Below are 60948 nucleotides of genomic sequence, written 5' to 3'. Positions count from 1 at the left end.
TTTCATTTTAATTTAGAAGTATGCAATACAGGTTAGTTTGGTTATTTTTTTTTAGTTTGTTCACCTGAAGGGTTGAGACAAGCAGGTGTCGTCAACCTGTAGGGCTGTAACAATGATTTTGGTTTGTTTTGGAAGTTTATAGTCTATAGACTATAACTTTGATTTCGCCCGGTCTAGCTGAGTTTTTTTTTGGGAATGCTGAACATCGGTCCTGGCGGTTGGTTTTTTGGCTTACTCAGCACAACAAGCTTTATTGCAAGTTGCACTGAGAAGGCCAACGGTTTGTTTACTGTTTTGGAAATTAGCGGAGGTTTTTTTTTCTATATGCAGCGCAGTTGGCCGCATAGTTTTTTTCACCCTCCGAGGGTTGACGCGGGTTCGAGATTTTTTTTAAATATTTTTTTTTGTGGTCAAACAGTAGTTTTGCTTGTTTTTAAATACCTTTTGGTATAATTTTGTAGATTTTGGGGGATTTTTTTTTTGAGATTTTGCAGTCTCGAAATTGCGTCAGGTTTCTTTGATTCTGATATTTTTTTGGTAGGTTTAGTTTTCTTGCCTTCAGATTTTGTTTTTTTTTTTGATGAAAGTCGCTGAGGACAGCGAGCGGTTCACCTACGTTGAACCTTAAATCGGGAAGGGGGGTATTGTAACGTAGCAGATTTTTTGATAGTCGTAATTAAATATTTTAGATAAATTTAATTTTTGAATGAAACACTTCCTTCTCGTTCATTGCATTATCTGTTGCACTTCAAATGCACATATTTATGTTTATCTGTTGTAGGGTTGCCATACAACAAGTATTATTCGAAATTGTAGGTATTTTGGCTGTCATTCCAGGAAAACTTTATATTGTTTTGATATAGTATAGGTATTGATTTTTGGAAAATATAATATTTTAGAGACATGATAACAAATGTTATCATAGGTTTTTTAAGGCTGTTCTGGAATGATATTTGTTAGGTTTTGTTTACTTCAAGGTCTGATACAGAAACTGGAGTAATTTTCATTTAATGAATTAGAGTATTTTATTGTTTATTCGTTTGCCACCCGGCTTTTGTTTTGGGTCCTTTAAATTCGAGATCATTCAGTGCGCCGTTCTTTCTGTGACGAGATCCTCTTGTATAGTGATCGGACGGCCGTATAAGGGCCTGGAGCCCGGCATGCCACGTGCTGCCGTGGCGTTCCATATTTTGTGTGGTGCGTTCTGTCAGTCTGAGTAAGTAGATTTTATTGTGAGCTTTTGATATTTCCATGGCGTGAAACGTGGAGATGTTCTTAACCATAAATTGGTTTATTTCCAGCTGGCAGAAACATGCTAAGGGTGGGAGTGCTCCGTGGAGATCCTCGGTCTGCAGTCTGCAGGTCTTCGGTGAGCTCGCTTACATTTTTTGTTTAGTTTATCACAGTGTGTGAGGGCACTCGACTAATGTGACCAATTTATTTGTTTCATAGGAGTCGGGCAGAATTACAGAAGTAGAATTTAACAAGAACTTTTACAATTTTGATGTGCAAGGAAACTTTCTTTGGCGTTACTGGCGCAAGGTGCCTTTGGACCTTGTTTTCGTATGGAAGGGTCAGCCCTGTCCACGTGGCGAGGGGGCGTCAGCACCGGAGTCCGGGGAGCAGCCGGCTCATCCCTGACAAGGTGTGTCTCCTGCCGTTTCCTGCCGGTAATGCTGTGTAATTCAGGTTTTAATTTCTGTGTAAAGTAATTTCTGATTTCATTTATTTTTGAGAATTCTGGTGCATAACTTTAGGTAAATTCATATTTAGTTTTTGTAGAATAAATGGTTGTAAGAAACCTTTTTCCTGGACCCTCTTAAAGCGGCCCAGCTTTACCACTGAGCGTAGTTCTTATTTCATATATGGTGTCAAATTTAGTATTTTGGAAACATTAACTTAAACCTATCTGTAAGGCAAGATTTTGGTATAATAAATATATAAAATGTGATATTGTTTAATTTGTTTCTCCTCTAGCTTTCCTCCAGCAAGTATAGAGACACCATTTAGCTTTTGTTTTATTATAAATTTTGTGCTAATGTGGGTGTATTTACTTTGAACTAGCCGGAGCTTTCCATTCCATTTTATTTACCCCCCACCAAATACACCACCGTTACACACAAACTTACAAACAAACATACAAACTTTGAACCCCCATTTGACCCCCTTAGGAGGTGAATTTTGGAAAATCCTTTCTTAGTGCTCCTCTACACTACATAAGGAACCTACGTGCCAAATTTGAAATCTCTAGGACCAGCGGTTTCGGCTGTGCGTTGATATGTCAGTCAGTCAGTCAGCTTCTTCTTTTATATATTTAGATTAGCAAGTCCATAACTGCAAGTCCCGCTCCAAAACGAAATTGCGGCCAATTATAAGGAACACTTTGTTCCAATTACAAAATTCGTTCCTTTTTCGAATTCAATCCCCGAGTTTGAATGTTTGATTAGCTACATTCATTAATTTGAGATCGCAGATCACCACACTCTGACTCCGCATGTCTTCAAGGAACAATGGTCATTAATGGTGTTCCAGACCTATTAACCTGCCGGCGTATCATGCTGCCAATTTTATCACTTATCCACGTGGATAAAGCATCCGTCACGCTTTAGCAAGTATGTCAGTGTGTATGTATGTGTGTCAAGATGAGACTACTAGAATGAAGATTTTGGTATAATAAATATATAAAATGTGATATTGTTTAATTTGTTTCTCCTCTAGCTTTCCTCCAGCAAGTATAGAGACACCATTTAGCTTTTGTTTTATTATAAATTTTGTGCTAATGTGGGTGTATTTACTTTGAACTAGCCGGAGCTTTCCATTCCATTTTATTTACCCCCCACCAAATACACCACCGTTACACACAAACTTACAAACAAACATACAAACTTTGAACCCCCATTTGACCCCCTTAGGAGGTGAATTTTGGAAAATCCTTTCTTAGTGCTCCTCTACACTACATAAGGAACCTACGTGCCAAATTTGAAACCTCTAGGACCAGCGGTTTCGGCTGTGCGTTGATATGTCAGTCAGTCAGTCAGCTTCTTCTTTTATATATTTAGATTAGCAAGTCCATAACTGCAAGTCCCGCTCCAAAACGAAATTGCGGCCAATTATAAGGAACACTTTGTTCCAATTACAAAATTCGTTCCTTTTTCGAATTCAATCCCCGAGTTTGAATGTTTGATTAGCTACATTCATTAATTTGAGATCGCAGATCACCACACTCTGACTCCGCATGTCTTCAAGGAACAATGGTCATTAATGGTGTTCCAGACCTATTAACCTGCCGGCGTATCATGCTGCCAATTTTATCACTTATCCACGTGGATAAAGCATCCGTCACGCTTTAGCAAGTATGTCAGTGTGTATGTATGTGTGTCAAGATGAGACTACTAGAATGTAACCGGTACATTGAGCGGATACTGTCCACGCCATCGCCAGAAACTATTTTGTCATTATATGAAGGTCACTTTTCATACAAATAATGCGTTTTATTTAAAACAAAAGAAACTGTTGTCATACATTTTGTTGCGTGGTTTCTGTATAAAACAAAGTTTTTCTATGAATTTAACTTTAACTCAGCACCTCTCTTGCATTAAACAAATATTGGGTTGGTAAGAAAGTAATGAGCGATCGATTGAATTCCACATAAAATTTTTGAGAGAGTTCTAGAATCTTCTATGGTCGAAAGTATATAAAGGGCGAGTCGCACAGTTTCTCGTCAGTCATTCACTAGCTGTCGCCGAGCTAATATAAGGAAGAAAATGGACGAATTAAAAGTGCATGTAAGGCATTGCTTACTATATGAATTTCAGTCTGGCCATTCAGCCGCCGAAGCAGTGCGTAATATATGTCAGCGTGTTGCTCCTGAAGTTGTGTCTGAGGCCACGGCGAAACGATGGTTCCAGCGGTTTCGTAGTGGCGACTTTTCATTATCAGATCAACCTAAGTCTGGTCGACCGGTGAAGATTGATGTAGCCAAATTAAAAACCTTAATTGTAGGAGATCCGAGGCTAACGAGTCGTACTCTTGCTACCGAGTTAGGCTGCTCTCATGTCACCATAGAAACACATTTACACGAGTTGGGAAAAAACTACAAATACAGTGTTTGGATACCGCACGAACTTGATAGACATCAACTAAACGGCCGTGCCGATATCTGCATACAACTTCTGTCTTTTCGCCGCACATTCAACTTGTTGGACCATCTTATTACTGGAGATGAAAAATGGGTCTTTTATATAAATCACACACGCAAACGTCAGTGGCTAGCTCCAAACGAAAAAGGAATAGAGGCACTAAAAACAGAGCCTCACCCGAAAAAAGTTATGCTGTCCGTTTGGTGGGATATTCATGGTATTATTCACTGGGAACTCCTACCAAGTGGAATGACTGTTACCGCATCAGTATATTGTAATCAGCTTGAAAATTTAAACCAAAAAATCTGTCAGAATCGTCCACAGTATGCTAAAGTTTTTTTCTTACACGACAATGCTCGCCCACACATTGCAAAAGTGACTCGGCTAAAGCTATTGGAGCTAGGTTGGAAAGTGATACCTCATCCACCGTACTCTCCAGATTTGGCACCTACGGATTACGCATTGTTCAGATCGCTAAGCAATGCCTTGAATGAAAAAAAGTTCGATGATCAAGCCCAACTACGACAGTACATAGCTGAGTTTTTTGAATCTAAACCTAAGAACTTCTTCGCCGATGCTATTCATTCTTTACCAGAACGATGGAGACAAGTAGTAGATAACGAATGCCGTTATATTTTTGATAAATGATTAAAATAATAAATTAAATAAAAATTACAATATTGGTTATGATTCGCTCATTACTTTCTTACCAACCCAATACTTTCCTTGGCACAATGCTAATCCCGATACCTATGTTCAAGCGCGGATCCAGCTTCGTGCCCAGGGGGGGGTCACGTGGTAAAGGCCAAGGCCCCCCGGGGGGGGGTCACGTGGTCTATTTGTATGGCCAGCCTAGGCTCCAGGGGGGGGTCATGACCCCCATGACCCCCCCCCCCTGGATCCGCGCATACCTATGTTACTTTAAACAGAAAAAAGTTAACGTTACAATGCTCAAAATAAATATGAGGATTTGCCCCACAGATTTGCTGCTCTCATATTTACCTCATCTATTTAGTAACTGATCTGTGGTTGAGAGTTCGAGTCGCCTTTAAATGGTTTGTTTAAATTTAAACGTCCCAATTGTTTAAGGTCTGGAGACTTCGGGATTCGGGGATTAGGGATTGAATGTAACTTGATGAAAGAGTTATTAGGAGAGCTCGAAACGTTTTGTGAAGATCCGTGAGCGAGCTTATAATTGTATTACTTATTTATGACAATGTTTCATGTACCTAGGTATAAGTAAATTAAGAAAAAACTTTAAAGAAATAATAATTAAAATTTTGAAATAACCCCCGACCGCGACATAGTGGTCCGATTTTCATGAAACATGGCTAAGAACACTCCCGACTAACTCAGCTTTCAAACAAAAAAAAAAAACTAAATCTAAATCGGTTCATCCGTTCGGGAGCTATACCACAGACACACACACAGACAGACATACAGACAAACAGACAGACGGATAGACACGTCAGTCAAACTTATAACACCCGGTCGTTTTTGCGTCGGGGGTTAATAAAACTCATATAATTAGCACTGATAACTATTTATTATAATTTATAACAATACCTAGCTACCATACTTTTATAAAAGTGCAGTAACTACTGGACAAAACTGACGCACTGCGTCAGAAAGCGGTCGTAATTTATAACCGCCCGCTTGTAAGCGAGAACCCGCCCGGCGGGTTCCCCGGCATCTGAGCAAAGTTCACGAGTGCCCGCCACGCGGGTTCTTGGTTGCGAACGTGAAGATAAGACTCACGACCACTGCACTTTGACTAGCTTCCATAATTCTTCAATAATAAACGGCTTCAGGTACTCAAAATCACCGCGCATGTGTGCTAACGTAGGGAAAGAAATAAAACTGAAACAAACATACAAAAATATTAGTCAGAGACTAAACCAAAAAAGCCACACCTCTCATAGCAGCCTCTAGCTGTAGGCCTAGCACATGATTGCCGCGAGAGTATGTCGCCGCGAGATACATCACACGTCTTTTTCTAAATGTATTAATGACATAAGGACGAATAGTCTATCTCGCGGCGACGTACTCTCGCAGCAATCATGTGCTAGGTCTACTGAAGTGACAGGCGTTGACGCTAGGTGGCGGTCGAAACGCAGCCTAGCTCTGTCGCGCCACTATGTTCCATATTAAAAGCGATAGGGAGAGGTACCTAGGGAAGAAAAGTCCCCTTTCCGAATAGGTGATGTAAACAATTTTCACAACTTTTTAGGATATAAAAAGCGTTGTACTCTTTCCAAAATCCACAAGTATTGCATTGCGGTTCTTCTATACGTTGCAGCAAGCTCATTTGCCATACATACTGCAATCGCTTGCGTTGAACGCATCGATCAAAACAACCGCTCAACAAATTCGGCAGCCATTTTGTTGTCGATTGAGCCGTCAGAATCAAGTGTCCATCAACACGCAGACGCTTCCATATTTCATGTCATGTTGACTTAGCTAGCGGAAACGAAACATTGAAAAAATATTATTTTTCACGCTGGCGAAGCCTGCGAATTGGATTTTTTCACTTGACTTGCTTGAAATTGGAACTGAGATTTTACTATGAGTATTTGATTGTTACTAGGAGTAGACGTCTTGGAAATAGTTATTTGTTATACAAGGGGGCAAAGTTGTATTTTAACGCCGAGTGTGGAATTGAAAAACGAGCAAGTGAAAGGATTGTATAATTCGAGAATAGAATCCTGAACTTGCGAGTTTTTTAACACACGAGAAGTAAAATACATTTGCACCCGAGTGCACAAAACTTTTCCCCTCACTATAGCGAGGAAACTACAACGCAAAAAAATGCGTTTATCACTGCTTCCAGTAGTTCCACAGGTGGTAAATCAACTTAATTACTAGATTCACCTACTTTTATCAATTTTAAAGCAGTTAATTTGACTTTATTCAAGGTCAAATTACTTTACCCACTAGTGGATAAAATGCGTTTTTACCCGCTGGTATTAAAGGACAAAACACGTGTTTCCGCGCTAGTGAGGGGAAAATGTCATTTATTGTATGACGAAAATGAATTGTGCAAAGTGTTTATAAATATATACCGTGGGCCTGAATAACCCGAAAGATTTTAACAGTGTATTCCTGACCACATATAGAGACTATAATGTCATTATGAAATTTGGCTTAAATTCAGTAAAAAGTATTCAAAAATCTAAAAACAAATTTTAAATTTTTTGCTTGTTTTTAAATCAAACACGCGTGGTTACAATCCTTTGTGGGCTTCTTTTACTAGACTCATTACGATACGTATAGGCTGTATCAGGGGCGGCTCACTCCGTGATTCTATCGCCGCGCTACAAGTACATGCTGGCGGCCGCGAGTTCGCGGCCTAATCAGGGGTTGCGCGCGTTCTCGCGGAACGCACGTTCGCACTTTCTATTGTTACTTTACGTTGCGAATTTTTTTTTAGGTTCATATGCGTTGTCCTCGTGTGGAATGGCTAATAATGTTTACTTAAATAAATATCTTGAATAAAATAAATACCATAGGACATTTTTACACATATCTACTATTGATTAAGTCCCCCGGAAAGGTTCAATAAGGCTTGTGATGATGGAACTTAAACAAAAATATATAAATACTATATATATAATAGTATAACATTTTATTGAGTATTAATTTGTTTTAATCCATAGGCAACCCTATCGCCGAACGCCGCGCACGTGCGGCTCATTTCTTTGTTAGAATTTTGTAGGCATTTAAAAAGGCGGCATGTCGCGAACATCAAAGTAGTGGGCCTTCTGTACTTGTACTATTATATATTCTGTGGCTGTATCGCCTTCGGCTCGGCTATAGTCTGTGGCCATGAGTAAACCCAATTATAATTTAAGAAAATACACACAAAAACACCCGGACAGGGCAAACTTTCCTTTAATACAATATTAGTTTAACTTACCATATTCTTGAAATAAAGTCGTTCTTTGGGAACCCTGCAGGGAGGCTTTTTAGGAGCAACTTGGCTAGGCTCCGCACGGATACTCAGTTGAGGAACCTGTCGAAATGTAATCCTTTTAGGGCCACTTGCGCCAAGGAAAATGGAGCGTTAACCCACCACTTTAAATGGAATTTAACAGTTGACAGCTCACTAACCCTGAGTTAAGTGGTTGGTGCAAGTGGGCCTTAGTGTGCGAGTGGAGTACTAGTACTATAGAGTTTGTGCATTAGTTTAGGGCTGCACGTGTTTACCAGTCCCTCGAAGGCAGGATGCAGGGCGACTCTTGACAACCTTAAGGCCTACAGCCAACAAGACCTTACAGCCCAAAGAATCTGGAACTTCCTGCAGTGCCTGGATTCAACGAGCTTACTTCAGTAAGGATATTTAATCACTAAGGGCCGTCACAACAGATCACTACTGGTCTACGTGACGCAGAAAGCCCCCCCCCCCCACAATAATAATAAAATAATAACCGTATTACCTGGCGCTGAAGTGGACGTCTTGAGCGCTTGTTTGCGCAGCTCAGCTCTGGAGCCTAAAAACAATAAATAATAGTTAATAAAGACTACATTCGAGTCACTTTTGTAGGAGAAAAGTAAGTGTTTCTATATAAAAAAAGAATCGACTGTCTTTTGCCATGCTGTATGTGTCTCATGTTCGTTAGGACCATAAACACAACTGTAAGTTTATATCAAAATAAGAAAAATAAAATGTAACGATGGGTCATCTTAATAATAGGTGCCCGCACCTTCATTTAGATTTAAATATAACCCAAATCCGTTATCTAAGGGTCCGAAAGGGACTAGACGGGACCGAGCCAATCTCACAGGTAATGCAGTCATTTTTGCGTGTACACGGTGTATACATATACCCTCATTTGCAAATGTAAACACCCTGTTTGGACCGGGAAGCGTTTACGTACTAGCACAGAATATATAATAGTACAAGTACAGAAGGCCCACTACTTTGATGTTCGCGACATGCCGCCTTTTTAAATGCCTACAAAATTCTAACAAAGAAATGAGCCGCACGTGCGCGGCGTTCGGCGATAGGGTTGCCTATGGATTAAAACAAATTAATACTCAATAAAATGTTATACTATTATATATATAGTATTTATATATTTTTGTTTAAGTTCCATCATCACAAGCCTTATTGAACCTTTCCGGGGGACTTAATCAATAGTAGATATGTGTAAAAATGTCCTATGGTATTTATTTTATTCAAGATATTTATTTAAGTAAACATTATTAGCCATTCCACACGAGGACAACGCATATGAACCTAAAAAAAAATTCGCAACGTAAAGTAACAATAGAAAGTGCGAACGTGCGTTCCGCGAGAACGCGCGCAACCCCTGATTAGGCCGCGAACTCGCGGCCGCCAGCATGACTTGTAGCGCGGCGATAGAATCACGGAGTGAGCCGCCCGGTACTAGTGCTTAGGTAAAAAGGATTTTAGAAGGGACGGAATCGATACGACAAGTTGACGATGTTGATGATAATAAAGGATTTTCCTACCATAAAACAAATATATTGTATTATACTCGTAATTAATTTAACATTTCTCTCTACGAATCAGCTACTTTTCGGGTTCCGTACCTCAACAGGGAATAACGGAAACCATAAGAATGACTTTGATTTTCTTTCGTTTGTCTGTCTCCTGTCTTGACTTCTCTGAATATGTACCTACCGTTTACCTCACCTTCACTGCTATTTAGAATAAGTACTTATTATGTACTTATTAAGTAAACAAACTTTCACTGTTAAACGTAAGCATGTCGTGTTTGCCTGTAATTGGGTGAATACCAAAGCAAGCTATTTTATTTTCCGTTTATATGTAAGATTATGTATTACACCTGTTGGCGTTATGTATTAACCTAGAAAAGCGTAAAATACTATACCTAGAAAAGTCGCGTAGTTTTTATTGTAAATAAAACCATAATATGGTACCTACATATTATAGGTACTAGTCTAGTCTAAAGTTCCTTGAAGCTGTGAAAATCTAAATTAATATTACTAACATAACAAAGTCTCCATATCTGTACCGTATAAAGGCCGACGGGCAGCGTCCGGCCCAACCGTTTACAACCATGATAGCAGGTAGGTCTGGCAGATTAGTTACCGGAAACGCACGTTACACCCACGATTTGGTTCAAAATAGGACATTCGGTGACAGGACAGGATACGTAGCCAAACGCACTAACGCTCTCGACAACATCTGGCCCCGTAGCCAAACGCACTAACGCTCTCGACAACATCTGGCCCCGTAGCCGAATGGCACAAACGCTCACGAATCGAAACGCTCGTAGATATCTATCTCTGTCGCTTGCGTGTATTGGCGCGACAGAGCCAGACTACCTTTCGCGGCGTTTCGTTTTCGTTTCGCGTCGAAGAAATGCCATTCGGCTACGGCACCTGGCCCCGTAATACGGTTATTACCGCGCCAGGTAATACGGTTATTATTTTATTTATTCGTTCTTTCCATATCTCGGCACCATGGGGCCGAAGCCAACAGCGCAGAGGCCCTTTAGAACAATTTAATCTAACAAGCAAGGGATACCCCTGATACATCCGTACAATGTGATACATCCGGAGATGGTCCCCGCCAGGTGCAAAGACTATTTCAGTGCAGCACTTTTTGTACTACAATGGGAACTAAGGTCATTAGACATTTCTGCGACGCGAAACGCCACCGAAACGCCTGACGTCGCGTCGATGATTGCCATTCGGATGTGCAGATATTCGTACAGTAAACTACAAAGAGATGTATCCATTTCTTCACTAATAAGTTGTAATAAGGTGAAAAAGTGGATACATCTCTTTATAATAAGGTGAAAAAGTGGATACATCTCTTTGTAATAAGGTGAAAAAGTGGATACATCTCTTTATAATAAGGTGAAAAAGTGGATACATCTCTTTGTAATAAGGTGAAAAAGTGGATACATCTCTTTATAATAAGGTGAAAAAGTGGATACATCTCTTTGTAATAAGGTGAAAAAGTGGATACATCTCTTTGTAATAAGGTGAAAAAGTGGATACATCTCTTTATAATAAGGTGAAAAAGAGGATACATCTTTTTGTAGGCGACTGTGCTATGAGTTCAAAATACGTTGCTTGATAGCAAACGTTATGGAAAATGACACAATTTATGAAGAAATTGGACAGCGCCCCCAAACGGTCACTTTTGGAACTGAAAATACAATACGATTTAGCCCACTGGTGGTGAAGCCGGGAATAACAACCACAAATAAAAAAAATATCCATACTAATATTATAAATAATTTTGGTAAGGCAAAAGCTAGTAATAAAATAATTTTGGTTTGGTCTCTACTTCGATTTTCTTTTACTGTCGGACAAACAGACATTTTTATTAAAAATGCACTGTAAATACTGGTAGCGATTAGGGTCCGTGATCTTTCAACACCCGTGGAGAGGTTCCTAGGGAGCCCTAAAATGGCTCCTAGCAATAACCTCTGATATTTCTGATATTTGACGACCGGTCTGGCGTAGTCGGTAGTGACCCTGCCTGCTAAGCCGATGGTCCTGGGTCCGAATCCCGGTAAGGGCATTTATTTGTGTCATACGCTTTGTTTCTGAGTTATGGGTTTTTTTTAAATGTACGTGTACCAACTATACTAAAAACTAGTACGCCAAATCTTGGGATTAGTTGTCGATGCGGACCCAAGGCTCTCATGAGCCGTGGCGAATGCCGGGATAACGCAAGGAGGATGATGACATATACTCTATAGTTTACCGGGATTCGATCCTAGTTCCAAATTATCAGACATCGTCTTAGCAGGTAGTGTCAGTGTCAGTAGGTACGACACGCAACTAGTGGTAAAAAAAATCGACGCATCTATATTTGAGATACATCACAGTAAATATTGAGCGCTTAGGACCCGTGTAGAGGCCCCTAGGGAGCCCTGAAATGACTCGTAGCAATAACCTCTGATACTTGAGGGTACTTCACTATTGTAGCCTTACCACGAGATATCGTCGGGACGAAGGAAGAACAATATTGGTTCTGCTTTCAACAAGAACTTTTTGAAGTGAAACTTCTAATGCGACTTCCAACTGACAGCGCGTAACACTCAGTCATTGTTACTTTGCGTGGAATGCCGCTCACTCAGCGCGTAACATTCTGTCTCAACGCGACTCACTCAATCCATTCATTCACTTATTCACTCAGTCAGAGACAGAACAGAATGCCTAGAATGGTTTTGAATGGTGGAATGGTTGGTTGGAATGTGTGTGTTTTATATTTAGATCGAGTGTAAAATGAGTTTGTTTTTTCAATAATTTGAGTAAATAGCAATGTAAAATATTGGGTTGGTAAGAAAGTAATGAGCGATCGATTGAATTCCACATAAAATTTTTGAGAGAGTTCTAGAATCTTCTATGGTCGAAAGTATATAAAGGGCGAGTCGCACAGTTTCTCGTCAGTCATTCACTAGCTGTCGCCGAGCTAATATAAGGAAGAAAATGGACGAATTAAAAGTGCATGTAAGGCATTGCTTACTATATGAATTTCAGTCTGGCCATTCAGCCGCCGAAGCAGTGCGTAATATATGTCAGCGTGTTGCTCCTGAAGTTGTGTCTGAGGCCACGGCGAAACGATGGTTCCAGCGGTTTCGTAGTGGCGACTTTTCATTATCAGATCAACCTAAGTCTGGTCGACCGGTGAAGATTGATGTAGCCAAATTAAAAACCTTAATTGAAGGAGATCCGAGGCCAACGAGTCGTACTCTTGCTACCGAGTTAGGCTGCTCTCATGTCACCATAGAAACACATTTACACGAGTTGGGAAAAAACTACAAATACAGTGTTTGGATACCGCACGAACTTGATAGAGATCAACTAAACCGCCGTGCCGATATCTGCATACAACTTCTGTCTTTTCGCCGCACATTCAACTGGTTGGACCATCTTATCACTGGAGATGAAAAATGGGTCTTATATATAAACCACACACGCAAACGTCAGTGGCTAGCTCCAAACGAAAAAGGAATTGAGGCACCAAAAACAGAGCCACACCCGAAAAAAGTTATGCTGTCCGTTTGGTGGGATATTCATGGTATTATTCACTGGGAACTCCTACCAAGTAGAATGACTGTTACCGCATCAGTATACTGTAATCAGCTTGAAAATTTAAGCCAAAAAATCTGTCAAAATCGTCCACAGCATGCTAAAGTTTTTTTCTTACACGACAATGCTCGCCCACACATTGCAAAAGTGACTCGGCTAAAGCTATTGGAGCTAGGTTAGAAAGTGATACCTCATCCACCGTACTCTCCAGACTTGGCACCTACGGATTACGCATTGTTCAGATCGCTAAGCAATGCCTTGAATGAAAAAAAGTTCGATGATCAAGCCCATCTACGACAGTACATGCTGAGTTTTTTGAATCTAAACCTAAGAACTTCTTCGCCGATGCTATTCATTCTTTACCAGAACTATGGAGACAAGTAGTAGATAACGAAGGCCGTTATATTTTTGACAAATGATTAAAATAATAAATTAAATAAAAATTACAATATTGGTTATGATTCGCTCATTACTTTCTTACCAACCCAATATTTAAAACAGTAAAAAGGTGGACGTAACTAAACGCAAAAACGTGATGGTCACTTGACAAAATGTTTTTGAGGTTATGTTAGGAAGCTTCACTTCTTTCGTGCGGAGACTCCACGCACTGTTTTCATTTAGTTCAACAAATATATTTTCCCCTCACTATCTCGGAAACACGTGTTCTATCCTTTAATACCAGCGGGTAAAAACGCATTTTATCCACTAGTGGGTAAAGTAATTTGACTTTGAATATAGTCAAATTAACTGCTTTAAAATTGATAAAAGTAGGTGAATCTAGTAATGAAGATGATTTACCACCTGTGGAACTACTGGAAGCAGTGATAAACGCATTTTTTGCGTTGTAGTTTCCTCGCTATAGTGAGGGGAAAAGTTTTGTGTTACACTCGGGTGCAAATGTATTTAACTTCTCGTGTGTTAAAAAACTCGCAAGTTCAGGATTCTATTCTCGAACCACTCGCTTCGCTCGTGGTTCAACTATAGAATCCTTTCACTTGCTCGTTTTTCAATTCCACACTCGGCGTTAAAATACAACTTTGCCCCCTTGTATAACAAATAACTATTCTCCTCACTAGCTCGGAAACACGTGTTTTATACTTTAATGCCAGCGGGTAAAAACGCATTTTATCCACTAGTGGGTAAAGTAATTTGACCTTGAATATAGTGAAATTAACTGCTTTAAAATTGATAAAAGTAGGTGAATCTAGTAATGAAGATGGTTTACCACCTGTGGAACTACTGGAAGCAGTAAACAAATTTTTTTGCGATGTAGTTTCCTCGCTATAGTGAGGCGAAAAGTTTTGTGTTACACACGGGTGCAAATCTATTTTACTTCTCGTGTATTGAAAAACTCGCTAAGTTCAGGATTCTGTTTTCGAACCACTCGCTTCGCTCGTGGTTCAACTATAGCATCCTTTCACTTGCTCGTTTTTCAATTCCACACTCGGCGTTAAAATACAACTTTGCCCCCTTGTATAACAAATAACTATTAACATGGCGATATCCGATGGCGGTACTCCGACAGCGATATAAAATAAAAAAAATAAAAAAATAAAATGCGTTTATTTCAGACTAACATGTGTCCATAGTTTGTTAGTAACAATAACAAGACATCTTAAATTAACTATATTAGTACCTAATCCTAAATGAAGTGAGGACCAATGCCTGATTAGGCCACTGTCCCACCTCTCGGCCACTACGCTCAGGAGGCTGTGGCGGCTGTCGCGGACTCTGCGGAGCACTGCGGCGCAGCGCTTGCGCAGCGTCGCGTGAAAACCATCTACGTGCGCGTTCGCGAACATGCCGGATGCGCTGCAGTGCCGCGGCAGCCGCAACAGCACCCTGAACGCATCATTATATTGAACCCGCAATGTATTTAGCGAGCGTTGCGTAAAATTTGTCCACAAGCTGCAGGTATACAGCGATGTACAGTACGCACGGAACAGGGTAATCTTAACTTGCGCTGTGCACCGACTGAACCTGCGAGCTATCATATTGGCTCTAACAGCAAGAGCCCTTCGCTCCCTCTCGATATCAGAATCACAAACGCACAATAATATAACGCACAAACTTATATTTGAAATGCATTTCAGTAAATACTGTAAGCGATTAGGGATCATGTTCTTTCGACACCCGTGTACTTAGGGCTCCGCAGGGACTCGTGAAAACTGACCCCCGGCTATAACGTCTCATACTTAAGGGTAGTTCGCGTGCTATTCCCGCTTTGTGACGAGAATGAGGTAAGTAAGGGAATCATCATCCTCCTTGCGTTATCCCGGCATTTGCCACGGCTCATGGGAGCCTGGAGTCCGCTTTGACAACCCAATCAAGAGTGAACAGGCATCTTCTGGGCGAGCTCACTCCATCGTAGGCCACGACTTTGCCTTTGGCTAGTCTGTGGCCAAGAGTTAGCCCATTTATAATAATAAAAAAAAAAACTAATCCCAAGATTTGGCGTAGGCACTAGTTTTTACGAAAGCGACTGCCATCTGACCTTCCAACCCGAAGGGTAACTAGACCTTATTGGAATTAGTCCGGTTTCCTCACGATGTTTTCCTTCACCGCAAAGCGACTGGCAAATATCAAATGACATTTCGTACATAAATTCCGAAAAACTCATTGGTGCGAGCCGGGGTTCGAACCGCGACCTCCGGAACGAAAGTCGCACGTACTTACCACTAGGCTACCAGCGCTATACCACCGCTAAGGTAAGTAAGGGAATGCATACTAATATTACAAATGGGAAAGTGTGTCTGTCTGTTTGTTTGTCCGTCTTATGGGTCCGTCGCAAAAGGGAGCGACGAATTGACGGGATTTTAGTTGAAAGGATAGAGAGTGACATATGCTACTTTGACTCTCTTTCTTACCCCCACTTTTCTAAACGGGGGGGGGGGGGGGGGGGGGTGGAAATTTTGTATGGAGCATTTCGCAATTTTTTAATTTAACGCGAGCGAAGCCGCGGTCAAAAGCTAGTATTTCATAAAAACCCTACCTACCGAACCCAAAACACACCTTCCACTGGCTCTCACTCGCGGAACCAAAACGAATAGCGTCAGATCTTGGACATGGGTCCCCGGAGACCGCGCTCGCTCGGTACGTGGGTTCGGTTCCCGACAGATAATTTAGGCTTATCCACGCGGAGGGATACGGTGTATTGTTCTTTAGACAATATTTTAGGATTGAGTTAAAACTATGTCGCTATTAACATGGCGATTTGTAAAATGTCAACTACGCCTTATTACTTACCAGCTCTTTATTAACTTTTCAGTATAATATATGCTGCTACTCTGCTGTACTAGTGTGAGAAATGGTACTGTATTTGCAGTATGTTATGGTGACCTTTCGGTCATCATATGTATACTGCATAACCATAAAATTAAAATTTTGAAAGAACCCCCGACATAATGGACCGATTTTCATGAAACATGGCTAAGAACACTCCGACTAACTTGATCAGCTTTCAAACAAAAAAAAAACTAAATCTAAATCGGTTCACCCGTTCGGGAGCTACGATGCCACAGACAGACACACACATCTCATCATCATCATCATCATGATTCATCAGGAGTCACCAGCAACACGCTGAGATGAGGCCATGTAGTGGCACTTCATTACATTCTGTCTTGTTGTTATTACTGTTATTATGTGTATTTTGTTTTGCCTGTGTTTACGAATAAATGTTTATTAATTAATTAATGCATTCATTCATTCACTCATTCACACAGACAGACAGACAGACACGAAAAACTTATTACACATCGTCGGTTTTGCGTTGGGGGTTAAAGAAGGCGGTAAATTTGAAAAATGTAGGGCACTCCGGCCAATCGTCTTCATAAAAAGCGCCCCTTCCTGAACCTTGACGTTGGCGGAATCATCGACGAGCCATAACACTTCAAAATTTATTAAAAATATAGGGGTGAAGTTTTGATTTTCATAACTAATTTAAATTTCGCGCCATTTTTGGTTGATCGTATGATAATTCAATATCATGATGACATGGGTGATGGAGAGAATTGAGATATTTGCCATATCGTTTAAAATTACTCACACTGGACCTCTTAGAGATTTGGGACCTCCGATCGCTGTCATCGTCCGACGCGTCCGACACGTCAGACGGGTCCGGCCCGCCGGACAGCCCGCCGGACGGCTCGCCGGCCGACGCGCGCAGGATCAGACGCGCCGGCTTACGCTCGAGGTTCGCGTCCTCCTCTGATTGTTCTGACGCTGGAACATAATTTCATATAATAGTTACTATGCTGAAATAGAACAACTGAACAACAAACTAGTTACATATCATTGGTTTTGCGTCCGTGGCCCCAAATGGTCTCACCGGAAGATCAGCGCTGGACCCAGGGTTTCGCTAAGAGGACAGTGGGGTGGCGGATCTGCGTCGGCTTCAAGTCAGTGACTGGCAAGAGGCTGCGCAGGATCGGGACAGGTGGCGATCTCTCGTTTCGGAGGCTAAGATTCACTTTGGGTCACTGAGCCTAAATAATTAGTTTAGTTATACTCACAGTTATCATTGTCAATCGGTGGTAAAGTGACTCGCTTAGGCTTGTGAGGTGTGGCTTCGTGGAGCGACTCGGCAGAGCCGGGCTCACACTCGCGCTCGCGCCGCGGGAAGAAGAAGGACGGCTTCTTGTCCATGCGCACGCGCTTCTTCTTCGACTTGCAGCTCTTCGAGTACTTCAGGAAGCTGGGGAATGTATAGTAGATATATCAGAGCGTTGGAGATGCTCAAAAAGATATGGACAAGCAATAGAGGAATTCATCTGATGGTGACTGTGTTTGATACGAACAGCGCTGGCGGTAAAGCGTACGACTTGCAATCCGGAGATTGCGGTTAAAACCCTGGCTTATACCAATGAGTTTTCTGAAAATACCATTTTTTTATTGTTTAAAAGAGTTTAAGAAAGACAATAACAATGAGACGCAGAAGATGATTGTCTTTAGAGAATTTAAATTTTGAGGATTTTTCTGTAACCAAAGGTGTACTCACATATGATTTTCTTTCAGTATCCTGTCTAGAGTGGGTTGTTTCTTATCTGTGGTTGTTCCTATTGAACACATACCATCCAGCGTCACGTCTTCTAGAACCTTCTTTAAGATTCTGAAATAAAAAGTGATCCTAAATGACTTATTCTTATTCTGATTCTAAGATTATGAAATAAGTTTTTTTTTTTACAAAAAAACTTCAACAAGCTACACTTAAGCTATCTACTTAATTAAAAATTGAAGTTAATAAGTACATAAAATTAAATAATTGAACTACCGATATAGAATATAATAGGTTATGTTCTTACCCGCGACGGCGCTTCACTTCAGGTAACTCTCTCACAGACTCCTTGGCAAGTGTTATCTTTTTCGGGCTGCCATTTCTGAAAACATAAGCAATAACCTAACCACAAAATTAAAATTTAGAAAAAACCCCCGACCGCGACATAGCTAGTAGACCGATTTTCATAAAACATGGCTAAGAACAGTCCCGACTAACTCAGTTTTCAAACAAAAAAAAACTACGTCGAAATTGGTTCATCCTTTCGGGAGCTACGATGCCACAGACATACACACACACAGACAGACAGACAAACAGACAGACAGACAGTCGTTTTTGCGTCGGGGGTTAAAAACATTCATTACCGTAGTACAAAAATTTCTCCAGGCTAAAAGTCACCATATAAATATAGATCAGCGTACACTCCATAGAAACTAGCTCGAAACCGCCAAATTAAATTCAAGCCGTGGCCCCGGGAGCCCTGTTCAATCATGGAAGCGGTCCATCGAGAAAGAGCTACGAGCGGCTGGTTTGAGCTGGAGCGAGCTCGTGAAGGCCCTTTGCGCCTCTAGGGTGCCTTAGGACTACAACAACATACTCCTTAGTAACTTACACGTCTTGCCAGAGCCACCGGGCTATCTCCAGGTACGGGCTGCGAGAGGCCTGGATGGCGCCCTTGGCCAACGTCGTGCATTTGCTCTTCAGCTTGCTTGTCGGACTCTCTTCTCTAAACGGAAAGGAACAAAGTTACTTTGAAGTTAAATATAAACTGAAATAAATATATGTATAAATAATCCATAATAATAATAATAAAATACTTTATTGCACTACTACAACGACAACAGCTAAACAAACAAATAAAGAACTTAAATAGTAGGTAACAACAGGCGGTCTTATCGCTAAAGAGCGATCTCTACCAGACAACCTACCATACTAAACTGACTGAAGGGAAAAATTTATAAATCATTCATCAGACCTGTCGTCATGTATGGATCAGAGTGTTGGGCCCTAAAGGTGACGGATGAAAAGAGATTGCATGTAGCAGAGATGAGAATGTTAAGATGGATGTGTGGCGTCACAAGAATGGATAAGATGAAGAATGAGTATATCAGAGGAAGCCTGAAAGTAGCACCGATAGTTGAAAAAGTAAGAGCGAATCGACTAGCATGGTATGGACATGTAATGCGGAGGGATGAAAGGCATGTGACGAGAAAGATATTACGAATGAATGTGGAAGGGGGTGGAAGTAACGGGAGGGGAAAACCGAAGAAGAGGTGGATGGACTGTGTGAGACATGATATGGAACTAAAACAAGTTAATGATGAGATGACGAGTGACAGAGATGTATGGAAGAGAAAGACATGCTGCGCCGACCCCAAGTGACTGGGATAAGGGCAAGAGAATGATGATGATGACTAAACTAATACTATAAATGGGAAAGTGTGTGTGTCTGTTGGTTTGTCGCGTTTGTCAGTCTTTCACGGCAAAACGGATCGGCGTGATTTTTCAAGTGGAGATAGTTGAAGGGATGGAGAGTGACATAGGCAAATTTTTTCCTCTTTCTAACCCCCCACTTCCCTAAAATGGGGGGTGGAAGTTTGTGGAGCATTCCGCAATTTTGAATGTTGAATGCTAGCAAAGTTGGTATTACTATAAGTGTAAAAAATACTCACGAAAACCTCGTTATCTTGGTATTAGTCTCGGCGTCCAGCAAATCTTTCGTCTGCGTCCTCTCGCTCACCACAGACGGCTTCGGAGACGCCCTCTCTTGTATAATCACCTAAATAATTAGCACAGACTTAATACAATGTAGGCGAGTCTCGACAGCTCAGTCGGCAGAGCGCTGGGCTGGTGTCTTTTAGTGTAAGGCTTGAGTGACATGTCGAACAATTGAAGCTTATACAAGTGACCTGTGTGCGTAGCGGAATGCACAAACATACATACAATCATGCCTGTATCCCATAAAGGGGTAGGCAGAGCACATGAAACTACTAAAGCTTCAGGGCCACTCTTGGAAAATAAGGGGTTAAAAGAAAACGAAACTGTGGCATTGCAGTGACAGGCTGCCAGCCTCTCGCCTACACCACAATTTAACCCAATGCACAAACGCTCACGATATACATATCTCTCTAGTAGTTATATCGATCTCTATCGCTCTTGCGTATTGGCGCGACAGAGCCAGACTACATTTCTGCGGCGTTTCGATGGCGTTTCGCGTCGCAGGAATGCCATTCGGCTACGGGGCCTGGCTGAGTCGACGCTGCATAGATTGTATCCACGCTCGTCCGTCGCACCACCAGTAGGATTGCAGGTGAGTTGCCGGTATTTAAGATGGGTGTACGCTGCTTCTTAAAGATTTGAAGGTCATATCGGTCCGAAAATACTACAGGCGACAGTTTATTCCACAGTTTAGCTGCGAGGAAGTTTCTGGAGAAACGCAAAATAGACGTAGTATAAAAACCGGCCAAGAGCGTGTCGGGCCACGCTCAGTATAGGGTTCCGTAGTTTTTGTATTTTTTTCAAAAACTGTTCAATCTATCAAGTTCAAACTATTTTTGCTAGAAAGTCTTTATAAAGTTCTAATTTTTTCTGTCATAATTTTTAAACTTATGGTTCAAAAGTTGCACTTGCTTAGAGCGATTATTTCTGAAAATATTATCAATGTCAAAAAATGATTTTAGTAAAATCCTATTCATTTTTAAATATCTATCCAGCAATATGTCACACATTAGGGTTGAAATAAAAAAAAAACACTCCCCACTTTACGCGTAGGGAGTACCCTAATAAATAAATAAACTGCACCTTTTATTTTATCACTTTGTCAGCGAGATTGATATAAATATTGGTACCAAATTTCAGCTTTCTAGTGCTAACGGTCACAGAGATTATCCGAGGACGGACGGACGGACGGACAGACATGGCGAAACTATAGTTGACTACGGAACCCTAAAAATGAAATAAAATCTTGTAACATTATTCTTACCTCTTCCTTTTGTGTTATTATTGCATGTGGACGTTCCCCAGAAGTGACTTTCTTGATGTACTGTTGGGGGTTGCTCAGTAGTGTTTGGAGGGTTAAGCGTTGCCGGATGGACGAGGGCAGAGGCTTTATAGGGGTGTCTACATTTGCCATGATTTTCAAAATGAAGTTTTAATCATCAATATTATAGTAAATTCTTCTAAAAAAATTGAGAGGCGAGTCTAAATACTTCCAGTGTTCTTGTAGGTTACCTACATATTTTTAACTTTTGGTAGCCACTAGGATAAATAACACACAGTAGTGAGCTATTCTTTATATTGTAAGAAATGTGATGGTGATAAAAGGGAAAATCCGAACTGACTTAAATCAACGCACAGCCCAAACCGCTGGTGCTAGAGATTCCAAATTTAACACGTAGCTTCCTTATAAGGTTTAGAAGTTCACTAAGAAATGATTTTTTTTAATTCATCTGCTATAGGGCTATCTGCGCGTGCGGAGTCGCGGGCAAAAGCTAGTTTATGAATAAACAGAACACACTTATTTAGGTAGTTTACAGGTAAACTGGTCTTTTTGGATATCCTTAAGCTATAGTTTGGTATATGTGCCGTGTAGTGGGTTACGAATTTCACTACCTTTCCTCCCGTGGGTGTCGTGGAAGTCGACGCGGTATAGGATCAAATTGTGTGGGCGATGGGCTAGCAACCTGTTACTGCAGTAACAGTACACAGTTTGCTGCAGTATCACAGTTTCGCTTTCTTTCACAGTGCTGTATCAACTGCAGTACCTATCACAGTTTCGCTTTCTTTCAATCCCTGTTGCAGAGCGTACTCTGCATACTCCTTTAAGAAATACAGGCGTGAGTTTATGTATGTTTATAAACTTTATAATAGTAAATATTTCATATGATTTTAAGTCAGTTTTCGTTATGCACTGAAGTCAGTCAGCCACTCCATTTTTTTAATTTAAACTTTTAAACTGCTTTTTAATTCTTATAATTATTTGTACACGGTTGTCTTCATTTTGTTTGGTTTATTTTGGTTTTAGTTTAGTTTTGTAAACATTGATGAAATCATAACATAGTATGACAGTTTTTGACAAAGGAAATCTAAGGTTTTAAGGATAGTCAAAAAATGTTTATTTTGTTTTGTATAATCTACATTCATTACATTAGTTTTATTTATACAGAGTATAATTCTCAAGTTTATTATAAAGACTGATTCTAAGCCATTATTCATTAAGAGCATTTATACATGAAAACATGTATATTATTGATTGTGAAAACCAAAGAGTTTCCTACACTCCATAAATAAACTGATGATAAAAACTTCACAGCAAAATGACACATCAGTGAAAAATTTGCTTTTAATGGCGGAACGTACAAAAATAGTTTTTCGGGAAAACGGTGTTATAATGTGCGTGATGTGTGCCAATATTTTTTTTTTTTTTTTTAGATAGCCCGTTTATGTGTCCCACTGCTGGGCAAAGGCCTCTCCCCGTGATTTCCACAGCTCCCGTTGGTGTGCTATTTCTGGCCAATTAGTCATGAAGGTGTCAAAGTCGTCCCGCCATCTCCGTCTGGGCCTTCCACGTCCGCGCTTAATTTGAGGCATCCACTTGGTGGCTATGCTGGCCCACCTATCCGGGTGCATGCGACAAACGTGGCCTGCCCAGTCCCACTTTAGTCTGGCGGTTTTCTCCCCCACATCAGCTATTCGTGTTTTGGAGCGCAGTGTAGTGTTTCGGATAAGGAATCTTATTTTGTTTGTGTATTTTAGTGAATATATAATCAACGTGCGCCATTACTATTAAAGTGAATGTGAATAGTGCTACCAACATTGCAGAAAGTTTTACTCCAAAGAGATATATCTATATACTTACTCCTAGTTGGAAAGTGATGCAGTTTATCCAGGTAATGTGCAATGTGTTTCAAATAAGTAATGTATTTCATATCCAAAACATACAAACCATCATCCAAATCCACAGCTCAGGCTTCGTCAAACGCGTAGGTACAAAATAGCATCCGCAACAAACTTCGTCCAAACTACATCCACCACACGCTTCGTCAAAAGTACATGTATATGATAAAATCCGCAACAAGCTTTGTCCAAACCCCTCGCAATACCTACACGCTCCCATTAATCCCAAAGACGACATGTGTCCGGTGCAAATGTCCCAAAAATCCTGGCTGCATTACCGCGCTGCACTGCCAACGATATTTGCTGGACCAGGTATGAGCCAGCCCGTGGACCCCCACCTCGCTCTCTTAACCGCAGCCCCAGGCTTTTAATAAAAGTTTGAAATTAAAGTTTGAGTTAACTTGAGATAACTTCAACAGCTGCTTCATTTAGCAAATAATAGATATGTTGGTTAGTGTTTAAGTAGTTTAACCTTGTGTATACATTTGTTAGGGAGCCTTTCCACCAGAGATGCGCTACGTGGATGTGTTTGATATCCGCCACAAATCAAAGCGCTAGTGGGAACGGGTTCGACTAAGCTGATTGGTAGATATCAGACGCATCGGTGGATAGCAATGTAGCGTAGCACATCTCTGGTACCCTTACTCACAGGACATAAACCGCTGTTATCTACGGGTTACATAGTTGTAACGAAAAATATCATATCGACCGATAGGACCGATATCCCAAAACACATTTAAGCCGCCATCTTTGATTTTTGTCTTGTAATTCCTTCCTACATCCGATATCGGATTGGATAATGTGAAAACGCACTTAGGTCCTCAGCTTTCTGTGCGTCCTATAAACAGAGCCCGCACCGCACCCATCGCAGCAAAGTGAAGTTAACTCAAAAGTTGACGGAGCGTATTTGCATGGCGGCGTCAGAACTTCGCTATCAGTGAAGGGACAGCCTAAACAATGGACGGCACTTTAGCGAGTCAATCCGCTGCATGCGGGTGACGCAGTCAACTAATATACTACCAGTATATTATTTTTATTTAAAGGGCCTACTTGGCCGAATGACCTGTCAGAAGTAGAAATTGCAAGCTAAAAGACTGACATAGTGTCGTGTTCCTGCCAGTGAGTAAGGCTGTCAGAGCTCAACGAGGGTGCGGTGTGCTGGCGGCGGAAGGCGAAACTAATTTGTTCCGTCTATTGTCCTTTGAGTCGTCGGCAACCCGAACCCTCCTTAGAACTTGTACACTCCTTGTTGCTGTGTACTGAACACAGCAAAGGGGAGTGTACAAGTTTCTAATGGGTTGGCAACGCGCATGTGACACCCCTTAAGTTTCTGGCGTGCATAGGCTACGGTGACCGCTTTCCGTCAGGTGGAAAAAAAAACATGCTTTTCCTGTCCGGCAAAACTATAGTCAGTGAAATCGCAATATCGACGTTCATAATAGTTATAGGAAGTGAGTTTCTTATACTGTACAATATTAATAATCCGGTTCTTTGTAGTAAATACTCGGTCTGAATTCATGATAGGGCATAAGTCGTCTGCCTGAACAAGCGCGTAAAGTTAAAATATTGCTGTAAATATATTGTGTACTGTGACTGTACTGTCTTGTTAGGAAAGTTGGAGTTTGGTGTAGATAACTCGTGCATCCGGTGCCTACTGTTCAGTCAACTTTAATCAGTTTATTACACTTAGATCTTATCATGCCATGCCATCGGTAATAACCAGGGATTGTAACTTTTCCAGGTTTAAAATTTTGGTGCTCATCACACACATAAATGCCCTTACCGGGATTCGAAACCGGGACCGCGGCTTAACAGACAGGGTCACTACCGACTACGCCAGACCGGTCGTTTTTAGACTATTTTTGAGCATTTTGTAATGATATAGGTAGCAAACGAGCAGACGAGCCGCCTGAAGGGAAGCAGTTATCGCCGCTTATGGACATAAGCAAGCATCAGGGGAGTCACTTATGCATTTGTTTCTCACAAGACTTTGTATGTGTAATTATATTAATTTTGTTCTATTTCCTTGTTTATAAGTGGTTCCCAACTTGCCCTATTGCTTATGTGGGTCTCATTACGCGTAGATAGGACTTCTGTCGGTGAGACCCGTATTTGAGCACTACACTATATGGTGCCGTTCTGACGATACAAAGAGCACTGCATGTAATAAAAAAAACATTTTTTTTCTAGAAACCAAAGACATATAACTCCGTATAGACAGATAAAGTCTAAGAAAAAAACGTACCTCAGTACCATACAGAAAAAGGTACGGTGGCCTAGATGGCATTACACCTTTGGGGCACGCTCAGCTAGATGGCGCTAATATTAACATTTAACATTTTAACACATATCAAATTAAGAATATGGGCCAAATTGTCAAAACTGAGGTTCAAAAGTTTTAGGCCTGTGTCAAGAGATGGCAGTCTATGCACTGTGATTACACATTTTACTTCGACAGTAACTCTCTATAATACTCGATCCTCTTTGCTAGAAACTAACAAAATATAGTCGCTCCCGTATAAATATAATCTAACCATACTTACTCCTCACTCCTACTCTTTATTATACTGCGCCTACACTGAGAGAAAATACAACCAGTTTTCATGTCCGTTCAACAAGTTTTTTGGTTAAAATAGCGCCTACGTGCTCTTTGTGGTTCAAACAACAAGCTACTTGTCATTTGAGTCGGCAATATATTTGAATCAACAAGTCGATTTTATAAAAACAACCTGACACATATTGTTTTAAACATACGTTTGGCTGATTCAAACGGATAAACCGCAACAAGTCGAACTTGTTAAATTCACAATGCAAATTTCTGTCAGTGTAAACTATCCTATTTCATTTATACATTTGTCATACACGTTTAGTTGAACACCATTCTCCCGATGCATCGACAGTTGGTGTCTCGTAGCCCGCGGCGTAGCGGGTCTACGACGCGCTACGCCGGGGCGCCTACGAGTTTTCAACTGCACTTAGACGCCTTACTGTGCGACATGCGGCTATCATATAATATGTATACTTATTTTATATAACTATTAGCTTTTGACCGCGGCTTCGTTCGCTTTAAATTCTAAAATTGCGGAAGGCTCCATACAACCCCTCCTCCCCCCTTTTAAGGGTTAGAAAGAGACAAAAAGTAGCCTATGTCACTCTCCATCCCTTTAACTATCTCCAAAAAATCACGTCAGTTCGTCGCTCCGTTTTGCCGTGAAAGACGGACAAACAAACAGACACACACATTTTCCCATTTATAATATTAGGAGGTATGGATGTCCGAAGCCATATAATAAGAGTTTTGAATGATTCACGGTTATTTTCATTAGACTTATATTGACCGGGATATAGACCGTGATTACCTTTTTGATTTTTATCGAGCAAAAGGCAATCACGGTCTATATAAGTCTAATGCTTCATACAAACGTTCACCCCCCCGTTTTAGTGAAGTGGGGGGGTTAGAAAGAGACAGAAAGTGGCCCATTGTAGTGCATTAAACACTAACTCGGGCCCACTCCAGGGAAATCAAACCACGCGACTTCAGACAGATAGGGCTTAAGTCTTTCTTGACGAGTCTGTATTCAACCTTAAGGTATTCTTATAAAGTTTAGTTTAGAGTTAACTTATTAACTTTATAAAACAAAATAGGTTGTACCTTAAAATGTCGTTAGTCTTTAGAATTGTAGTCGTAGTATCAACTTTAATTTATGAAAAATAAGGTTTTATTTTATAATTAGTTCCCACTAATTATAAAATAAAACCTTATTAAAAAATTATTGTTGTAAAGTGCATTGAATTTTTTTTTGTTTGTAACGTGACTGGATTAAAAATTAATTATAAGTTTGTCAAGCGGTTCTGATATTTTTTGTAAAGTTGATTTTGTCCTGAAAGATTTTTTTAGTAAATGAGTTGATAACTTAACAATAATTTTTATTTAAGCCGTTCGATGACATTGTGTTAGATACAATGATTTAGTCAAATGATTTGCAAGATATAGTTCTTCCGGTAAAAGTAACAGTACTTTATCAAAAATATCTGTAAAAATAATTGTTTGATTTTTTTTATACCACGTCGGTGGCAAACAGGTATACGGTCCGCCTAATGGAAAGCGGTCACCGTAACTTTTGGACGCCTGCAACTCAAGGGGCTTCACATGCGCGTCACCGACCCATTAAAAAATGATTCTTTTTTTGAAGAACCCCATACTGTAGAAAAAAGTAAAAAAAAGCCTTTTGTTTCCTACAAACAATTCATGCATTTTACAATTAGCTTATTAATCTTATACTACATGTGTATTCCTAAATAAACCTTTTTTTGTTAATTTATTTATTTACTTTTTAGTCTGCAGGAACCCCTTCGCAGGTGAAGGCTGTAGAAATAAAATACAGAAATTAAAATCACGTTCTTGTTGACTCCAATCGCTGTTGTTTACCGCAGAAACTGCAGGATTCGATTAATAGAATAAAATCAATTTTGCCGCCATTTTGCTTATATTTTTTCTGCGGAGCGCGGCGGGTGGCGGTGGCTCGGTAGTCGCTAGAATATTAAAGCGACGGTGTTTTTCTTGAATATCGCCGCCTACGCCGATTGTAAAGAATGGGGTCATGCAATAGTGCACGAAGTATACAGTTGTAGTGCGAAAAGATTTGCCTTCGTATTGTTACGGAAACATACGAACGTGTCATGCTATTTCAGTCAGTCTCAGCAGTCTGACATTGGCTGAACTAGCATGACAAATACGAACGTTTCCGGAAAAATACGACTGAAAGCCTTTTCGCACTATATCTGTACTTTAGGTACCCGTCGTCAATAGCCGACTGCACGACTGCCACTGCACGACTTCAGCTGCACTACTGCAACTGTACTGCACGGCACTGCGCAAGCCTTCTTGAGCTCACCGTGGGGCTTAGCAATCTGTGGAAGAATGTCCTATAATATTAAATAATATCCATAATCCATACTAATATTATAAATGGGAAAGTGTGTATCTGTTTGTGTGTCCGTCTTTCACGGCAAAACGGAGCAACGAATTGACGTGATTTTTAAGTGGAAATAGTCGAAGGGATGGAGAGTGTCATATGCTACTTTATTCTCTTTCTAACGCGAGCGAAGCCGCGGGAAAAAGCTAGTTTACTATAGGTACATAAAACACGCTTATTAATACACTGCATATTGATAAACAAGTGCAGCGACTTTTCAGAAAAATAGTATTAATAATTTTAAACAAAAGCTCTATAATCTCGATGTGGAGGACGTACATTTTTATATTTTCTTTATTTTTTGACGACCGGTCTGGCCTAGCGCGTAGTGACCGTGTCTGCTCAGCCATGGTCTCGGGTTCAAATCCCGGTAAGGGAATTTCTTTGTGTGATGAACACAGGTATTTGTTCCTGAGTCATGGATGTTTTATATCGTCGCCTAGCACCCATCCCATAGTACAAGCTTGAGGCTTGGTTGATCTGTGTAAGATGTCCGCCAATATTTATTTATTTTTCTCAAACATGGTATGAAATATTGATGTTATGTGCCTTATAATTGGCAGCGAAGTATGACGTTGCAGGTGCGGCTAGGACGATTGATAGATAATGGAATTTCATACAAACCTTGCAGGCCAAGGCCGGCAAAGTCTTCTTTTTTAATTTCCACACACAAATAATTGTGACATAACATCCAGGTATTTAGCCAATTAAAAAAAACTATAAGGGGCTTTATAGACGTGCCGACTGCAACTGGTACGGGCCCTAGACAATATTTAATTTTGGGTGCGTTTTCATACAAAAAAATTTTTTTCGTTTTTTTTTATTTTTTGTTTTTTTATAGGCGTATACGGGGTATTAAAGGGAAACGAAAATTTGATTATTTTTGCGCTACGACGCACCGTTTAGGAGATACAGCCATCCAAAGTTACTATTTTCAGTAGACTTTATTTATTTCATACCATGTTTGAGAAAAGCACTATACATACCTCAGCGGGAAATGGGGTTGCCCGCAACCCCATTTGTCCCGGCCTCTGTAGTAATGTACTATTATTTTTCCTTTCAAAATAATTTGCGTATAACAGTTAAAAATAAAGGTTAAGTCAGAGTACTTAGGAGCACGAGTCAAAAGCTACAAATAAAAGCACCCTCATTACCCCCAAACGAATAAAAACTCGAATCCTCCATTACCCTCGTGTTTACAAATCAAATCCCTCTCACCTAATTAAGTACACATATTACAGGGTGCATGCATAGCCAAATGCACAAACTCTAACGATATTATCGTTATCCTAGCTAGCTATCTCTGTCTATCTTCCGTATTGGCACACCTCGGATAATCTCGACGGCGATTCTCGGGCGATTTTTCCTAAATAAACTAACTACATATGCATATATTTAGTTTATTTAGAAAACAAACAGCCATTTAAAAATACGTTTTACAAAAAGATATATAAATATAGGCCTAAATTTTCCTACATTAAGGTAAAATACCCCATAATGGACGGTGATGCCATTATGGACAAAAAAACACAAATCCTTAAAAATAAGTATCTAAAATAAGTTTCTAAAAACTGACGGCTATGTACCATAAACTAGAGTTGTAGAGCTGTTTCATTTTGAAGTTTCAATTAATTCGGTTATTTCTGAAGGATTTGGCGACAAGATAAAATTCACCAGTTTACTGAAAAAAATATCAAGACGAATTCTTAGTAATGTTGCTAAGAGAGTTGAGTTCATGTATAAAATAATAAAAAAATAACGCACGGTGTAATCTTGAATGCGTTTTACTTACTGCATTAAGCATGAGATAAGGTATAAAACATACTAGTTTGTTGCTCCAAAGATATAAAGAGATGACGTTATTTTGCGAGTGTCCATTACTGGACCCGAAAAACTGCGTACCTCCTATAATGGACAAGGAACAATTTACAAAACCAAAATTTACAAGAAATGTTAAAATAACCCAAACTAATTGTATTTATGGTGTATAAAATTGACTCATTGCGTATCAGTTGGCTTTAAAAGTAAAATTTTAAACTTATTTCACTGTCCATAATGGGGGATCCATTACTGGAGAACTGCCGTCCATAATTGGAGAAAAAATACCTAGTTTTAATTTGTTAACTATGAAGAAACCAATAGGAGTATCTATTCTGCAATACGCTTGAAATGTAAAAGAAGGATAGGACATTCAAGATTTAACACGCTTAGCCGTAGAATTTTTACATTTATCAGTGAAATATCAAAAACAGGCGAATTTTTTTCTTAAACTGTCCATGATTGGGTCCGTCACCTTACTGTTACTACAACTTTGTTCTCCAAACTGGACAAATTATGAGCAAAAATATCAATAATTAATTTAATACGGTTGTACTCAGGTTATTATATCGCTATTGCTGCGACATGTTTCGGGCCAATTCGGAGGCCCCTCTTCAGGCATATAGGCATAAGGTAAGCACACTGCAAGTGCAGTGTGCTTACCTTCGTCGGTCGACACAGCCGCGCTACCAGAACTCTACACGACAACTACAGCTGCAGACTGCTCTGCGCCCCCCGCCCCCGTCCTATCAGCGCGCGCGCAGCGGGCGGAGCGGCGGGCGGCGCGGTTAGTCTGCGGAGTTTAGCCGTCGCGTGAACTTCTATATGCCTGAAGAGGGGCCTCCGAATTGGCCCGAAACATGTCGCAGCAATAGCGATATAATAACGTGAGTACAACCGTATTTAAATTAATTATTTGAATATGTCTCACGAAAGTTTAACGTGTAAAAATATCAATGTTATTTATTGTACGATAGTACTCTTGATTATACTGTGGTATTGGCGCGACAGAGCCAGCTTGCGTTTCGAGCGGCGTCTAGCGTCGACGCTTGTCGTATCGTCTCGGCTAGGCCGTCACGGATTCAATTGCCGGCCCGCGGGCCCTTTTATCCCCGGATTGGGGTTTAATCAGATTAATAGTCTTGGCTCCCTTCCGGGTGTAACATCCACGTACGTCGCGGGTGGCGTAAGGTACAGGAAAAAACGATAATCGCATTTCAACTGTCCCATGTGTTTTTTGATAATCGGTCTGACCTAGTGTGTAGTGACCCTACCTACTAAGCCCCATAATCCATACTAATATTATAAATGGAAAAGTGTGTATGTCTGTTTGTTTGTCCGTCCTTCACGGTAAAACGGAGCGACGAATTGTCGTGATTTTTTAAGTGGAGATAGTTGAAGGGATGGAGAGTGACATAGGCTACTTTTTGTCTCTTTCTAACGCGAGCGAAGCCGCGGGCAAAAGCTAGTATAATATAAGTCGTATAATATTTATTTATTTATTTTATTTATAAGTTTTTAAATTGGTGCCATTCTTCATTCGTCACTTTCGTCTGTAGTCTTTGTTCATATTTATTTAGTTGTTTGCGTATTTTCTTATTTCGGCTCATTTCTTAATTTTTGGGTATGTTTATTTTATGTTATTCTTAGGCGTAGTTCCATACGAATTTAGAATAAGACCAATGACGGCAATGTCTATGGACAATCATAATACGTACTGCTGTGACAGGTAGATAGCCTATTTTTCACAATACAATGAACCTAAATCGAAAAGTCTACCTACTTTTACGACACCCACGAGAGGAAAATAGCTAGTGAAACTCAACATCTTATTTAACACCTCACCACGTATCAATGGTACTAAAAAATCATATTTAAAAATTAGAAACGCTACTCGCTACCTGCTATGCCTTGGACCGTACATATTAATTCAAATGGCATCAGATCCGCGTAACGAGGTGCGACGATGCAATGTGCCGACAAAATATTGACGATATTACAGCTTTACAGAATATTGGATACGATATCATGCGCATATTTAATATTACTAATACTAGCGTTTGCAACCGGCTTCACTCAGCAACTGGTACGACATATTTTATGCTAAATAGCTAGTATCATGTTGGCTGGATGTCCAGTATTTCTTTAAAAGTTGGTCATGCTTACTGTACCGGTAGAGCACAAAGGGAAGCGAGATGGACGGACGGACCGATTTAATAATGTAAAACACAGGGTAGGCATCTGTAGAGAGTTCTTTTTGATTTTACTGTTATTAATACATGTTGTACTTACGTTATGTTTTGAATTATCCATGATACATATGGGCATTTTCAGAATCTGGGACCCAAAGTTTAGCGTGTGCGTTTTTACATTATCCGATCCGATATCGGATGTAGGGCCGATATCCCATACATTTAAGCCACCATCTTTGATTTTTGCTATTGAAATTCTTCCGACATCCGATATCGGATCGGATAATCTGATAACGCACTAAGGTGTTAACAAAAATTAACTCGCAAACTGATGACTTTTTATGACGACAATCAAGCATACAATCTGTCTAAAAATTAACTTTTTTCACGTTCTGAATGTAGATTATCGCTTAAAATTTATGTAATTAACACAAAAACGATATTTTTATTAAAATTTCATGCTTATTTATAATTATCGTCACAAAACTGACAGCGAGTTAAATTTTGGTAACAACTTAACTTAACTGGGGGGCAAATGTAACTGGTCCATTTTTTCCATGTTTTACAATGTTTGCATAATTAAATAGTGTCTACCGGTTTTATATGGTAGGCGTGTTCAGAACTCAACATCATGGAAAAAATGGATCAGTTACAATTGTCCCCCAGTCAAGATTTGACCCGCTGTACCTTACCTATTAACCCTATCATCATTTATAACCACTCACATTCGAACAATAAATAAATTGAATTGAACTGATTCTAATTAACACAAGTCAAATTATAATCTATTGAAAATATTTCAACTTGTGCTATCTTAAAGTAGTCACACCACTATATATATAAATTAAAACCGAAATAAATTACACATATGACAGAAAAAGTGACCAAGGCCTCCAGTGCTGTGACAGTGCCAGGCTGTGACCTGGGTGGCCGAGCGGAAATAGGCATCTGCCGCGATTGCAGGGTACGCTGGTTCGTTTCCAGCCTCAGGCACTGGAGGCCTTGGTCACTTTTTAGGGTTCCGTAGTCAACTAGGAACCCTTATAGTTTCGCCATGTCTGTTTGTCCGTCCGTCCGTCCGTCCGTCCGTCCGTCCGTCCGTCCGTCCGTCCGTCCGTCCGTCCGTCCGTCCGCGGATAATCTCAGTAACCGTAAGCACTAGAAAGCTGAAATTTGGTACCAATATGTATATCAATCACGCCAACAAAGTGCAAAAATAAAAAATGAAAAAAAAAATGTTTTATTAGGGTACCCCCCCTACATGTAAAGTGGGGGCTGATTTTTTTTTTCATTCCAACCCCAACGTAGGTTTAAAGATTCTTTATTCCCATAAGAATTTGTACAATTCACTTAAAATGAGAATATAAATATTATTAATGCTAACAAAATACACGACAAGAGCTACATACAAAAATAAAAATGACAAGTTTAAAATTCACATTCACACATAGGTAGATACATAGTATCATTATTTGTGTGATATATTGTTGAATAGGTATTTAAAAATAAATAAGGGTTTACTAAGATCGTTTTTTGATAATCTTAATATTTTCGGAAATAATCGCTCCTAAAGGAAAAAAAGTGCGTCCCCCCCCTCTAACTTTTGAACCATATGTTTAAAAAATATGAAAAAAATCACAAAAGTAGAACTTTATAAAGACTTTCTAGGAAAATTACTTTGAACTTGATAGGTTCAGTAGTTTTTGAGAAAAATACGGAAAACTACGAAACCCTACACTGAGCGTGGCCCGCCACGCTCTTGGCCGGTTTTCTTTCATATGTGTAATTTATTTCGGTTTTAATGAATTGAATTGAATTATTTTTGTGCTTTACTCCCAATGCGAAGCCGGGTCGGGTCGCTGGTTTTCCTATATTGAGTACATCTCTGTCTCGCAGCTACTCTGTCGCAACTAATGAGGGTAGTTAACCAACAAACAGCTTCACTAATAACACCTACTAATGATCACACACACAAAATATGACAAGTGCATACAAAACTCAACTCTGTGTTAATCAACTTGGAGTTTAAGTTGGTAAGGCTTTTGCTTTAGTGCTTTATAAAATTTAAGCTAAACTGTGGTATGAACTGTTGCCTGCAGTATTTCCGACCCATCTGAAAGGCCAGCAACGTACTTCCAACACTTCTGGTGTTTAGGAGAGGCATGGGCGGTTAAGGGGCCGGTTTAAGTGGTTGAAAGAAAACGAAATTGTAACATTGCAGTGACAGGTTGCAAGCCTCTTTTACGCCACAATTTAAGCCATATCCCACAGTCGACTTCTACGACACCCACAGGAAGAAAGGGGGTGGTGAAAGTTAACCTGTCGCCACACGGGCAAGGAGAGTTAATATTAAATGTTATATAGTCAGAACACTTAAAAACTAAATTAAAGTTTAGCTGTGACGTCACAGATCCAATATGGCCGATGTTTCAATAAGAGCGCTCTGAAGACTTGGGAAACATTTAATAGACTTTGCCTATTTACCGAACAGGATGAAGTTTACACGAAAACTGTGTTTAGATGCGTCATTGATAATTTATTAAGTCTTTCACCACAACATCTGGGTAAGCCTCTCTTGATTATTTGAAAACGGATAGCAAAATTGCGTTTTATCCACGAGAGTGCAAAGTAATTTAATACAATTTTAACTTGATGTCTTAAGCTGGTGATTTTTTTCATATTTTTTAAATATATGGTTCAAAAGTTAGAGGGGGGGGGGACGCACTTTTTTTCCTTTAGGAGCGATTATTTCCGAAAATATTAATATTATCAAAAAACAATCTTAGTAAACCCTTATTCATTTGAAATACCTATCCAACAATATATCACACGTTGGGGTTGGAATAAAAAAAAATATCAGCCCCCACTTTACATGTAGGGGGGGTACCCTAATAAAACATTGTTTTCCATTTTTTATTTTTGCACTTTGTTGGCGTGATTGATATACATATTGTTACCAAATTTCAGCTTTCTAGTGCTAACGGTTACTGAGATTATCCGCGGACGGACGGACGGACGGACGGACGGACGGACGGACGGACGGACGGACGGACAGACAGACAGACATGGCGAAACTATAAGGGTTCCTAGTTGACTACGGAACCCTAAAAAGTAGATTGATGGATTTAATTTAGTTTGATGTTTTTCAGTTAAGAGGGCTTTCGTGTGAAAAACAGTGAAATCGCAACCGAGCGCTTGATCATACAGTGTGTGATATCAAATTAAAGGGCTTTGCGAGTAGTTTACAAATATAAATCACATTATAGGACTTTTTCTACTTGGTCTAACAAAATATGAGAAAATGTCCAAAAGTGGTAATAATTGTACCGGTGAAGGCTCGTTTTCAAAAAATTGCCAAAAATAAATAATAGCAATTTATAATCACTAAGGCATAACAGCAATTTAAGTAAACGTTGCAGATTAATTAAGTATAAAAATTACTTCGATGTCATGAAGATTTTCAAAGAAATTGTCACTTAATTTTAGGTAATTTCTGAAAAAAATTGAACTCGTCTTAGCCTCGCTTACTCTTTTTTAAAACCTTATAATCAAAATGTAGTCTGAGAAGTTTGTAGTACAGGGTATAAGAATTATAAATTTACCTGTTTTAGTAATCAAAATTGTCCAAATTTTACAAATAAGATCGACTAATTCAGCTCTATTCGTGAGTTTTTCTAAACGTGCATTAGAGAAAAAATCATAATTAATTCAGTGACTTGGTTTTCAAAAATCCAGTCTTATAAAAAATCAAGATAATAAGATGCTCTAACTGAAATTTGAATTAAATAAATCTATTGGATAACGGAAAGTGTAGTATTTCACCGACTAAAACTATCAACTTTACATTATTTTGACGTTTTTTTTTTAAAGCAGCCTTAATATTTTGTTCATGTTAGGTGGAGAAAAGTTTTGTGCTTCACTCGGTGGCAATCTTTGTTCAACCTTCGTGCTTTGAAACCCTCGCAACGCTCAAGATTCCACTTTTTGAAAATATACGAATATTTTGCTTATTCGGGTAGTAATATTGGCATGTGCCATTGAACAATAACTTTAATAACTTTGCTCGTTTGTAAAACAACTATTTATTTTATATTTTTTGCCTTTAAAAAGTCAAAATCCTTTAAGACACAGTTTTTTTTACAAATATTTCAAAGTAAAATATCGCCCTGCAAAAACTTCCGTTTCTACTCTTCGCATAATCTAAATCTCGTATTCGTATAAAAGTTACGAACTAATATAAGTTGAGGTTTATCGAATACTTTCGCTTGTCATGTAAATATACAACTTTTTACGGTCGCATTTACCTTACGAGTATCTTATAAGATAAGTTAGTTTCTTGATAAAGTGTACTTTAAGGCAATAAAAATGCGTTAAAGCGTCCCATTTTTGAACGTAATATTTTGTCTTTCCATACTAATATTATAAATGGGAAAGTGTGTGTGTCTGTTTGTTTGTCCGTCTTTCACGGCAAAACGGAGCGACGAATTGACGTGATTTTTTAAGTGGAGATACTTGAAGGGATGGATAGTGACATAGGCTACTTTTTTGGCTCTTTCTAACGCGAAAGACGCCTCGGGCAAAAGCTAGTTATATATATATATATATATATATATATATATATAACACAAGCCTTTTTGAGTTTACCGTGGCCTCAATCAATCTGTGAAAGAATGTCCTGTAACATTTATTTACTTACTTGTATGTCAGTGACAAACTCGCAGTAAGACTTGTTGTTTCTCCCTCCTTCGAATTGTCGTAACATTTATTTACTTACTTGTATGTCAGTGACAAACTCGCAGTAAGACTTGTTGTTTCTCCCTCCTTCGAATTGTCGTAACATTTATTTACTTACTTGTATGTCAGTGACAAACTCGCAGTAAGACTTGTTGTTTCTCCCTCCTTCGAATTGTCGTTACTTGCGTTAAATAACGCTATCTCGCCACGCCTGTCGGCCTAGCCAACGTCTTTGACGCTACGTGGCGCCGCCGTCTGGCTCTGTCGCGCCACACAAAAGAGCGGTATGGAGAGCTAGATACGAAACCCAGCCAGGTAGCCGAATGGCATTTCTGCGACGCGAAACGAAAACTAAACGCCGCGAAAGGTAGTCTGGCGTGAGCGTTTGTGCACTCGGCTACGCACGCAGATATGGCAAGGAAGGACATCGGACATGTCAGGCGGTTTGTATCGAATACGCCACTCTCAATTGAACCCACACACACTTGTAGATGGACTCTACTATTGGCCTATTGTGCAATACACGCATATCATTTCCATGTCTGTGTACATGCGTACCTACGACTAGCGAGTCGTGTCATCACGCATGCACACAACGACAACCGTATTATGATCAATAAGCTATCCGCCGTCAGCTTTCTAGTATTATAGTATACTAGCTTTTGCCCGCGGCTTCGCTCGCGTTAGAAAGAGACAATAAATAGCCTATGTCACTCTCCATCCCTTCAACTATCTCCACTTAAAAAATCACGTCAATTCATCGCTCCATTTTGCCGTGAGAGACGGACAAACAAACAGACACACACACTTTCCCATTTATAATATTAGTATGGATTAGTATGGATGTTCTGTAGTCGTGCCGCTACAGAAAAGAGGGAGATCTAGCTACGTTACGCTTACGAACCGTAAGCGACTGTGACGTTGGCTAGGTTCCCTGGAATTGGAAAACTTTGGCCACAATCGTTGTTCAAACAAACAAATGTAAGTTTTATATTCACTTTCGGCGTAATTTAGCATTGTACGGTTAGCAATAAAGTCGTTAAGCGAGCGAGGAGTTCGTAATAACGTTCGATATGAAATTGTGTAAATAACCGAAGTGTTAGCAGCTTTCGGGCGAAATCATTTTGTAAATCTCTCTTTACTTGATGTTCTTGTTGTGACAGAGCCCCTGGCATGAGTTTTGACGTTTTGTAGATAAGATAAGATACGTACATTTAGCATTTGATGACTAACAACCTTGGCGAGATTTGGTTAATTCAGTATTTTTAACACCCGACGCAAAAACGACGGGTTGTTATAAGTTTGACGTGTCTGTCTGTCTGTCTGTCTGTGTGTGTCTGCCTGTGGCATCGTCGCTCCCAAACGGATGAACTGATTTAGATTTAGTTTTTTTTGTTTAAAAGCTGAGTTAGTCAGGAATGTTCTTAGCCATGTTTCATGAAAATCGGTCCACTATGTCGGGATTTTTCAAAATTTTAATTTTGTGGTTATTCATATAGGTATATGTATATTTCATATATTCTAATTTGTGTATATTGACGTGTACAAGAGCCCTTGTAATAAACGTTTGTAGGTATTAGTATTTAATATGAACTCAAGTATTTATATTTATAATTTTTCCTGTAATGGAATTTTCGTTGCTGACGGTAAGACATTTATTTGATTTGAATATTTATTAGGTTTCTGAATTCGTAGAAACTTTATTACGTTTAGATATACCATTGACTTTGAACTGAAAGATGAATAGTTGTTTACTTTGGGTGCCTTACGTTGCCTAGATACTAATATGTCTGGGTAATGAAAGTTATATGAAGGTGAAAGAAAACGTTTTTAAATGTTAGTAGAGCTTGAATGATGGACCTGAAAATATTTTTACCTAACACCTTTTTATAAATATAAGGTGTTACCAAATTAGTCACGGATATTTTAAGGGGCCTTAATTAACATCAAAACAATTGACTTGATTTTCATATAATTTTTTGGTTTTCATTTACCGAATAAAAAAATATTGTAATTTATTTTCTAAATAACCATCCCCTTTAATGTAATTTTGCCTGTCAGGACGTTCCACACTGTCTGTCATGTCACGGTAGTGTCTAGAGATGTCTCATTTAACTATTTTATTAACAGGGTGTTTTATTTAACATAGCAAATATAATATTGTCTTCGGTTACCGCGATAGTTACTCATGAAATAAAACTGTGGAAACGGATTAAATCGCGTATAATGAATTTAAAATAATAATATAAATAAATATGTTTACTACTTTCCCCTAAGAAACATAACAAAACCTATGATGTTTCATACATAAATATACTCCAGGAGCCTCCAGTACTGTGAGTCGTAAAAAATATCCTTGACTAATTTGTTAACAAAGACAAAGAAATTGAGCGCTGTGTCGAAAATGCCTGGAAGAGCTACTGGTCCATGAAAGAGCTAATGAAGGGTAGCCTTCCATTATCACTGAAGCGAAAACTCGTCGACACGTGTATCCTGCCTGTCCTGACTTACGGTACACAAACGTGGTCACTCACAGAGTGTCAAAAGTCCAAATTGAAGGTTTGCCAACGGGCTATTAAGCGTAGTATTCTAGGTGTGAAGAGGACTGATCGTATCCGGAACACCACGCTGCGTTCAAAAACCCGCATTGCCGATATCGGCGGGAGGACTGCCAGGCTCAAATGGGACTGGGCTGGTCACGTCTGCCGCATGCATCCTGACAGATGGGCTAGTGTTGCTACCAAGTGGATGCCACAATTAGAGCGCGGACGCGGCAGGCCCAGAAGAAGATGCAGGGATGACCTAGACACCTTTCTCACTAACTGGCCGGAAGAGGCACCAAACCGGGAGTCATGGAGGTCAAGGGGAGAAGCCTTTGCCCAGCAGTGGGACACCATTATAGGCTAGCAAAAAAAAAATTAGTTAACACCTTATATACTTAGAAACATTATACCCAGTTGTACTAATATGTATTCTGTGACCCAGTATATTAAACACCCATATTACTTTACAGGTGTAACTTAAAAAGCTAGAATAGTTCACAGGCCTTTCGATGAGTTTAACACTGATAATATTCGTTAGCGTTTAACAAAACTATATAGTTAGTAGTGTAACTAAACTTTTAGGTAGGTATACATATAAGCCCCTATTTCCTCTAGTTGGCTGAAAAAACAAGCCATAAGTCTCTCTGACTTTTGCTGATATGTAATAACATCGCCATCTTGATCCTACTATATCGTTATCGACGCATACTTACACAGCTTAAGTACAGAAACTAGTATATTGACTCTAAAATAACGCGGTCTTATAAATTAATCAAAAAAAAAATTGGCAAGTTTACTGTCACTCTGGAAAGATTTATATGAACAATTTGTTTATATGCTCAATTTATAAACCAATACTATCTTGGGAGTATTTTGCGATGTCAAACACTTCCAGCTACTTAACTCAAATTTCACCCGACAATACTGGTGATGCGGGTCAGTAGTTAGTATCTCTAGTATCAATTTCATTTGAAAACCTCACGTATCCTAAACGTTTTGGTCTCATATTGTACGGAATTTTGGAAATACAGCTTATCCAAACAAATCCATTCGAAAACGAAGTGTAAAGTTGTCATATTAAATGTAAGTGCACTGGTCCGATTTCCTCATTCGCTTGCTAAAAAAAGGGGCCCACTGATATCTCACTATCAGTTCGGACGAAAATGAACTGCCATTTGACGCTATCACTCGTTATTTCTCAAAAACCGATACCACACCTCGGACACTGACGATCAAAAAATATCTGAAAGAGGCGCGTTCCTAGCACACAGTCTAAGCTCGTGTAGGTTGAACGCGTACTATGCTTGTATGAGTGACATATGATAGGTTGACTGTTCGCGTTTTTGACAGGCGATAACTGTGAGGTAACCGAGAGGGGGTGGGCGGCACTTTCTGCGGGGAGCGGGAGGGAGTGGTCATACTGTACGATAATACTCTTTATTATACTGTGCCGATACCGTCTTACTCAAAATACTGTAATATTTAGCTGCGCCTATGATTTGCGTAGTCTCAAAGCGGATTGCCGCCGGAGGGATTCCTTATCAATCTGCCCCCTCCCGTGAGAGGGAGCTTCTGCGTCAACAAGGTGACTGCTCCTAAAATATTCGGCTCTCAATGTGGATAATCCAGGTAATGTAAACTGAAATTACATTTATTCAAACTTATTTTTTATACTACGTCGGTGGCAAACAAGCATACGGTCCGCCTGATGGAAAGCGGTCACGCCTGCAACTCAAGGAGTGTCACATGCGCGTTGCCAACCCATTACAAACTTGTGTACTTAACACAGAAAAAAAGGAGTGTACAAGGCAATTAGTAGATACTTTTCGTAACTAGGACACATTTATATTTTTTCGCGAGTCTTGTTGCGTTAATGAGCGACTACGATATACAGCGTGTTTGTCGAGCTCCTTATGTAGATACTTTTTATTTGTAGTATGAATAGGTAGACGTTTGACCACGATCACACCTGATGGTAAGTGATGATGCGGTCTACGGTGGAGCACGCTTTCCTATGAGATACCTATTTACTCATGCTTTAAAGAGACCTGGATCGTACTCATGCGGAAACACAGACTCAGGCAGGGAATTCCACTCCTTGGCGGTTCGCAAAAGAAATGTTGAAGCGAAACGCTTAGTGCGTATTTTTATTATGTGACACAGTTACCTCCATGAATCATGATCAGGGTCACGGGTAACTGAAGATGGCGGGTGGATGTCAAAGTTCTAGTTTGTAGAAACTCGAAATATGAGGGTCTTCAAAAAAGGAGTATACATACAAGTTTAACGGGTCTGTCTGCGTAGCCGAATGCACAAACGCTCACGAAACGCTCACGATAATATCTCTTACGTTGCTATCTATCTCTATCACTCTTGCGTATTGGCGCGACAGAGCCAGACTACCTTTCGCGGCGTTTCGTTTTCGTTTCGCGTCGCAGGAATTCCATTCGGCTACGGGGCCTGTCATCGCTCATCGTCTAATATGTAGATCTGGAGTTGCAGGCGTCCAATATGACATCTTACCACCAAGCGGGTGGTACGCTTGTTTGCCACATAACTGAGATGAAATCCTATACTCTGGCAGTTATTCCCGGCCATTTGTCAGCATTACTAAGTATCATCTCGCCTGTTCGCCGCCCGAGGCACGTACGACCAGTATTAGTTTAGTTTTTCCCAATATTGAGGGTATTTGTTCATTTGTGAGTATCTATTCTGAGGTAGGCGGTTTGTGGGAAGTGGGTCATGGGATCAAATACTTGTTTACTTTAATATTATCTATAGAAATATTGTTATCGAAAATGTCATGTTTGGTACAATAACATTTTATCACACTCGCACACTCAATGTGTTAAAATGTAATGTGTGAAAAAATCGTTCTCCCTAGGGAGTTATGAAATTTCTAGTATTTACCACATGCAATGCAATTGCAAGTGAGATAAAATAAATAAATAAATGTTATAGCACATTCTTACAAAGATTGACTGAGTCCCGCCGGTCCCACGGTAAGCTCAAGAAGGCTTGTGTTGTGTATATATAATATACAAATACTTATATACATAGAAAATATCAATGACTCAGGAACACATATCTGTGCTCATCACACAAATAAATGGATGGTGATAAGCAATAATGTGTCAACCCACACGCCAACCATTTTGAGAAAATGGCGTCTAAAGATTTTTTCTCATTTTTTTGTGTTTCTCTTAAAAAACATTGTTTTTTATATAGATTGTTGTGTTTTTCAGCTATAATACGTTCAGTAGTAGTGATTATTGTAGCTTAATTTCAAAACAAACTTCAATTTGACGAAATAATGCCCTTTTCTTTTATTGCGAATTGTTCGACGACGTCAAACTTTTTCAAGACTGTGTTATGATACTTAACCCACGTTTGCTAATTGTTTAAAAATATCTATGAGTCTTAAATAAACATGTTAAAGCACATAAATTGTTATTGTAAAATACTCTACCTATGCATATTTTTAACTTTATAAGTGTTAAGTAACATATCAGTCATGGTCACTTATGTTATTAGGTATAAATAATAAAATAATAATAAATATTATAGGACATTCTTACACAGATTGACTGAGACCCACGGTAAGCTCAAGAAGGCTTATGTTGTGGGTACTTAGGCAACGATATATATATATAATATATAAATACTTATATACATAGAAAACATCCATGACTCAGGAACAAATATCTGTGCTCATCACACAAATAAATGCCCTTACCGGGATTCGAACCCGGGACCGCGGCGTAGCAGGCAGGGTCACTACCGACTGCGCCAGACCGGTCGTCATGTAGGAATCAATACATTATTTATTAATCAAACCTTTGAATGATTTTTCTACTCCCGAACTGTTATTCGTCATTTATAGGATTGTGCGTATCGAAAAAACTGAAAACGCATTGTTTGGTTCTGTAATCATGGCAACGCATTGCATTAACGATACTGCGTGCGTGCGCGGGAAGGCTTTGGGCAGCTGAGCTGACAGTGCAAACCTTTGCAATACAGGAAACAGTGTGAATTTCGCGAGAATTATTTAAAAAAAAATATTAAAAACTAAGTGCATGGTCGTTGTAAAAGTATTGTATGCAATGGTGTTTAACTGACTCCAAAATACTCGTGGAAAATACGCCACTCATATTTCTTGACCTCCTTTAAACGCCTGTTGAATAAAATACTATAAATTAACTATTAGAGTAATGATCATTTCTAGACACATATTTAAATTATCTGTGCTTTTTCAACAAAAAATCGTTACAAAAACCAAATAATCATCTTTAAAAAAAACAAACTACTTATCTAAAATATACAACAAAATATTTTTTTACGCTAAGAAATAGACTAAGTCATTTAAATTATGAATAACTCATGACTTGTACAAGAACAAAACATAAAATATCTTTAACAAAATAATAAACTACCATTCAGTAAGTATTCAAAAATCAAACAATATTTTTATGCATACATTAACACGTCTTAATGTAATTAGTAATTATAAAAAAATAGTAGCTTATATTAGATTTTTATATAAACACGTACTTGTAAAAAATGTTTGCAAATTATAATAACGAATATGTATATTCATGACTTAAAATGTTCAATTTCGTACTGAATTTACCATTCATGTGCAAAAATATACTAATGGACTAAGTCATAACTTATTTAAACATAAATTAATATGAACAGTTATATTTTACAATATAGTGTCATGGTACTTACACCAAAAACGAACAATTTATGACCCGAATATAATTTAACAATAATGACTTATGTTTTATAACACGGGTCGTAGCATAAAACAACGAATAAAATATCATTTTGCAATAATCATTCAAGTCTCATAGTGGGTAACTATGTCATTTTTTGCGTTTTGCAAGAATGAGTCAAGTGTAAAAAAATCGTTGAGTCAACCCTCATAACACATTATTGTAATTTAAATATGTCTTCTGCCAATTACTATAATAAGTTAAGGTTCTTGACACATTAATGCAAAACAGGCAACACGCGATATAGGATTTGTGTTAACCTATTTTTTTACTTTTGGGATAGTAAAAATTTTCAAAATGAAAAGGTCATTTTTGCAAATAGAAGTTTAAAAATCCAGCTATAACATGGCATTAAAATCTCATTTTTTTAGTTTTTGTGGGTTGACACATTATTGCTTATCACCATCCAAATGCCCTTACCGGGATTCAGGTTTCGAAAAAACATTATGTGTAACTCAGGGCGTAAGAATATTACAAACTCGAATCTTTAAATCACTCCGGCAAGCCGTCGCGATACACTTACTCTTGTTTGCTTAACTTTCGCCCCACGTGGCACAATGTACCTACTCTCGTACTATTATTTAACTTTTAGAAATAACCCTTTAGATAGAGGGATCTATTACTTCATTTTCTTTGCCTTTACTGATCTAAAACTTTCCTTATAAATATGGACTCCGTTCGAAAAACATCTATTTCTTTACAAAAATTTATTCCAAACTCATATTTGCTTTTAGCCACATTGGTATCGAGACATTCCGCGTTCCGTTCGGAGCAGCCTGTAGATATGTTGCATTGGAAGCACCCTGTACATGTTGCATTGGAAGCATACTGTACATGTTGCATTGGAACATGGACGTATATATATGGACGAGACATGTTGTTCTATACATACAATTGCTTATATAAATAGCACCCATTTTGACGTTGAACGCATAAACATATCGCTGTCTCGTTTTAACTCAGCACTATAACCGATGACAAAAGAATATGACAGTATTTCAGTACGTACATAAAGTGGAACATGAATATGCGTAAATACCTAATGCGACCGAAAATCCGCCATGTTTTGTTCTGTGAATGTCATTGTCAGTGAGTTCAGGCGGTAGATGTCCTGTCAAAACGTCGCGAAAAAAGTGAAATAATTTAATTATCTTAAAAAAAAAGCGTGATAACTGAATATATTTGCAGGTGAATGTGAATAATTACGGTGAAAATATGCCAGTGTGTAGTGTGATAGGCCGCGGCATCAGAAAGACACCAAATCAGTCATCTTTGACCGTACGCTATGATTTTCATCAAAAATATTGATTATTGTTAATGTTGCTGGTAAATTGAAGAATGTATTACATTATAATTAGTAAGGTTGTTATGTGCAGCTATAAGTTATGAAGAGATGTGACTTATTTTACTATATTTTTAGGCTTAAATAATGTAAACATTGCAGCTAGGGTTGTACATTTTTTATCGACTTTGATATCGATTTTCTATGATTGCTTATTACCATTTTCTTATTTTATCATGCTACTCCGCTTAAAACCAAAAATATCTTAAATTAACAATTAAAACGTATTTTAAAGGTTACCAAGAAATTACCAGAAAAAGAAAAAGTGGCTGGATGCTATCGGATTAGAAAATATAAAGCCAAATGTAAAGGATATTTTTATTTGTTCGCAGGGGCGGCTCACTCCGCGTCGTTCATCTAATGGTGCAATTACCCTACTGCAATTTGTAAATATTTTTTTATTTTTAATGAAATAAATATTCTGAAGGTGTTTAGTTATTTTCACCCGTCGATTCTAGTGGCACCTGTACGAATAAAAAGGACTTATGTCTATAGGTATACATATATATGATAAAAATAGCAACGGAAAAACACGCTTTAACGTCGCTCTCTGTTGTAAATATGTTTAATAACCCTCAAAGTCTCCTTTTCATCAGTTTTTTTTTTTGCATAAACAAATCTAGACGAGTTTGCAGTCGTTATATCGCTAGCGAATTCTCCCTGCGGACACCGCAGCCCGAGTAATCGGGCTCTTCTTTCTGGGCGCTGCTTGACAGACGTCACGTCATTTTAAGAAGACATGAAATAAACAAAACAGAAAATTGTTTACGCGAAATATTGTATTCCAGAGCACAATATAAGTGGGTTGTATCCTCATAATAATGCGCATGCAGTGATGATCAGGATACTCAGGATAGTGCATGAGGAAGTGTCTTTAGTGACCCAAGTTCTTCTCTAGTTGGTGTCGTCCTGAAGTGATTGTTTACGCGTAACACGTACTGATAGTATTTATTATGTTACATTTCCGAAATTAGGTAGGCGCCCCTGTATTAATTTACGTCTTTATTAGATATTAATTTATATCTACGTAAGTTTTAGTTTGTCTCAGTTTTGTTTTTTGCGGGTCTCTGTATAGTTTATGTTCATTGTTTCGTGTTGTATTTTTATAATATTAATTTTAGTTTTTAAGATCTCTATGTCAAACCTCCCAAACGCAAATAATGCCGTCCCTACGTCTAAAGTTCAATGCCCACTTTGTCCTCAAGTCAGTTTTTTCAAAGGTCAACGTGGTCTCAACATCCACATCAATAAGGCCCACGGCAACCCAACCCCCAGGGACACACCGCCTATTATTCCTTGTGTAGTCTCTAATACATCAAGCTTAGCTCCTCCTATCCATCCACCTATTTCAGAAACTTTAAGCAAACTTAAACAATCAATTCCAATAATTAAAAGAATCCCACGGGGCGCACGAATCGCAGTTGCCCAGAAACTCGCAGATGATTTAAGAGCTACGGTGAATCAAAATTCTATTGAAAGCTGGGAAAACCTGCTTGCCTTCCCGTATAGAGTTCTCTACGCCAAAGATACAGCACAAAGAGGTGTATCTGTAACGTCTCGGATCAAGAAAAATTGTTCCAATCCTCATGACCTCTCCGACTTGTCAAGATCCGCTTTCAAACACAATTATTCACTTGCGCAAAATGTAGAAAATAAAATAGGAGAAGGTAATGTCAAAGGAGCAGCTCACCTTCTCTTCTCTAATGACGCTGTAGCTCCTGACACCCCAGAGACATTGAATGCCTTATTAAGTAAGCACCCTAACCCTGTTGATAATTTTGTGCTACCAGATCCTCCAGGCCAATCAGACACCTGTCTTCAGGTAACGTCTGATGATGTTTTTAGATCTGTCTGCAGCTTCTCAAACGGTTCTGCTGGTGGCCTTGACGGTCTCACTCCACAACATCTTAAAGACTTGTTAGGCCACTCTAGCAGCGAAGCAGGAGATGCACTACTCAAAGAGCTAACGTCCTTAACAAATCTAATGTTAAAAGGTAAGGTCAACTCTGAAGTTACCGACGTCCTGTACGGAGCCAACCTTTTCGCATTGATTAAAAAGGATGGTGGTATCAGGCCGATTGCAGTTGGCTCTACCTACCGCCGTTTAGCAGCGAAATCATGCTGTAAGGCTGTATCAGATAAACTGAGTGCATATTTCCAACCGATTCAATTAGGCTTCGGTTCCAGGTGCGGCTGCGAGGCTACGGTACACGCACTACGCTCTTTTATTTCTAAGAAAGAGGGCGAAGTTGTTCTGAAAGTTGACGTCCGCAACGCCTTCAACTCTGTTGACCGAGGCGCCTTACTCACGCAAGTCAGAGAAAAGACACCTGAGCTTTATAATTTTGTTTGGCAATGCTACAGCACGCGTTCCAAATTACTTTTTAAAAATAACCTTTTATTTTCATCAGTGGGCTGCCAACAAGGTGACCCTTTGGGTCCTGCACTTTTTAGCCTTGCCATCCACCCTGTCCTGGTAAGTCTAAATTCTAAATTTAATGCTTGGTACCTCGACGATGGTACCCTCGGAGGTACCGCCGACGAGGTATTTGAAGATCTACGAAATCTCATTGAAAAATTTTCTGAAATTGGGCTCTCTTTAAATTTTTCAAAGTGCGAAATATTTTTTTCTGACCGCGGCATCAATAATGATTCAGTTCTGTCAAAATTCTCTACCTTAGCTCCTGGCATTAAAGTTTTGGACAATAATTCACTTTACCTCCTAGGTTCGCCAATACTGGAAGAAGCATTCCCCGATTATATAAATAATCAACTTCAAAATTTTAAAAATTGTTCTGACCGTTTACTCCAAATCAACCCACATATGGCCTACACAATAATAAAATTTTGTTTGTTTGTTCCCAAACTCACTTACGTTCTGCGTTGCAGTCATTTTTGGAAATTTCCCAGCCTTTTAGAAAAACTAGATTTAGAAATAAAATTAACAGTGACTTCCATTTTTAATATCGCTTTCGATACCCCACAGTGGTCCCAAGCCTCCCTGCCTATCAGGCTCGGTGGTATTGGCATAAGACAAATCTCCGCGGTTGCTCTTCCGGCATTTATTTCTTCTGGTCATAAAATTGAAAATCTGTTCAAGAAAATTCTTAGAGCTGACTCGGTCGTCCCTTTCTTGCAGGAAGCGATGACGAGCTGGAAAACAGCCTGCCCAAATGCAGACCTCCCCATCATTCGCCATTCGCAGCACCAATGGGACGAGCCGCTCTGTCGGCTGGTACGGGATAATCTCATTGAAACGTCTACCAGCACCACAGAGCGCGCTCGTCTCCTTGCTGCTGCGAGTTGGGAATCCGGCTCCTGGCTGCAAGCCCTGCCGTCTAAGAACCTAGGCACCTTGCTGTCAACGAACACCCTTAGATTTTCTTTATGTTTGCGTTTGGGTGTTGCTTGCGTGGCCCCTCACCAATGCCAGTGTGGCACAAGCGTCTCGCGGTTTGGTCTCCATGGCCTATCCTGTTCCAGGAGCGTCGGCCGTCTTTCACGTCACGCGAGCCTGAACGACATTCTCCGCCGAGCTCTCGTTACGGCGGGAGCCCCGGCGGTCCTAGAACCGCCTGGATTGGCTCGCGACGACGGAAAGAGACCGGACGGCATGACCCTCGTGCCTTGGAAGATGGGACGCCCTTTAGTTTGGGATGCCACATGTGTGGATACCCTTGCGGCGTCCCATCTCCCAGGGACTTCAAACAGAGCTGGTGCTGCCGCCAACTCCGCGGAACACCTCAAACGGCGCAAATATGCAGCAATTGATTCCAGTTTCATGTTTGAGCCGTTTGGGGTGGAAACGCTTGGGCCGTGGGGTTCAGGTGCTCACAGCATCTTTAAGGAGCTTGCCAAGCGCCTCGTCGACGCGACAGGAGACAAGAAGGCTGGCACTTACCTAGCGCAACGCATAGGCATTGCCGTTCAACGTGGCAATGCCGCCAGCCTTCTTGGCACCTTGCCACAGGGAACCGATTTAGAGCCGATTTTTTATTTATAAAGTATTTATTATATTATTTTTATAGTTACTTAGGTTAGTATAGTTTTTAAGTTAGTTTTATGTCATCATGGTATTTTTAGCTTTTATTGAAATTGATAATTTATATTTTTATTACAAATTATGTAAATGGCATATGTTTCGGGACTGTTTTAGTAATGACTAATAAATAACTGATAAAAATGATGTTTTTTTTTACGTTATTATCTAAATAACCGTTTGAGATGTGTTTATGAAATTTGGCGCACATGTCTATCTTGCATGTCTCAATATATGAGCCTTTGACACGTTTATGTAAAATACTTGTTGAGTTGTGAGACTTGTGAGGGAGTCAAAAGTGGCTCCAAATGATTCAGATTCAGATTCAGATTAATTTATTTCATAATACAAATTACAGTATAAATTGCATGTCAATCTACAAGAATTCATATTACGATCGTCAAATACAATAATATAAATAATTTCATAATACCTAGTTCTCAAACTAAACGATTTAACAATATCTAATTAATGTTTAAGTATTATCTCCTGTAGCGGATCGTCAAATTACACAAATATAAGTCAAATTACAAGAAATTCAATAACGTAAATATCGATTTATAATAACAACCTAATTTAGAACATGGTATTCAAAATGTATTAATTTCAATATATTATCTCCTGTAGATCGTCAAAATAACCATTCATATATTCATTAACAGAATAAAACGGTCTATCCAACAAAAAATCTCTCAATAGGCGTTTGAATGTTTGGTTGCACAGTTCATTTCTTACGGTGGCTGGAAGTCGTTCATAATATGTTGGTCCTATGACGCGAGGGTTTTTTTGCGCTAAGGCCATGCGCCGGGGAACTGTTCTTAACCGTCCAGTGGAACGGATGTTTATACCCGAAACATGAACGCGTTTAAAGTCAGATATATTATTTCTGACAAACATTATAACTTCAAACAGGTATTGTGAAAAATGGGTCATAATGCGTTGTTCCACAAATATGTCTCTGCATGAGTGTCTTGTATTCACTCCGGCCAAAGTACGTAGCGCTCGCTTTTGCATTATAGAGACGCGCTTCGAATCCGTCGAGTTACCCCATATTATTATTCCATACGATATTAATGAGTGGAAATGGGCAAAGTATACAGATCTTAAGGCATCGTGTGATATTATGGGTTTTAACTTTCGAAGTGCAAAAACAGCTCCGCTCAATTTAGCACAAAGTTTATCGACATGACTTTTCCAGTTCAAATTGGAATCTATGACGAACCCTAGAAACCGGTTTTCGCCACATATAGGCATAGGGGTGTTTAAGAAGCAAGGGGTATTTCAACTTGACGTCCCGAGAAAAGCATGATATTCGACTTCGTTATATTTAAGAGCAATCCGTTTGCAGAAAACCACAGTCTCAGCTGTCCGCATGCCTCGATAACTTTTTCATTGAGCTGTTCGTATGTTTGGGCACTAGCTATAACTGTGGTATCGTCAGCAAATAACACAGAGAACCCTGTTGTAATGGCTGATGGAAGGTCATTAACAAAAAGTAAGAATAGGGTATTGCCAAGGGCTGAACCCTGAGGAATACCAATATTGGTGGTTCCAACGTCAGAGCCATATTGTTTACCGTGTGCAGTTAATTTGACAGTTTGTGTGCGGTTTGCTAAAAAACATTTTAATTAACATTTAAAAAAATGGTTCGTGTAATATAACACACGGTGCTGCTCGCCAGTTCTGTTACTTGAACTTGGCTTGACACGCTGCCGCGTGTCTAGAAACCTCTGTTATTATTATCAAGAAAACTGTCAGCCAAAAGCATGTTAGTGTAGGGTATTCTGTCAGCATAAGTGCGTTTTCACATTATCCGATCCGATATCGGGTGTTGGACCGATATCCCATACATTACAGGCGCCATCTTGGATTTTTTCTATTGAAATCCTTCCGACATCCGATATCGGATCGGATAGTGTGTAAACGGCCTAAGTAGGCTAAACTAATAACCCCCATTAGTAAGTATCATGAGCTAATTATCGTGTATGGACTGTATAAAACTCTTATGCTGAGGCCACTCCCTTAAATAAATGGTATTCATTAAATAAATCAAATTATAAATTCTAGTACAGTCTAAATGTAGTATGCCTGAAAAAGGGCAGCAAACCACAGCCAAATAACACAAGACACTGCTCATAGTGTTCCTGCCGGTGAGTAAAGTTGCTAGAGCTTTTAGCGAGGGTGCGGGCTGTTACGATCGGCAACATCAGCAATAAACTTATGTAATAAATATTTAAATGGATACTTCCAGTTTAATAACTTACTTTCATTAAAATATTAATTCTATAAAGAATGAATAGTATGTGACATTTCACGGCTCATTAGCCGAGAACGTTGCAAAGTTTATCGATTTATCGACAAATCATAATTACAGTAAAATGTTATGGGCAGCGCTAAAACCGCCATGTTTTGTCCCAGGATGCATGCGCGGATCCAGGGGGGGGGGGGGTCATGGGGGTCATGACCCCCCCCTGGAGCCTAAGTTGGCCATACAAATAGACCACGTGACCCCCCCCTGGGGCCCCGGGCCTTTACCACGTGACCCCCCCCTGGGCACGAAGCTGGATCCGCGCTTGCCAGGATGACGTCACACCCGGCACGCGTTTTTTGTTGATGTTTCACTTCCATAGGTTTCCTATTTCAGTGCATTGGAAGCACCCTGTGATGTGTTGCATTCGGAACACACTGTAGATGCGCAGATAGCGGTCCCAATATGTAGGTATTTGCGTTTTTGTGAGTGGGCGCAGTGGGTAGAGTTAGGACAGTAGGATAAGGTATAATTTATTTGCAAAATTGCGTTGTACAGTCAAGTTATTAAATATAGATGCAGCCTCTTTCTACTTCTACCTCTAACCTTTACCAGTATTTAATAAAGAACCTACGGGTCTAGCGCGTGACGATGGGAAAAGACCAGACGGAATGACACTGGTTCCCTGGAAGCTGGGTCGGCCCCTCGTCTGGGATGCCACGTGCGTGGACACTCTCGCGCCGTACCATCTTCCAGGGACCTCAGCAAGGGCTGGCGCTGCTGCCGAGGCGGCCGAGCAACTCAAGCGGCGCAAATATGCAGCCATCGACACCGGCTGCATGTTTGAGCTGTTTGGGGTAGAGACGCTTGGGCTGTGGGGTCAGGGTGCGCATGGAACTTTACAGAGATGGCTAAACGCCTAATAGACGCGTTGGGTGACCAGAAGGCTGGAGCATATCTTGCCCAGCGCATCGGCATTGCTCTTCAGTGCGGCAATGCCGCCAGCCTTCTGGACACCCTACCGGCCGGCTCCGACGTAGTTACTATTTTTTATTTAGTGTTTTATTTTATAGGTAGATTTAGTTTAGTTATAGTTTAATTTATTAGATCATAGTTAAGATTATTTGTTAGTTTCATACTTAAATAGATAGAAAACATACATGATTCAGGAACAAATCTCTGCGCACATCACACAAATAAATGCCTCTGACCAGGATTCGAACCCAGGACCGCGGCTGAATAATTAAGATCGGAAAACAATAATAGCTCAAGTCAAAGAATGCCTGCACCAGACTATATTACAGTTGCTGTAGCCGAAATCGTCCAGGTGAGAGAGTGGGTATAGGTATAATCAGCTATATTAATCTCGTCGGACATTTTTTAGAATAGAATAGAATAGAATAGAATTCATTTATTTAACGTCACAACATGGTACACACAAAAAGAAGAAGGCATGCAAACAAAACATACAAAGGACGCTAAATAGGACCCTCACTCAGCATGGTGCCACGGCAACCCGCAGCGCTGGTTTTCTGTGAGGACCTAGGTTTAGTGGCGGCACGTACGCCAACGACACATAAAAACAATTAAGAAAAAAAAAACAAAAGAATAATTAAAATAAACATACAAAATCAAATTATAAAAAATAAAAAACACAACAGCCGTTACAAAAAAAAAAACAGAAGAATTTATAAAATATTTTGACGGTAGGAGGTATTTATAAAATATTTTTGAGGTTTACGTAATTGATTGAGTATACTGTTTTTCTTCTGCTTACTGTCGCTGGCCTCAGGCGAGCATCGAAAACCGTCCGCTGCCAAACACGTCCAACCTTTATCGGTTCAAATTTCACACTCGTAATACACACATACATACAAACGGCATAGGCTAAGAGCTAGCTGGATAAGTTTCTTTCAAAACTTCATTTTTGATACAGTCACCTGGCGGTCTAGCACAACTGGCACTCTCGCCCGCGAGTCCATACTAGAAGTTGTGTTGTATAGACTCGCGCGCGACAACGCAAGTTGTGCTTAATCGCCTGCTGCTGTATTTCTAGCTCCAGTAACACTTATAAGGGGTTAAAAGAAAACTAAATTGTGATAATAACTCAATTATGAATGTCATTACCCCCTTTTCTCCCCGTAGGTAGCATTGAAACTTTTTATGTACTCTGCTTACCCCTTTTGGGAATACAGATATAAATTTATACATATTAATATGCATGTGATGTATGTTCAATACTTCTGAAGCGACCTCTCAGACTATAAGCGGGAACGGAACGCGAGCTGTCAATTTGCGCGAATAAAAATGGCGGCGTCGCTCAAAGTTTACAGATCGAGGGTAGTTATTCAACGTCACAAGTTGATTGAGGCCATTTCGGTTTATTTCCAGTGTTCATATTTGTTTGATAGTTTGATATTGATACCATAGGCGAAACTATGGTTGTCAACTAAATTTGTATTTAAAATTCCTTGGTTTACAACTACCCTACTAACTACTATTATAAGAAAAAGACATACAGATGCCTACAAAATTCTAACAAAGAAACGAGCCGCACGTGCGCAGCGTCGGACCATAGGGTTGCCTATGGATTAAATCGAATTAATAATCAGATAAAATGTTATACTATTTTATTCAAATCTTGAGTACTCTCTGGGTATATATACAGTATTTATATATTTTTCTTTAAGTCCCAACATGAAAACCTTATTGAACTTTTCCGTGGGATTTAATGAATAGTAGATCTGTGGAAGATTGTCCTATTTTATTCATGATGTTTATTAAACTAAGCATTATTAGCCATTCCACGCGCGGACATCGCATATGAACCTTATAAAAAAGACTCGCGACGTAAAGTTAACAATAGAAATTGCGAACGTGCGTTCTGTGAGAACGTGCGCCACGGCGCCACCCCTGATTAGGCCGCGAACTCGCCGCCGCGAGAATGTACTTGTAGCGCGGCGATAGAATCGCGGAGTGAGCCGCCCCTACGCACGTTTTAAATAGGATAGCTCACTGCCAAGTAGAGTTATAACTATAATAAGCACGCTAAAAGTTCATAATATTTTAATCAGTATTTTCAGTACATTAGCTATTTATACAATCTGTACGAAGTAAATATTTCTCTGAAAGTTTGTCCAAACTACTTTAAAAGTTAATTTAGTTTATAAACTCTACCCCAACTTATTCTCTTTAGTTAATAGTAACTTGTTCCATTAATTCTAGCGTGTACAGTCAACAACAATAATCTAACCACAAAATTAAAATTATGAAAAAACCCCCGACCGCGACATAGTAAACCAATTTTCATGAAACATAGCTAAGGACACTCCCGACTAAATCAGACAAAAAAAATTAGATCTAAATCGGTTCATCCGTTCGGGAGCTACGATGCCACAGACAGACACACACACAGACAGATAGACACGTCAAACTTATAACACCCCGTCGTTTTTGCGTCGGGGGTTAAAAATACGAATACACGAAATGAAAGTCCCCTTTATTGCCAAATGCTGCATTGAAACTTACGAGTAGGTAGTGTCTAGTGCTCTGCCGAAACCTTTTGGAAATACAGTTGAGATCTCAGAGACCACAGGGACAACGCTGTCCCTGAAACGTTGGAGGTCAGTTTAATAGGTAGTCATACGCGATCAAGTCCCGATTTAAAAATAATTATGTGTTACAAGGGCATTTGCAGAATTTGGAAGTTTTGGAACCCCTCAATTAGCGTGAGTTGTTAACAAAAAGCATGAAATTTCTATAAAAATATTGTTTTTGTGTTAACTAAGTACATAAACTTCAAGCGATAATCTACATTCATCAGAATGGGAAAAAATTAAGACTTACGCTAATTGGGGGGTCCCAAATACTGAAAATGCCCATAATCGTGAAAGTTAGAATCAGTGTAATAAACTCGAAGAGTTTATGTATTTTTAGCAAGGAGATCAGAAAAAAACACATAAATTACGAAAGTAGTTTAAATTTATTGACAAAAGTACAAAAGTCGATGCTTTAAATCAAATTCAACAGAAATAAAAGCGCGAACAAAATAGTGACGAATTTCGGAACAACCACACCGCACCAGTGTCGAGCCAAAAGTGTCGTCCGCCCGGGGCAGTGTTGCCAGATTATAATTCTGTAAATCTGTAGGCTGCGGCCAAAATATCCGTAGAATTCCGTAGATTGCAATTTAAAAAATCCGTAGTTCTACAGACTTTTCTTTTAAGTTTTTATGGCCGATTCCGTCTCTAGAAAAAGCGGAAAATTAAAAAAAAATTGGATAATTAAAAGATACGAAGAATTAAAATTTCGCGCCTTTTTACTGTGACACACCTCTGTTTGACAGACTATATTGAAGCATAAATAATGAGTAATGAAAAGTAGAAGTGTATGTAGCACTTCTACTTTTTCGCCATATTATTACAGTGCGTACCTACCAAAGGTATTGGTACGCTTCAATTCCGTTCCCTTTTACTACATTAGTGTAGCCTTAGAAAGTTAGATCTTGTACAGCGTGATAACGTGTACAACGAAAAACGAAACGAAACGAAACGCAAAAGTATAAATAGTCGCTATAGTCCGAATTGAGTCCGAAGCACATCCGAAGCGTGACAGACGGGAATCACGTTTCGTTATTAGCAATAACTCACAATATCTTTATTGCTTACATGTATAATTTAGTAAAAAATTGTGTTTATTGGAATTCCGTAGAAATTTCAAAAAAATCCGTAGGTCTGTGTTGAAGCCCCGAAATCCGTAGATCTACAGACTTTTCCGTAGATCTGGCTACGCTGGCCCGGGGAAAGCAATATGGCCTCCATCATTCGCGTGAAGTTCTTACGAGCCGAAGTTGCAGCGAATCGGAAGGTAGCTAAGCGCCATCTATTGGTTCAGCTCGAAATAACCATGCCCATAGCTGGTCTTGGACATATCAGCGCCATCTAGTAAGGCTTCTCTCCAATAGTATCTAAGCGTATTGTAACAAACTATAACTTTATGGTGGCAAAGCAGAATCAAAACTCTCAACTCTTTTTAACCCCCGACGCAAAAACGACGGGGTGTTATAAGTTTGATGTGTCTGTCTGTCTGTGTGTGTGTCTGTCTGTGGCATTAGTTTTTTTTGTTTGAAAGCTGAGTTAATCGGGAGTGTTCTTAGCCATTTTTCATGAAAATCGGTCTACTGTGTCGCAGTCGGGGGTTTTTTCAAAATTTTAATTTTGTGGTTAGGTTATTTTAAATTTCGATGTAGCTATTTATTTATAATATTAGGTATGTTGGTAAATAAAGTAACCTAGATAGAGTCCTGCGAGAGCTGTAGCGCGGGTCATCGAGCGGTGAATAATAGAGCCCGTGTCAAAATTCACAACTCGCGTTACGCCTCTATTATGGATGCACTGCGTGGGACAAGTCAGGAGCGGGGGCGGGTTTTCACAGTTTTTAATCTCCGACGCAAAAACGTTGTTATATGTTTGACATGTCTGTCTGTCTGTCTGTTTGTCTGTTAGTCTGTCTGTTTGTGTGTGTGTCTTTCTGTGGCATCGTAGCTCCCGAACGGATGAACCGATTTAGATTTAGTTTTTCTTGTTTGAAAGCTGAGTTAGTCGGGAGTGTTCTTAGCCATGTTTCATGAAAATCGGTCCACTATGTGTCGCGGGTTTTTTCAAAATTTTAATTTTGTGGTTAGGTTAGTTACCATTAAATTTAATAAGTCACGTATAAATAAATAAATAAATATTATAGGTCATTCTTATACAGATTGACTGAGTCCCACGGTAAGCTCAAAAGACTTGTGTTGCAGGTATTCAGACAACGATATATATAATATTCAGATACTTATGTATATATACATAGGAAACATCCATGACTCAGGAACAAATATCTGCGTTCATCACACAAATAAATGCCCTTACCGGGATTCAAACCCGGGACCGCGGCATAGCAGGCAGGATCACTACGGGCTAAACCAGACCGGTCGTCATCAATGTCTAATATAATAGAATAGAATTGCTTAATGCATAAATTATCAACAAACTGTACCATTTCAATTCTATAAGTACTAATTAGAACATTACAATACAAGTGCGGGAGGAAAGTTCGAAACGAGTGGTGATAAATTAAAACACGACCAAAGGGAGTGTTTTAAATCGACACGAGTTACTAATTTCCTTTTCGCTCGTGTATCGTACGACGTTTTTCAGTACAGATGGCCATCCGAAGTTTCGACCTGACGTATAATGAACCAATACGCCCCGCCCTCGCTTGTGGCTTGCATGTACACATCTCTACAAGCTTTTCCGCCCCCTTCCCTCCTGTGTCTCGCGCACTGCGTCACGCTGGCACCTGTAAATAATTCCCGCGCCTTTGGGAGTCTATATGTTTCACTACATGCCCCGCCCTCGCTTGTGGCTTGCACACACATCTCTACACCCGCTCCCGCCTGTGCCCCGCGCACTACGTCACACTGGCACCTGTAAATAATTCCCGCGCCTTTGGGAGTCTATATGTTTCACTACATGCCCCGCCCTCGCTTGTGGCTTGCACACACATCTCTACACCCGCTCCCGCCTGTGCCCCGCGCACTACATCACACTGGCACCTGTGAATAATTCCCGCGCCTTTGGGAGTCTATATGTTTCACTACATGCCCCGCCCTCGCTTGTGGCTTGCACACATCTCTACACCCGCTCCCGCCTGTGTCTCGCGCACTGCGTCACGCTGGCGTCTGTGAATAATTCCCGCGCCTGTCCAGGCCCCGTAGCCGAATGGCATTTCTCCGACGCCAAACGAAAGCGATACGCCGCTGGCTCTGTCGTGCCAATACGCAAGCGCGATAGAGATAGATATCTACTAGCGCTTCGTTTCGTGAGCGTTTCGTGAGCGATTGTGCCATTCGGCTAGCCACCTAGGAGTCTGTCGCAGGCGTCGCAGCCTCATTAAAGGTTTACACACACCAGGTGCACACCGCTTTGTAACAAGGAACATCATTATCTTCCTCGGGTTGTCCCGGTTTTTTGCGACGCGAGCCTGGGCTCCGCTTGGCAACTAATCCAAGAAATTGGCTTAGGTGACATTTATTACGATCTTTTACGACCATCAACCGTTTTATTTTAATTCCTATGATTTACTTATTCGTATTAAACGCTTAAATTAAGGGTCCATATTGACTCATATAAATTCATTTGTCATAAAAATTTTCGTAATACCGATTTGTGATTCGAATGATCATTTGTCATAATTTTATTTATCATAATTTTGTTTCGTTATTATTTTTACTACTACTTTTATTGTTCATAATAATCTTTAGTCTGAATAATGTCAATGCCCATTTTTGATCAGTATTCATAATCTTGTATTTAAGAAAATTATTCGACATAAACTTATAACAAACAATTGGACGTATTTATGCAGAAGGGGACCAACCCACACATCTGTCAAAATTGAGTTATGTATGCAGAAGATGTTAAAAATGCATCTTACACCCCCTACACAAAGATCAAAGCCATAGAATCATTTTTACGTATAAAATCATTTCGTTAACAAAGTTACCAACCCACATTTTCACTGTTACATTATATTTAAAAAGATCCAAGCTGTTTAGTACCTTACTCAATATTCTTTGTATTTATTTCAAAAAGATCCAAAGCACATGGTTCATCTATATAATATTGTTTTATTTATTTCATAAGAGACCAAGCGGGTTGGTTCCTTTTAAAAAAATAAAATCTGCACCGTCGAAAAGATCCAAGTCGCATGGTTCCTTATTAATTTTTATTTCTTAATATTAAGTAATTAACTAAGTTCATTGGGTCTTGTTTGCATAATTAAAATTAGTTCAGTTTATGTGTTCATAAAGATCCACATTACATGGTTCTTTATTAAATGAATTATATTTTGATAGTTAAGGGAACTATGTGCCTTGAATCTTTTTTGTTTATAAACTTTGTATACTTATTATTTATCACACTCGTATAATATATATTTTTTTATTATGATTTGTTATGAATAGAGTATGAAATGATAAAAAAAAACATAAGTGTCTGAACAAATCGGCGTAAAGCGTAAAGAACTGTTGCAAATATTTACAACTAGCAACACTGTGCTTCATGTCAAAAATAAATGGACGTATTTATTTGGAAGGGAACCAACCTACACAACTATAGTTTTGAGATAAAGCACTTTTTGTTCATAAGTTGTATACAAAAAATATTAACGGCTTATTTTTTTAAGTTAGATTGTCAAGTGCTGCAGTATGGCATTATTTATATTGTTTTACTTAAACAAGCCTTGTAAATGGAGTTTTAAGTATAGTTTTCTCTTAAAAAGGCAATGGTTCCTTTTAGCAAAATTGGTTAAGTGAAGGTTGGTCCCTTGTTGATTTATAGGTAATCTAAAAGGGTATACAAAAATAATGCACAATAATGGCAAATTTACTTTATTCGTAAACATAAACAATCTCTAAACTTATATTATATCGCTTTCGTAAACTATTTTCTTAGAATTATTTGGAGCCGGAGTCAACGGAGAGTACGGAAGAGGCTCTACACTTTTGTCAAATCCAGTTTCGGTGAGTAACTTAGAAGCATTTGAAGCAGGAGTCAACACAGAGTATGAAGGGAGCTCTATACATTCTTTAGATTGAACAGGAGTTAAGTTTTTTTGTTAAAACTTATTTTCAAGTAACTTCCAATTAATTTTGTGCGATCTGTAAGTGTATTAAGAACATTTTGAGCATTTCCGATATACTTCATTTCAGATTTTCTCGACAACCGATTTAGATATCTGCAGGTACGTATTATAATTTTTTCTGTAGCTTATAATTTGCATGCCAGTGTTTTTAATTTTATTTCACTGCAGCAAAACCCTTCCGACTGAAGAATTAAATGTTTTCATTTACGTTTACGCTAATAATGATTATAATAACCATTCC

At 39.4% G+C, this 60948-nt stretch overlaps 2 protein-coding genes across 2 annotated transcripts; one reads left to right on the top strand and one right to left on the bottom strand.

Moving 5' to 3' along the window:
- Positions 1-7914: 7914 nt before the first annotated feature.
- LOC125238121 lies at positions 7915-19220 on the bottom strand. The gene is made up of 8 exons (XM_048145409.1): positions 19070-19220; positions 18485-18559; positions 18181-18291; positions 17696-17877; positions 17230-17405; positions 8576-8629; positions 8056-8151; positions 7915-7956 (listed from the first exon to the last, which is right to left on the bottom strand). The coding sequence occupies exons 3-8, from the start codon at positions 18249-18251 to the stop codon at positions 7915-7917; spliced, it is 621 nt and encodes a 206-aa protein (XP_048001366.1). The 5' UTR covers positions 18252-18291; positions 18485-18559; positions 19070-19220.
- Positions 19221-47073: 27853 nt separating this feature from the next.
- LOC125237951 lies at positions 47074-49793 on the top strand. Its single transcript, XM_048145197.1, has 2 exons — positions 47074-48211; positions 48875-49793. Exons 1-2 carry the CDS (start codon positions 47720-47722, stop codon positions 49736-49738), a joined length of 1356 nt encoding a protein of 451 aa, XP_048001154.1. The 5' UTR covers positions 47074-47719; the 3' UTR covers positions 49739-49793.
- The last annotated feature ends 11155 nt before the right edge of the window (positions 49794-60948 follow it).

This window comes from Leguminivora glycinivorella, chromosome 22 (assembly GCF_023078275.1).
Source record: "Leguminivora glycinivorella isolate SPB_JAAS2020 chromosome 22, LegGlyc_1.1, whole genome shotgun sequence".
In the NCBI taxonomy this organism is placed as follows: Eukaryota; Metazoa; Arthropoda; class Insecta; order Lepidoptera; family Tortricidae; genus Leguminivora; species Leguminivora glycinivorella.
Note: the sequence above shows the minus strand (reverse complement) of the source record. Positions and strands in the feature narration are given on the sequence as shown.

Excerpts from the sequence above, each read along its gene's own strand:
- LOC125238121 (XM_048145409.1), bottom strand. The coding sequence starts at position 18,251 with ATGTGTTCAATAGGAACAACCACAGATAAGAAACAACCCACTCTAGAC. Across the intron at positions 17,406-17,695 it reads ACCGATTGACAATGATAACT|CGTCAGAACAATCAGAGGAG; the intron begins GTGAGTATAACT and ends ATTATGTTCCAG. Across the intron at positions 8,630-17,229 it reads AAATCTCTAAGAGGTCCAGT|GCTCCAGAGCTGAGCTGCGC; the intron begins GTGAGTAATTTT and ends TATTGTTTTTAG.
- LOC125237951 (XM_048145197.1), top strand. The coding sequence starts at position 47,720 with ATGTTAAAAGGTAAGGTCAACTCTGAAGTTACCGACGTCCTGTACGGA. Across the intron at positions 48,212-48,874 it reads TTGCCATCCACCCTGTCCTG|GAAGCGATGACGAGCTGGAA; the intron begins GTAAGTCTAAAT and ends CCTTTCTTGCAG.